The sequence below is a fragment of the Drosophila grimshawi genome, unplaced genomic scaffold, assembly GCF_018153295.1.
Source record: "Drosophila grimshawi isolate 15287-2541.00 unplaced genomic scaffold, ASM1815329v1 contig_1377, whole genome shotgun sequence".
Classification (NCBI taxonomy): domain Eukaryota; kingdom Metazoa; phylum Arthropoda; class Insecta; order Diptera; family Drosophilidae; genus Drosophila; species Drosophila grimshawi.
In genome coordinates, this window is record NW_025062900.1 from 11,844,578 (window position 1) to 11,905,525 (window position 60,948).

A 60,948-nucleotide genomic window follows, 5' to 3' on the forward strand; every position below is an offset into this window, starting at 1 on the left:
CTTCCTTCTGCATGTTACCGGCTATTTGCATAACTTCATTATACCCTGTTTTAACCATTTTGAACGTTCTAATCCGCTAGCTGTCAGCAACCATAAGATATACTACTTAGTGATGTTTAAATGCTAACTGTTTGTTTTTAACGGAAGACTATAAGGTGCTAAATGAACACATCTATAGCTGATGAATGCATAAACATGTCTGAGCTCACTTACACGGTAAATTAGAACACATACGTCAAACAGCCAAGGCATATCTATGTATAATTAATTGTCGATTCACACGTCGCACACACACACACGCACACACACACACATACAAGTGTATATTTTTTGTTTTCCAATTTCATATTTAAATTGGAAATGTCATATTGCCCCTCATCACTTTAACTTTCATCTAGATTCTAGCTGGTAATGGGAGCAATTCAAAGTGACGTGATTGCTGCTAATTTATGAATAATTTGTATCGAGCAACATCCACACGACAGTTGAATTTCGAATACGTGTGGATAATGCCAATATAGAATAGAATAGAACTTACAATCGATCTGCCGACAGTTTAGCTCTGCATAAATTATTCGATCACATATTTGTATTGTAATCACGCATGTTGAAAAATTCAACTAATTGAATCGCTTTCAACGCTTTGGGCTTAATATTTTGTAATTGCATTCAGTTGACTTACTTTTGGATTTATTCTATCGATGGGATTCTTGAATGAGGCCCATATTTGGTTTATCTGACCTGCTCAACTTTCTGTGTTTCTTGTCCTAATCCAATTTTGTTGCCTAGAAGTGAACAAAGTGAAATGTTTTGTATGTATTTGTATAACTGACCCCAGGCTATGCGTACGCACTCAATTACTTTTGAACTTCTGATTCTTAAAAAACTTAAAATTGCCCTTAATACACAGCAAATATTATTGTAAGTTGTAAAACGTTAAATTCTCGAAATGGGGTCATAGATGCCTCAAAAGTAAGTACAGGTACAATAAACTGCGAACAAAATTGCGAAATTAAAAGTAATGGCCAAAAGGTGATTGTAACGTTAATGCCTACAATAATATACATATATTTAATTAAAAATATATAGAATAACAAAGCGCTTTTTAACCTTGATATTGTAATAAAATAATAAAATAATTAACTTTGATATTGTAATAAAACAAATGTCTTTGATTATTGTCAGCTAATTCAATTTCTATAAATATTCGAAATGAAATTTATACTTGTAAGCGCTTAGGGCAATTAAATTTGAAAACACTTAAGTCAAGAGACGATTAATTGCTAATTGTACTAAAACTAATTTTCCGGCAACTTGATTATTTTATGTAATGTCACAAATTGTTATTGGCTCAAAGTGCATTATAGTCATAATAATTATTCAGTGATGATATGATTTTTTTTTGTTGTATTTATTAATTGCAGCGAATATATGTAATATTTTTGTATGGGTAGAATATGAATTTTATTGTAATTTTACAAGCGAAGTTGTGGAAAAGAGACATGAAAGTGATGCGATTGGCTGGCGCAACTTTGTCGTGATTTCCGTAAATGTATGAGACAACCCTCATTTAAGTTGTTTAGCAGTTTTAATTACTAGTCGCAATTCAAATCAAAGCGGGTGTCTAAATACAGCCATGCAATACCGCAAAAGCCAGAGAAGCTACTGCCAGTTAAACAACAATATGAAATTTGTAGCTATAACTGAAGAAACAACTGCAAATAATTAAATATATATATATATATATATATATATATATATATATATATATATATATATATATATATATATATATGAGGCATACGGAAATTGTGCGGAATGCAACAGTTGTTGTAATATAAATAACATGTTTCGATCTGATAATGTAATTTAATAATATACAATTTGTACGGCAACCGAATAGAAAACGCATTTCAAATTGTTCATAATTCCTTTACACACACATCCACATGGGTAAAAGTCTAAATTCGCTACACATTGAAATGAGTTCAAGTAAAGTGCGGCTAGGTTTTAATCAGTGTGTTATTTATTATTAGAAATGTAGATCATTAACAGACCACGTGTATCATCGTCTTTCTTCTGATTTTGATAATTGGTAATTGTGTATTTAAATATATTAAAATATAAAATATATATATAATATAATACAAAATATATTAAAACGAATTGTTCGCTTGCGCTGGTAATTATTCAATTAGATCAAGTTGTGGGTTTTTATATATTAAATATGTCGGGAAAAAAATGTGAATTTATTTTATGAATTTATTGAATATAATAATAGGTAGTTACCACATAACCGGTTAATTACTATATTTAACAAAATCCCTTTTAATAATAATTCATATATTTATTGTACTTTAATTGATTTGCATTTGTAATTTCATTGAGCTGAATTTATTGAATCGATTAGATTAATCTAATTATTTTACACAATTATTCAAGTAAATTTAAATGTCCGTTATTTTTTCTTGGTTTGCGTCCGTGCTAGATAAAAAGTTTGAGAAAACTTGTGGAAACTACTATTAGTAAGTTTTTACACCATTTGTACGTAGCATGGAGCTTCTGACACGGAGCACGAACTAAGGTAGCCCGCTTAATATTTTCCACTAAATATATTCAGAGACATTTAATTAGTCTCAAAAGATAAGAATATTTGATCGAAAATGGAAAAATAACTAAATTTTTTTCATTCATTTCCCAATTATTGGAAACACTTAAAACTAAAGTAAAACTGTTTTTTTTTTGTAGTTGTTCTATGTTTTTAGTTCAGCTTTTTCTTTCTTTTTATTTTCTTTTATTTTAAACTCATTATATAGTATTTTATTTTTATTTTATGACCTTGAAATATGTTGATGCATTTAAAGAGTAAAATCATGTAACTTAACCACGAGGATTTCAACATTCCCCATAACACTACAAATACAAAATATATGTATATCCACTTATAGACTTACAAACCCAATTATGTGCACATCTACTTTATTGTATATTCTCAAGGACTATCAATGCCAAATGAAAATGGTTTACATTTCTGCTGGTATTGGCATGAGCAAGGGATGACCAACTGATTAGGCCAAATCAAAATATCGGCAAACAGGCTGAATTATTAAATAGGAATTGTCGGTTCTGCTTTCATCATAATGACAATCTGTGGCAACATTTCGCTATTTGTCGCCCTTTTTTTTTTGTATTTAAGGGGAAGTGGCAAGAAATGAGTGCGGCAGAGTGAGGATGCCAGTTGTCTGCTTAGTTTCCTTTTGCTTGCCTGCTCACACTAAAAGTCTGTGTGATTTTTTCAATCAAAATTTGAAAGCCAGCATAAGCTGCACAGGATTTGCGGAATGTGTCCTGCCAATGTGATCCGGACGACCCCGCGAGACAAACTTCTCAGTCCGTACTTCCGTCCATCCATTCGTCCTTGCCTAATGCCATGTGCGTGAATTTGCTTTGTCTTATTTTCATTTTGGTTATTTTTTTGGCTTGCTTTTATTTGTTGTCAGTTATCTATTTGTGTTTGCCATACTCTCATTTTGGCCAAACCAACGCCATAAGGCGACAATCGTTGTCATCATCATCATCATCATCATCATTATCATCAGCTGGGGAGCTGGGGAGGGGTGATGGTATAAGAAGGACGCTCGTTTGCTCTCGCAATGTCTGGTAATCCAAGGATGATGATATTCCCCAAAAACTAAATCAAAGCGAAATCGAATCGAATTTATTGTCATCTTCATTTTGCGCCTCAGTTTGTGGCACACAGATTTTATGTTGTTCTCGTTGTTGCTGTTGTTGTTGTTCTCGGGGGCCACGCGGCTTGCTTGGATTGTTGTTGCTGGGTTTCAATTTCGGTGTGAACTTTCGCTTTTGGGTGCGTTCCCGGGCAGGACGCCAGTACACATTTATCTGTCCATGGCAGCAGCAGCAGCAGCAACAGCAACAGCAGAGGGGAAGCTTTGCGTCGGTCTCTGTGTGTGCGTTGTGCCCCTGAAGCTACAGGTTATGATGATGGTTGCTGCTGCCATTTCTGCTGTTGCTGCTGTTGCTGCTGCTATTGGTTGTCTGACGTTTTGTGCGTCTGTCTGTGTGTGTTTTGGCATTTTGTCTGCGTTTTTGTGATTTTGTGTCGCCCTCTCAATTTTTGCTGATTGTGATTGTTGTATTTTTTTTTCTTTTGTTTTTAAGCAGCTGCAATCAAAAATACATCATTGATGCGATGCGATCCGAAATGCTTTGAGGGCAGCTCATTTGTGTTGCAAAGCTCTCAATGATACCAGCTGAAAGTTGGATTTTAGCTTACCATTTATTATGTCGCTATTTATATTTTTTTTAAAGAGCGTATTAAAAAAAAAGACTGACTAAATAAGAGCAGATATTAGGAAAGAGATTATTAAGCATACAAAAAAATTCAACTCAAAATCAATTAAATTTGTAAAAAGATTTGTTTTTGGTGCGTCAGCAAACAATTTCGTTGTTCCTACATTGATTGCTGAGTGCCACTAAAGGGAGTCTGATTGGCTGCTAATAATTAAGTTGTGTTTATTTAATGCACTTTAAAAAAAGAGGCGGGAATTACTTCTTATTTATTGTTTAGTTTCTTAAATTTAAAATTAATTTGGGGACAGGAATTTATACGCAGTTGCTGCGTCAAAAAAGACAAAGAAACGGATACTAAAAAGATTGAAACTATTTGAAATTTTCTCTTTATTCAATCTTAGAGTAAAACTAAAAAGTTTTGTAAAGGAAGTGTTTTATTCTTAATCGCTTGCCATTTAGGTTAATACTGCATTTGCTCGTTGCAATGAAAACGATTCACTAAATGCAAGAATATGTTGCTGAAACTCTAACCAGCTACTTGGGGCTTAAGCTTTCATTGCGTTCATTCGATTTCAGTGTGGTTTACACTGTACATATATATATTTGGAATCGGCTAAGGAGGTTTTGCTGCAAACTGATGCTGACATGGCGGCTAACCAAGCCATTGAGGGGAGCGGAGGGGGAGAACTTCACTTTCACCAGCAATTAGTTAGTAGAAAGTTGGCTGACTGGTTGGTTGGTTGGTTGGTTGGTTGGTTGGCATGTTGCATGCAACGTGTCTGCCAAGTGTATTGCCCATTGAAATAGAAATTAAATTTGTGACTAATTGTTTTTAAGTTAAGTACGAGCCAAACGCTAACACTGTCAACCGAAGGCGTTCGTGCAACGCGCCACCGCCAGCAAAATGCAACACACGAATGTGTGTGTGTGTGTGTGCGTGTGTTTGAGTGCATGTGCGTGGCACGTTGTAGCCACGGTCCCCATGCCAGAATGGGTTTTGGTTTTGTGCATCGCCGTCGTCAGTCTGCCGCACTGACGTTGCTGCAACTGTTGCAACTGACAGCAACGACTGGCGGTGTTTGTGGCTGCTTCCTTTTCAAACGCAGCAATAACCAACCACCTCCCCATGCTGTGAGTGTGTGTGTGTGTCTGTTGCATTGATTTTATGGCCACATATACACTGTATTATTATTATTTTTTTTTGGATGCTTAACTGCAACAATAATTTTGAAGCATGCCTGTCTGCGGTTGGCCACTGATGCCACAGATTTCATTGTGCAACCGCTTTGATACAAGTATATTGATAGTAAATCATTTGAACCATAAACGTTCATATAAATATAAAACAAGCAATAAGTATTAAAAGATTATCGCAGTTGCTCAACTGCATCTCTTACAGATTAGTTAGAGTTCTCAGCAGTTTTGATGGTTTTACAAATAAATCGAAAATGCCAAGGTTATATTTACTGCTAAATACCTATTTAAATTACTGACTTAAGCAAGGTTAAGGTTACCATTTAAGCATAAGATGCTGCTGTGATCATGTCCTGCCTGATAATCCAATATATTATTTTTATTTGTGGTTGTAATAATATTGCTAATATTTATGAATTTACTAACCTTGAGTCATGCTTTAGAATAGTTAATTATAATCACGATTTATATTCAAACATGCCAACAAAATTGTCAATATGACTCAGTGCGCCCAAAGTAGCCATTCTTTCTATTAATTTTTTTATGTATTAATCAGTCTTTTTTTCTTTTTGTGCCCTGCTAAAAAAAAATTGCTATATAATAATTATTTATATATATATAAATATTTTTTTTAAAGCACTTGCAATGTCATTCTGAAAGTGTAATATCAAATTGTCAATTGCATAACTGAAATGAAAAAAAGAAATATATATGCATATATATATATATATATGTATTTATATTTAAATATGTGCGCGATATGCGATAATGGGCTTTACTGTTATCTGGCTTTCATTTGCCACATGTTTGACTCGAATTGTAACAAAAATACAAGTAAACCAACAAAAAAACCGAGACCAGAAAGACACAAAATAACACAACAAAGAAGAGCAAATTTGTTTTTGATAGAAAGTCATGTCAAAAACAATGGCCCCAACTATTGTCATACTTTTCATTTTGTTTTGTACATCTTTTTTTTTATATTGTTTATATGTATTTTATTTTGTTTTGTTTTGCAGAGAATTGCAGAAGCCACTTTGCTCCAAAATGTGAACATCCTCGTTCATGTGGGCCAAAGAGCTGTACAATGGGTGCTTGGCGGAAGGGGAGAGGGGGGAGTGGGAGTGGGAGTGGGAGGTGTAGGGTGTAGGGTGTGGGGTGTGGGTGTGGGGGAATAGCACTTGAAAAGTGCGCTTTGAGTTGAGTTGACCCTCATCAAAAGCTAACTAAAAACTTTTCTTTTTATTTGACTGTCTGTGTGACTCTGTTTTCTGCTGGCTAAAGTGGAAAATAAATGATTCCGCAGGATGACCATTTGCGTGTTATATACATACATGTATGTGTATATGTATGTGTGTGTATGTATGTGTATATGTATGTGTGTATGTATGTGTGTATGTATGTGTGTATGTATGTGTGTGTGTGTCTATCTGTATACGGTCAAAAAGTTGAGTTTTTATGTGCAAGCTGAAGAGCAAGACGAACAACAACAAGAAGAAGAACAAGCACAACAAATAAAACAAAAACAACATCTGTGGCCAAAACAAAAGTCAAAGCTAAAACAAGATAAAAAAACCCAATAGAAATTTAAACAGTTTGTCGCATTAAACACTCATTGAACGGTCAGAAATTTGTTAACACCCTGTCAAATTTACAACTAGCAAAACAGGGTGTTTCCAATTTCCGCTATGATTTCGAGCAAAATTAAACGTTTTTTTTGCACCGTGTTTGAAATGGCTCCAATGTAGAATATATATTCAGTTTAATAATTTAACTCTGATTGAAAATGTGTACGTTAAATACTTTGCTGGGAAATTGGTTTATAAGGATGAACTTCATCAGTTTTTAGTAATGGTAGAAATCGCTACCAAGTTATTTGACCCCGTTGAAATCGAGGCTGAAAATAACAAATTTAAGAAACAAAAAATTTAAATATCAATTTAAAAAATGCACAGTCAATTGAAATATATTTTGAAATAATATTTGGTTTGTGATGATTCTTACATTGGGAAAGGCTAGGAAAGACTAAGAAAGTATTAATTCTTCCACTTTAATTTAAAAAACAAGGTTTTTAACTGGCTCCAGTCAATTAATTGTACTTACGTTGGCTATACCCTATTTATGATTTTACTATCTACGGGGTATTTGCAATTCCAACTCACTCCACATTCCACTTGTTTGCACTGACCTCAAGGGTTCGCTCGGCCAACAAACACGCACCAATCTGCTAGCCAACAACTGACTCATCCTTGCCCCAGCTTACAAATACATCCTTTACCCCATTTCACTCTCTCCCCCCACTCTCTCTATCTCTCTCTATCTCTCGCTTTCCATGCTTAAGCCATTCAAATTCATATTTAATTAGGGAACCTCAGCGCTCATTCCGAGTTTGCATACATAAATTTGACTTTGACTGGCTTCTCAACTGCTGCTGTTGCTGTGTCAACTTAATTACAGGGGCGATGCTTATCACGATCAGGAACAACAGCGAGAGCAGTGTCATCATCATCATCATCATCGTCATCAGTTGTGCCTGGGCGAGGCTGTCGGAGAAGTGCCACTTCATCAGTCAGCATCGATGCTGCCCGGCGGCTCTTGTCCGCGCTACCTTCTGTTGCCACCTGTCCACGTCCATTGCCATCTCCAACTTTATCTCTACCCAAATTGCCAGGTGAGCTCTTTATCTCTCTCTCTCTCTTTCTCTCTCTTTCTGTCTCTCTCTGTCTGTCGGTGTTATGTTGCCGGCTCTTTTGAGCGGGTCGGTGCGGCGAAGTTTTGGCTTTGTTTGCACGCGATTGACGTTGCCAGAGGCGAGTGTTTCACAGATTTCGTTGCCATCCGTGTGGTTTCTGATGGCTTTGCTCCGGGAGCCAAAACTCTACACGGCTTAGCGCTAAAATGTCTGCCTAACCCAACTGCCTGGCAGCCTGCGTGTGTTTGTCTATTGGGCTGATGGAATTTTAATTAAATACTCGGTTGTCTATGTTAATTTATATGCGCATATGCTTAGTGGTCCCTTCCGAGAGAGACAGACACAGAGCGCCAGAGAGAGAGAGGGAGAGACCGATTCGCAATGCCATTAATATGACAATGGCGGGAGCGGGGTTGGGCTTCTGTCGGTCGGATGGAGTTAAAGTGCCGGCGCATGTTTATGATTAAGAGCTTTATATATAGATATATATATATATATATATATATATATATATATATATAGCATACATATGTAGTGGAAACGTGTCGTGTCCTTGTTCTCAGCTCGGTTTCATTGTTGAAAATTTAATTATCATTTTTAATGCTTAGTGGGCACTATTTTCTAGTAGCCCAAAAACTCACAGGATACAAACCCGGCCTTTCACTGACATTGCGGTTTTTTACAGCAGAAGAGGGAGGACTTTGGGGGGCAAGGGTTTCTCTGTGGTTGAATTCTTTGTATTTTTGGGCAATGCCACTTGATATTATCACGTTCCCGGACTGTGTCTGCATGCCTGCCTTTATGTCTGGGCCCGTTTTGTGTCTACCGTGTTCCTATGGCTTTTGTCACCTGGTTGTCGAGATGAAATGCCAAGAGAGCTTTGTATATGTGGCATATATACTACACGTAATTTGTTGTGCGTCTACGAATGACTGAACTGACTGGCTGCTGAATGACCCCGGCAAACAGATTGACATTTTCACATCAAATTTTGGGCGTGGGCCGAGGCAATTCACTTAACTATTTTCCCTTCTTCAACGAGTGGTGTACCTGAGTTTGTGGCTCGCCATTAAGGCATTAATAAATTATCTGAAAGGTTCGCTTAACAGATAAGAAGCTGTCGAAGTTTTAAAGTAGCTGGGCTCATCTTCCTAATGAGCCTATAATCGAAATATAAATATTGGGCTTTCTTATATGACAAATAGTACTTTGTCAGAGCTTTTTATCATCTGTCAGACTACTATTTGTATGGAGGCATAAATATATATATATATATATTCTTGATCACCATTAACCATTAACATTCTGAAACAACCATAACGAACTGAAACAATTGCTTTCAAAATAATTACATAAATTTAATCTTCGCTTTCAGGTGATAACATTCATATTTAGTGGATTGTATAAGAATAGCCTATCTATCTATATGTCCCTAAGTCCTTTAAATTTTGCTCATTTCCTGCTGCTTGGCAAATCTCAAGTATTTTTAATGATTAGTAAACCGTTGAGTTGATGCTACGTGCTCGCATCGATGTTGATATTCATTTTGGCCAGATTGGCGAGACTTGTGGCATGCCCCGGCTGCAGTTGCAGCGCCTTGCGATAACATTGCAACGCCTGCTGGCGTTGCCCGCGCATCTGCAGAATGGCGCCCAGATTGGCGTGAGCGTGTGCCGCTTTCGGATGCAGTACAGCCGCCTGACGGTACCACAGCTCCGCCTCGGCCAGGTGATTCAGCTGACGCAGTGCATCGGCGACGGCCGCCTTCAGGGCATAATTGTGTGGCGCCAGAGATGCAGCGCGCAGGCGGTAGCCCAACGCTTCGTGCGATCGCTGCTGTTGCTCCAGAAACTCAGCTGTGAAAGGAGTAGCTTTTGGAGATCAGCTGTGCCATAAAGTTGCCCAACTTACCGTAATAATGGTGAGCGCTGGGCTCCAAGGGGGACAGTTCCAGGGCGCGTTTGAACCACACTTCCGCTTCCGCATGGCGACTGCACTGGGATTGGAGATGGGTTAACACAAAAGGACAGTGGATACCACAAGGAAGCCACAAGCACTTACATTTCTGGCCAGCACTTGGCCGTAGGATAGATGGGTAGCACTCTGTTGCGGTTGCAGTTGCACAGCCAGTTGCTGTTGCTCGTCTGCCTGCTGCCATTGCTCCAGTTCGACATGCAATGCCGCCAGTCGCTGATGCAACACGACAGCGTTCCCCAAGTGCAACGTGGCCAGCGCCTCGTACAGCACCTCCACGGCCTGTTGATGTCTGCCCTCTGAGCGATGCAATGCACTCAACTGTAGATACGCACTTTGACGCGCCTCCTCGTGAGCCTTCCGATCACGCACGCCATGCCCCTGCAGCCGAGCGCCCCGCAGTAGCACAGCCGCCGCCTCCGTCTCGTACCTTGTCCTATTCCATGCCAGTAGCGATGTGCCCAGATTGAGATATGCCAGCGCCAGCTGTGGTCTCAGTTCTATGGCACGACGGTAGCAGGCCAGAGCTTCCCTGTAGTTCTGCTGCAGTTGATGCACGATGCCCCTGAAAGTATGCAACATAACAACAAAACAATAACTAAAAATCTTAAATTTTGTTTGCCCAAAACTGGCTGGAAGCCAACAGAAAATCGCCAATTAGCTTCAGCTTTAAATGACTGGCAAGGACAAATCTGAAGGTCCAAGTTCATAAAAGGATTTGCACAAAATGCTGCAATTAATTAGTTAAAACGGAAATATTTATAATTTGCCTTTGGTTTCTATTTATTTACTCTTGCTACTAATTTTTTCTAAGCCACACAGTCAATAGCGTAAATAGGTTTTTTAATAATTAATTGAATAAAATGGTACTTTCGACCAACTCAGACATGCAAGCCTCGATATTTAACTAACTAAATTAGTCAGTATGTCAATGGAAGCAAACTCACGTTTACCTGTTAGCTTGATTGTTTGAATTAAACTTTCCAATTGGTAAATAAATAATTAAATACGCAAAAATGTGGAAAACTCAATGAGTTAGTTAACTATAATAAGTTTTATCATTTCGTCTCTCCGTTTGTATAACAAGTCTGAGTTCAGGGTATCTTCTAGTCGAGCGATTCCATAAGGAAATCATAAAGCAGAACTTTTTAAAAATGCAAAAGTGAGAAATATAAATAGAGAAAAGGCAAGCAGCAGATACTTTTGGCCGAGATTGAAGCCCCACCGTGGTCTAATAGTGTGCCAGAGAGCCGGAGTAGATTAACTTTCGCTGTGTTTTTTGCGGTTTCTCTCGGGTTTCGTTGCTCTAATTGCAGCGCTCGCTCAAATACTTCAAAATGTTGACCTTCAAGTATTTTCACTGGACGTCCACTTGGCTATTTGTTCCTGTACTTTTTTCCATTTTTTTATTTTTGTGTTTTATGCGGACTTGCCACGTCGTTGGCTTCATTTAATTAACAGAATACACTCGAGGGAGAGACGAGAGTGATGGGTGGTTGGGGTGTGGAAATGGGGAGGGGAATAAGAGGCTGCTGAAGAGTGGCACAGAGTGGTAGATACTTGAAATTTGCACAAGTCTATCGCTTGCGCATTGGGTAAACAAATTCATATCAATGGAAATGGATATTCATGACAGTCGTGTCTGGATTTTTAATATAAACAAAAAGTTCGTATATGCATGAATAAGTGCTTTTAAATAAAGGATGCCTTTTATGTGTAGTTCGAACGTAACAGAACAGTGCCAAATAAACCCAAGCACAGATTGCACAACAGCATCACCAAAAACAATAACAACAACGAAAACAACAATAAGTTATTCAACAACAAGCAACAAACGACGCGTTCTAAAATTTGTGTTGAGTTTCGACAAGGAGTCCATAGAATCGCCAAGAGGGCAATTTTATAAATTTCACATTCTATATACAGAGCTTAGTCCATCTGTGGTACTAAATATTTAAATATTTTCGCTTATTTAAAGTCTACATTCTGTTTGTCTAATACACCATTCAAGCTTCTGCCATAGTCACAAAATTCATGTCTGCTTCTTGAACATGGTATATACCTATATAATATATCATATATAATACCACATTCAAGAAACATGTATATGCTATTTTAGTTAGTTATATGTGTATATTTTGAATACTATATATTTATATGCATGTATAGATAGTACTTATATATAATATATATAGTAAAAAGTAAAAGAATAAGCGCTGTAAAATTCTACATATCGCTCACAAAAACTTTTCGATAAACACTCGCAGTTACAATTGCATTTTTTACATTTGTTTAAATTTTTGTTTATCGTAAAGCAACAACCCATTGAGACTCCATTCAAAGTTACAACCCCCCGCACCCACCACCAACCTCCCCTGCCAAGTTGCCCACAAATTTTAGTCGTTCTTTCTACCCATTCAGCAGCGGAATTGGGTGGTACGAGTGGAAAGTGGCAAGTGGGGCAGAAGCAATCCGAAACGAGCCAAGTGAATGCATGCGAATTGCAAGAGAACAACGGATGGATTTGCTCAACTGAATATTGAGTGCGACTATTCTATTTTATATGAGACTAGGAGCATTCCACAATATATAGATGAAAACCGAAAATGTTGTTTTATACCATTTTCAATGTTGTCTTTCCAGCCCCGCTTCCCACTGATCTGCCCATCTCTCACTCTCACTCCTAGTGGCGCAGGTAAGCAAACAACAGCTACAACTAGAGCCAAAAAAAAAGAATGAAAAAAAAAGAATTTGGAAAGATAGCAAAATAAAAGAGTGAAAAACAGAAATCGAATTATACAGCTCAGTGATTTTTGGGTTTCGGTGTTTGGTTGCCTGTTACTTTTGTAGTACTGCTCTCGCCTAACCACCCAACCACCCACCCTTCACCTATCTCCCTCTCTCTCTCTCTCTCTCTATCAGCATCTAACTTTGATGTGGCATGGAACAGGTAAAAATCACAGCACAGCATCCCGAGCACAACAAATCCATGACAGTTGACTGGCTATGGGGCTGAGGACCCGCAGACACAGACGTGCGCCTCATGGACACGTGGCAAGTGGCAAATGGCAATAACAACAGCATCGCAGCCGCAGCTTCCAGCTAGCAAATAATGCGAGAGTCGCAACCGTTGCGCAGTGGTTCTGGTTCTGGTGGGGGGTCGGTGGGGTTGTAAGGTTGTACGACTATTGATGGCTTTACGAGTAAATAATGTACAAACAGCTGCTTATCCACATTGCTGTTTGGGGGGTTTTGCTATTGACATTGATTTTCGATTAGACACCGGAAATGTGACATTATAAGGCGCTTGCTTTTTATTACCAGGCAGCTTTAAAGTGCTCAGCTCGACGGTCGTCATATGAAGTGTTTATGGTAATGCGACCCAACTTGACTTTGAGATTAGCAGCAGCAGGCAGCAAGCAACAGCAGGCAGCAGGCAGCAGTCAGCAGTCAGTGACTATGCCACGCCCCACTCATACCAGCCACATAATGCAGGTGGGAGTGTAAAAATTCAATCATGCAACTTTTCGATAAGCTGCACGGAGCAACGGCCAACATCGAGTAAAAGAGGCAGACAAGCAAAAATGCCAAGTGAGAGAAAAGCGTCTTAAACTTTCACCGTCGCCTTCAATGAATTCAGTGAGCGGGCCTTACTTGGACTTCAGTGCTTTGACAGCTGAAAGTTGAAGTTTAAGTTGAAGTTGAGGTGGGGGCAGCAGCAATAACAGTAGCAGCAGCAGCAGCAGTAGCAGCAATGCCATCGGATCGGGTATCGTTTTGAGCCAAGCTAATAACATGAAGCCTTAGCAGTTATGAAGTTCGCACTTTGCATTTGTTTTTTATGCCATTAACTTTTATTTTTTTATTTGCAGATGTCAACTGATTTTAGCGCCTTTCTGCGTCCACTTATTTTCAACTTAGAGCGGCATTATTATTAAACCTACTTCGGCAGCAGCAGTTTTGCTTAACAATTCAGCACAAATGATAATAAAATAAATTCTTTTCAAAAATATAAATAAATATTATAATTATTGCAAGGCTTTGGACTTTTTTCTTAAGTTTCCCATCACAGCTTTTCGGGCAATGTAATTGCGTATCGTCGATTCAAAGTTGAGAGTTTAGTATCCAGTTTCCACTTTTCCACACACTCAACATTTACTTATGTATTTTGTATGCTCTGCAGCTAAACGAGGACAATTTAGCAACAGTTGTGGGAAGTGGGGAATTATGTAGTCGACTCGCATGATTACAGTTTTCTTCATGCAAAATCGTAGCAAGGTACGATGGCCCAGCCTGCCAGCTGTTGCCACTCTACTGCTGCGGTTGCGAGAGAGTAACTGGGCACCCATCCGGGAGTCGTGTGCAATTATTTGTATTGGGCGCACAGCTGTCGCCAGCTCAGTTTGCATTTTTGTCGCTTGCTTGTGGCCGCTGGTGGGAAAAGTTATGTGGGGCAAGACGGAGTTGAAGCAAAGCAGAGCGAAGAGGATTTTCCAACAATTTGCCAAAGAAGCAAAGCGAACGGATTTCGGGGCAATCTTTGCGCTGTTTCTTATACTCTTCTCTTCTTCTCTTTGTTTCTTTTATGTATTTTTGGAGCGCAAAGCCTATTACATCAAACACAATACTCAACAATAAGACAGCGACAACAACGACAATGGGACAAGGGCTGCAAATTACGTGGCTGCATATTCAAAAGGACACTCGCACTCATATGCCACTATGCGAGTGACGGGAAGGGACTAGGGGGAACGAAGGGTTGGTAATGCGTTGCCATGTTGTCGCATGTTGCACTGATCCCATTGGGAACTGAAAGTCAGCGCTCTTTCTCTCTCTCTCTCTCTCTCTCTCGCTCTTGCGCTCTCCGTGTCAGCTTTGCAGGCGGTTGCTGCAGCTGCTGCTCACTGTTGCCACATGTGTTCGAATTGCTAAGCCGAGGGACACGAGATGGCAAGGGTAAGAGTGCAAGTGTCATTGGCCTCAAAAGCGCTAAAGCCACACCAGCATTTCAACCGCTGAGCTTTCAGCGGATGCCGACATAATGCTTCAGCAGTTTTTACTACACGCTTTTTACTCTCAACGCATTGTTGCACTGACAGTTGCAGCTGCAACACAATGCAAAAATGCCAACTGCAGCCAACTAGTTAGATTCACAATATTGCTATAAGTCGCATTCTTGTGCAGTCTCCGGCATCAATTTCTCTGGCGTGCGATGGGAAACTGCTAAACTGTTTGACTTTTTGAAAGTTCGAATACAGTTTTCTTCCTACATCTTAAAGACAGAAAACTGCCTTAGAGAACTGAACTAGCCTGAACTACAATTGTGTCTTAATCTCTATAAACCTTGTCACAAAAGAGTGCGTTCATAAATCTAGATTTTCTCTTATTTCCCTGTCGATAATAAGCGTCCCAAGCGACTTAAGCTATACACAAATGTAGCATACTTTCCTGCGAAAAGTGTTAATAAATTTAATGATATCAAAATTTGTTATTAAGCAAAGCAAAAGTGAGTAAAGCTGTAAATATTTAACTAAGTTTATGCAATACAGTCAGAACTGCCTGATTGCCGCCAACTCTATTGCCAGTGATATAAGTGAACAAAAGATTCGATCGATCATTGCTGGCTGTAATGAAAATAGTCCATCCAATAACTCTAGTCGCGAGCAATATTTAGACAAACCTGAAAACAACTCTTAGCTGCTCTTCCACTCTCATATCTTATTTGGCTGCAACTCTAAAATCTTTTACAACTTAATGAAAAGTTGTAAAACTTTAAAAGTTGTTGGGCTTCTAACTCGAACTGAGATTAGATAGCTGCATTGTATTCATAGAGCCCGCGGTGGCACTGCGGCGGGAATGTATTCATTCTGACCTAATTAATGACACACATTCGTTTCTGCAGGGGATTTCAGCGCAATACTCGTTCAAAGCCAGCACTTGTATCGCTTAGAGGTAAGCCAAGGTATGGCAGGAGAGGCGCAGTAATACGGCGAGGAGAGCTTGCTCCAAAAATGGGGAAAAAAATAGCTAGAATAGCCAGCAGGCAACTGTTTGCTGTTGATGGCTGTGTCGAGTGCATGTAAATTGCCATCCAAAAGATGCTGAACATGTGCCTGTAGTCCGTACCGCATCCATACACTGACAGAAACAATTGGTTACATATACAATAATATTTTTAAATTGCGTATCAGTTTAATTTGTGCTTTCGTGTAAGCAGATTTAAAAGTAAGAGGCTATTGCAATTTCAGCAATATTTTTCTCAAAAACAATAGCCATTTATTTTTTCTGAGTGTGGCGTTAGCCCCTCCCACCCCACTTTTTCTCATGCATCCAGTTGATTTGTATTCACGCAGCGGGTCCAGTGGTAACATTTTTTCTGTCCAACTTCTCAGATGTTGTCCGAACGCTATTGCCATGCGGCTGGAAGGAAGCAGCTGCTATTTGGCACAGCACCGCAATCTAACCAGCCTCCAACCTAGACACCCTTTTGAGTTCTTCCTCCCTCTTCCCCCTTACTCCACAAGGTCGTACCGGGCATTCACTTTGAGCTTTTGAATTTTGAAAAGGCTGAAAGCGAAAAACTAACATCCATTTTGAGAAAAAAAACAGCAAAAAAAAACGTTGAACTGCCAAATTGCAATGCAGACGCGAATTTCGACTTGGAATTTGCATAGGGATGATGAGTTGGACGTGCTAAGCTTCGTTTACTTACAGATTAAAGTGCGCATCTGCCATATTTGGGCGATATGTGATGGCCAGCTGAAGTGCCACCTTTGCCTCCGCGTAGCGTCCCTGGCTGCTCAGAACGCTGCCCAGATTGCCAAGCGCTGCAAGGAAAGGAAAGGAATATGGTTAATTAGAACAAACCTAAAGCTTTTATCGGATTATAGTCATTTAAAATAATTTCTAGCTTTCATTTATATAAATTATTATAGTCAATCAATCATTATCAATTAACATTCAAATCTGTTTGTACAGTTGCCGAGCTTTTATACTAATCCTAAAGCAAATTGAGGACTTAAGGCTTTAACTCAACTTTAAAGCTTTTAGTGGAATATAACCAATTAAACGAATCTTCTAACTTTAATGAATTAATGAATGAAATTACACGATTTATATTATTTAAGGCTGAGACAAGCGTTTAAAGCTGTTTGCAAATTAGTAATTAAAGCTTTTTATAGCTTTAAGATAAGATTTAAGAACTTTAATAACAGTCAACACTTTAGTGCGCTGTACAAGATTTTGAGATCCTGAGAGGACAAAATCATTTGAAATTTATTAGGCAATAATTTGATGTCAAATCGGAAACTTACCTTTGGGTGGATTGATAGCCACAGCGCTGCGGAAAAGCTGTTCCTCATCGTGCCAATCGCGATTACGTTGCACAGTGCGCAGGCTAAACGAAGCCAGCAGCAATCCAAGGCAGCAGACCAGCAAAAGTCTATGATTTGAGCCATTTAGATGCTGCCAGAGTTTGCCAAAGCCAAGGCCAAAAAGGAGGCAGTAGCCAACACTGGGCAGGTACAGTAAACGCTCGGCGAGCACAAAGCCCACATAGAAGAATAAATTGCTGGCAGGCAAAAAGGGCAGCACCAAAAAGGCAACGGAAATGATGAGGGCAGACTCCGAAATGGATTTCGAGGAGGAACAGCATTTCTGGCTCATAGCTGCAGATCTCTGCTGCTGTTGCTGCTGTAGCTGGGATGAGCGCTGCTGCTTCAGCTGATGATGGCAGGTGCAGAGGAGGCCATGCCACTTGTAGCAACTGTTGCCGCCCAATCGCTGCAGCAACGGCAACGAAATGCTCGCCACAGCTGTATAATCCATTGACGAACTGGCTCTAGAACGCAATCGTATCCCTTTGCAGGTGACGGCCAGCAGTGTGCCATAGAAAAGAGCGCTCAGCAAATTGCGTGCATCCCAGATTGTTTGGATGCGTGGAATCGACTCCATGCCCCAGTCAAAGCTCAGATGCTGTGGCCAGAGCAACAGTTGAAAGTTCACCACAGGCAGGTACAGGTACGTGAGTGTCCGGGTCCACCAGCAGGACTCGTGTGCCGTTGGATTATCGGCGCTTGAGAAGGCAACGCTGGGCTGGGGTACAAGACCGAGACGACAATAGATGGCGCCGAGCAGAGCAATGCTCAAAATGCTGAGAGAGCGCAGACGATGCTGCAATTTGAGAAACAGGTCAATTAATTGAGAGTTGTAATTAATTTGGTAATTATTTGATAAGTAGAAAAATAATCATTAAGAATTATTTATAACTAAAGATACATATTTAAAAAAATTATTCAACTGTCCACAAATAAGATGGGCAAAACTTAAATAAAATGCTGGACTGATGTAAACTATATTTAAAGCTATTTAATCATTCACTTAAATTACTAAACAATTCCTAAGTTAAAGTCATAAATGATAAATAATCAAAAGAAGACAGCTTATTGTTGGAAATAGTTGTCCAGAGATGCACTTCGTTGCAGTCTGTCGTTGGCAAAGTGCCTTGCTCACACTTCTGATTGTTATTAAATGTCATCATTCGGCACTTACCTTGTCAGCTGCGGCCGGTTTCACACCCCGTCCGCCCAGCACGTCGCATAGTCCGCATAGCAGCAGCATTGTAATGGCCGTCTCCTTGCACAGCAATGCGGCCAAGGCCAGCAGGAGTGCGAGTGACAAAGATTGCCACTCCCTGTGCATCATATGATGGCGATAGACCAAAAAGGCGAGCAGGCAGAAAATGGTGGCGCTCAAATCCGCGCGTCCCACAATGCCCGCCACGGACTCCGTGTGAATGGGATGGGCGGCAAAGAGGGCGGCGGTGCACCAAACGCCGGCACGTGTGGGCAACAGGGTGCGTGCTACGAGACCAACTAAAGCGGTGACCAAACAGTGCAGCAGTATATTGATCAAATGGAATGAAAATGGAACGCCGCCGCCCAGCACGAAATTGAGACGAAAGCTCAGCACGCACAACGGACGCCAGGAGCCGTGGGAGCCGCTGTCCGTCAGCGCTGTGCCCCAATAATCATGTTGCAGCAGCTGTGCCAGCGGACCAGCTCCAGTTACATCCGCATTGCCCAAGATGGCGCGCCTGCAAAGAGACAGATAGAGAGAGAGAGTGAGAGTGAGAGAGAGAGAGAGTGAGTAAGAGTGAGAGAGGTTGAATGAAATGAGCTCGCATTACTTGGCACGACAACAGCAACCTGTGGCACACCTGTCCTATTAATTAAAATGATTAATTGCATGCTCATGAAGCCCTGAAGCGGCCGGCTGCTCAACTTAACTCTCTACTTAACTGGATTTTACGTACGAAAAAAAATCATGACAATTTTAGAATGTTAAAAATATAAAGCCTAATTTAATTAAATTAATTTAAAATTAAAATGTTGAGTTCCACAAATTTGTTTTGCAAAATTGTATTATTTTTTACTGTTACGGCAAAAAGAGTGGAACAAAAACCTGGAAGATGATATAAGGGAAGTGACTCATTACTCATTAATAAAAATCCGTGTGGAAAATACAATGAAAAATTCAATTAAAATTATAAGATTTAACAAGAATTAAAGAAACATATTTATATGTATATGTTTTATTTTTCATTTTTATGAAGCTCTCATATCAAGCTCACATTTTGTTCGCTGAGTGTACTCAAACCCACTCAACTCAACCCGGTTGGGATGATCGGCTTTCCTGCCACACATAGCACAACTTGAGCTGCTCAAATTCAAAAGGCTGTGTTGTGCGCCTGAGCTTATTTATATTGTCCTTTTGTTCGTTTTTTTTCTTTTTGAGCTCGGCATAAATATTGTTAAAGTGCCGAGCGACAGTGCTCCAGTTGCTTCGTCCTCCTTGCCTCACTTTCCTGCCTTGATTAATTGCCGATTTGTTGGCGCACTTGGTCTCCTTTTTGTTGTTGTTGATGTCGTTGTTGTTGTTGTGCTTGTTGTTGTTGTGTTTGTTGTTGTTGGTGTTGTTGGTACACACATCTGCACACTCTATTGTCACTGGAGCGAAGTCAACGGCTCTTTGGTAATTGCCTCACCGATGTACCTTTGCTTGTTGTTCTAATCGATTTGCAGTCTCGAGTCCACTAACCAGAGTCATACCCCGCACACCCCCCTAATCCAAACACAGTTGACTCAAGTTCCAGGCCATTGCTGCTGTTGTTCTCGGTGTTGTTGTGTTGTGTTGTGTTGTTTTTGTTGCATAGCAGTTTGAAATTTATAGTAGGTTTGCAATAATACCTTGGCTATTTTATGCATAATTAGTTTTCAACGTTATCGAGTCAATGCCATTAATTACCTTTCCACCACTTGCCACACAGTCAACGCTTAACAGGACTTAAGCGATAACAAAAGAAAGGAACTGGACATAGCTCGACAGATATTTTAAGGTCGATAGTTCCAAAAATAAAAAAAATATGTCGAAAAAGCAGACATCTTTAAATTTGTAAGAAAGTTAACCCTTTTGTTAGGTTTTTGTTGGGATATAAAATGGTGTGTATTGCCAATAAAACTGCCTTAAAATTGATTGTTAAACTCGAATTTTATAGTTATTTTGTCAATTTTGTTGCCCAAACTGGATAAAACATTAATATTTATTTCATATTGTCTACAAGAGTTTAATGTTCAAATCTCATTTTGCTTGCGTGTCAATTAAATAGAAAGAAATAATTGAAAATCCCCAAAAACATTGAAAATTCATTTGTGAATAAGAAATATACATATATAAATCTAACAGTTAAACGCTTAAAGCTTTAAAATTGTATGATAGTCATAACTAAAATACAAACTCACTCAAACACGAGCAAGTAATTTGTGTTTACTTTGGTCTGAACTGGCCCGCGGGCTGTAGTTTTGGGTTTCTGCTGTATAAGCTCAAAAGTTAACACAGCCCATGTTTTTTTTTTATCTATTTCTTTTCTTTTTTTTAAATCAAGCTGCCGGCTACAAAAGGGTCGGAACTGTTTTCAATAGATATGCAGTAAGGTAAAAAGGCAAAATAAAAAGCGTAAAATAATAAAAGCATACCAGAAGCAAAAAGACAAAATAAATTTGTAATTTGTAAAGCAATTTGAATAAAAATATTATTTTTCAATATATATTGTATTTAGCAGATAGCCGTACATATTGTGCTATCTATGTATCTAAGTGTATTTTTTGGCAGACAATTTTTCTTATTTATTTATTTTTTTTGACATGTGTGGCATGAAAATTGGCATAAAAGTGGATTCTTTAAAGAGGGGTATGGTGTCTGCCATATATATTGAGTTTTCCCAAGTTATTCGAGGTATTACTTGTGGCACTCATCTACACTTCAATTTCAATTGGCATTTTGCATCCACACAAATGTTGTCGAGTGCAAACAAATTCTTATCGCACAAAGCTCAAGAAAAATAACGTAACATGGAGTTCGATGGGGCGAGGGGGTGTGTGTGAGGGTTTTGCGGTAACTGTGTCTGCCACAGCAGGTGCATTTGTGTGGGTTTCCCATTTTTGAATTCTTCTCTTACTTTCGCCTCATTTGCAAGGATTTCAAGCAGCGGAGCCAGACGATGGCAAATATTGAAAAGCGGTTACTAGCTGCATATACCTTCAAGAGCAACCATTGTATAAGCTGCCTCCCACTCCCCACTCCCCACTTCCCATCCCCCATCCTCTTCTCTTATTGCCCTCTATGCTGCTTTCGGCTTAATTTTTGGCCTGGGCAAAAGGGGAAGTTGTGGCTCGGCGACATTATCGTCTCATCAGCAGAATTTCCTCCGTGCCTTTTTTGTGCTTTATCATCGTAACTAGTGAATGAATAGCAATATTCTCTGGGGCAGGTAAGGCGGGGGCGCAACAACGAAAACATCAACACCACCAGCAGGCAACATTTTGTCAGCACCCACCAGCAGCAGCAGCAGCAGCGGCGGCACCAACAAAAATGCCAAGCAAGATTCAAGCAGCTTACAAGTGTGGCATGTATATAGTAGTAGCTGCCGTTATCATTCGCTTTTCACTCGCAGTCAAGAGCTGGAGCTTGAGCAGGGGTCTGGAGCTGCTATGCTACGGCCATGGCTATAGATGGTGCCGGTGCTGGAGCAGGAGCTGGAGCTGCCGCTGGTGCCGCAGCCAGAGGCACAAGGAACAAGCTGAGTCGTTGGCATCAATTCGAGTAGTAGAAACGTTGCACTGTGCAACCAAAATGATGAAAGTATCTAGACTTTCATTTATCAACTATTTATTTATCAACTTTTTATAAATCAACTAAAACATACATAAATTGTTGAAGATATATTGTGGCTTGATAATAATGTGTAGCATCTAAATTCTCAATGATTTTTTTTTAAAATATATTTTAAAATAAGCTTTGGCTTTTACAAAATCTTGAATTTTGTTTTGAAAATAATTTTGGTGAAATCGTTTTAATTATTTTAATCTGCCAATTGAGTAAACATTTTAGGTATTCTAATTTGTATATTATTGGTATTATTATACGATCTAATACCACTGTACTTTGGCAATAGAGATTTCCCTGCAGCACACACGCATACAGGCTCACACACACACACACACACACACACACACACACACACACACACACACACACACACACACTCATAAGCATGCACACGCACTCAGAGCAGTGTGGTTGGCTTTTGTTAAAGACAATATATCATGGCATCAGCAGCGAGGACATCCAATGCGAAAGTGCCGCACTCAGTTCTCTTCTGCCTTCTGCCTGCTGCATGCCTGCACCCTCGGAGCCAACTTGTCCTGCCCCTCACCTGACACTCTGGCGTTATGGTTACCCACAAACACTTGTACTACGTTCTGTGAAGCTGCTTCTGCTTATGTAAAGTGAAAATTTTCGATTTTCTATAAAAAATACCGTTGCTGGCGTAAGAGCTGCCATCTCTTCTCCCCCTCCATCACCTCCTATCGCAGCTGTGAAAGTGGAAGTGCGCTTGGAGCCTTACTGCCGTTTGGCTATCAAAAAATTACGTATACGTAACGTTGAATTTTTCCTTTTTGTGCTGGTCGTTTTTTGTTGTCGCTGTCCTTTTAATATGGCACATAAATTATTGTAAGACTGCAGATTGGCTCTTTGGCAACATTTTGTAGCTGTTGCTATATTTTTTTTATGAAATGTCAAATTTATCAAAATTGTTAGGTGTGAAACTTTTGACCGTGGGCAAATCTATTTCAAATCTACCCTGAAAGCTGCTTTAATCGCACAGCACTTTTGCGGTAAAATAAACAAGGCTAAAAGAGTAACTTGGGCAAGCCGAAGATTGCATACCCTTACAAGCCAGATGAAAATCCCGGCATTTAAATTTCACAATAAGTGTTAAATATGGAGAGATATATGCTATTGTAGTTAATTCGGGTAATGATGCTGATACTTTATGGCATCGGAGATGCCTCTCTTTGTGCATTACAAGCTGCACGACAAACCTAAAATACTCTCCACAAGGGTATTAAAGCAATGTATTCTCATTGAGCAACATCAAAATAATTAATCTAGCTTTGGGCCTGTTAACAAGAAATATAAATCAGGTGGAGTATAATAAATATAAAAAGTAATAAAAAAAAGTACACAAAATAAGTAAGTGTAATAAATAATTCGTTAAAAAACGTTTTCCTTTTTGAAAGCTCAGCTATTGCTAAAGAGCCAAGTTATTATTTGGAAAAGCACTTATTAAAAAACAACCGATTGCAAATGAGTTAATCTGTCGAGCTTTTAATAATTATAATTAGGCTCCTTAAATATAAAAATGTTATCTGCTTTTTGTTGTATGTGCATAAAACAATCAATTTAATGCATTTATTATCACCGCACGATATATGAGCCTTAACTTCGAACATAACTCGTTTTATTTTTGATTTGTTTCCCCAAATATTTCATGTACAAAAGTTTTATTCTCTTTTTTTTTTAAACTCTTATCTCCGCAACTATAGTAGAACAAAATACATATTATACCCATACCTGTACCTCGGTCGAATGTCTGGCAAAAATGATAAAAAAAAAACGAATAACAAGCGACAAGAACGAAACATGAAACAATTCACAGCACACACGTGAAAAATGTTTATATATCGCTCTCCCTGCCCCTCCGGTACCACTCTCCTCCACCCCACAAAATCAAGCATTGGCCATTGCTCTTTTTCCAGTTGATAGGAAACAAATTGAAGGGAATGCTGCCATTTAATAAATCATGTTTTGTTTGGCTTGGCTTGACAATAATAACTTGTGCTCATGTGGCAACTGTGGCCATGTTGTGTGTGTGTGTGTGTGACCACAACAACAACAACAACAATCTACTGTTGCTGTGGCCTGCATAGGTAGGCAATGGCCGAGTGGTGTTGGCAGCTGCGTGAAAATGACCACAGAAGCATCCGCTCTTCGGCCAAAAAACATAAACTCGCCAAGAACTTTTTGTCCCCGAAAAGGGACGCCTGGTTGAGCTACAAGCAGGAGCAGGAGCAGCAGCAGCAGCAGCAGCAGCAGCAGCGGGTTGGTGGGGGTCTGTGCAAGTGGTGTCTGAGGTGGAACAGAGTTATATAAGTTGCGTTTATTATTTGACTCAGTGTGTGTTTGTGTGTGTGTGTGTGTGTGTGAGTGTATGGCTGTGTAACTTTTGTGCTTGTTTTCTGGCAAAAGCAGAACAATACAAGTAAGACTGCTGTAGTCGAGTAAGTTTGACTACGAGATATCCTTCATATATATTATTGCTATTTGATGGCTGTTGATCAAGAAAATATATACATTATGGAGTCAGAAAAGCTTCCTCCATTTTGAATAGGTTTAGCGCATAAAAATAACAATGAGTTAGAGTAGTTGGCACATAATATTGGCCGGAACGATAACAAGTTTACTTTTCTTAAATACTTGAAGTTTAGTTGTTCAACATTAAAAGAATAGTGTGATTTGAATGCAATTTTGTAGACAGAGCTGTACAAAAAAGATGATTAGCAGTATATGCCCCATTTTGTGTACATGTGTCATATAGGGTATTGCAACGGGCGGAGCTGCACAAAATAACGAGCTACAACTGAAGCTTTCGGCTGAGCACTTTGTGCATAACTTCCCATTTATGCGCACTACTTTCTCTCCCACACCCTGCCCCCTCTCTGGAAAGCAATCCCCCTGCTCCACTGTTGCTGTTGCTGCTGCTGCTGCTGCTGTCCTGTACACAACTGTTCAATTGTTTGCTCGTTTCTGTAGTTGTGGCGTCACTTGGCGTCCAGAAACGCAGCAGTTGACTTCGTCTATAGCAATGGCAATGGGAATTGGTATGGGAATGGGAATCGTTGTAAGGAATATCTTGAAGGGGGGTGGGGCTGGGCAAATGGACTATAGCTACTGCTGTTGCTGTTTGCTGCTGCTTCTGTTGTTGGTCCAAGTGCTTCGTCCTCGGGGGAAATTCCTGTCCATTGTACATGACTTTTGATATTTATGGTTAATTTCGTTTTGCGTTTGCGTTAGCAGCATTTCAATGCTAGGTGAGCTGAACGATGCCTAAAGAACAACTTCAGACCAATTTTGTACAGTTGCCCGGCAAAACGACAACATAAATCAACATTTTTGTTTTTAATTTGCTTGCCAGTGGCCATCGTCTGATTTTGACAATAGACCCCAACTCTCCCCACCGAAAACATTTACTATATATTTATATATGTATATATATATACAGAGCGATAAGCTGGCAGTTCGTTGCCAGTTTTACAATTAGGCAACCCGAGAATTTATTATAGTGATTTTTATCAAACGAATGGCGGCACTTGGCGGCCCAATTAATCATAACAACTTTTTATGCTGCAACAACACCAACCAGCCAGCCAACCAACAACCTTTGTCGACCCCCAGCCACCCAATTCACCCACCCACAGTGAACCCATCGCACCGTCGACAAAATGTCGCTCCAAGCTGAAAACTCGAGGACCCATTTACCTTCGTCAACTTGCTGACATATGGAATTTTTAATTCGTTTAAATTTCTCTCACCTGTCATCGTAGACAAATCCAGCGTTTAATGTGTTTAGGTATAGAACAAAAGCGAGCCCCGTGCAACCGGCAAGTCCTGCGTAGTCCTTGGCATCCATTCTGCAACAAAAGCAGACAAAGTCAGACAAATGAAACTTGAAAATGTCCACAAATATTAAAGTTGAGTGTCATAATATATATGCTCAGATTAATTCTCAAAGGCCCCACACAAAAAAAAAAAATAAATAAATAAAGAACACACATAATCACCACTTTTACAAAAGGCAATGCTCTTATGTCCATCTCAAACTGGCATTTATATTCCTTGGCTTTATTTTTATTTTATTTTGTTTATTTTCTTTGTTGCTATGATAAAATGTAAAATGTGAAAAGCTTAGCAAACAGAAAGTTCGTGAAACAGTTTCAAAATGAAAGTTTTCATAAATTTTTAATAATGTATGTATAAACTATTAAACCTATAAATTACTTTATTTTTATTGGTGTATTATCTTACATTTGATTGAATTGAAAAATTTGAAAAAGAAACAGAATTGTAAGCTTCTTAAATCAATTTAGAGCCGCTTATAACTATGACAATAGTCTATGATTTTTGTTCTAAAATATTTCGAATTTAAGTTATTTTTTTACAAATCTTTTTTTTTATAGTTATTATTTTATTCCTGTTATAAGATGTATAAATAGTTAAAACAATAAATTGGTTAATTTGTGTTGGAGTATTAAACTGTTTTAATTGATCCAAATTATAAGCCTCGCACATCAATTTATAGTCGATTATAATCGTATTTTGGATCTATCGTTTTTTGGTAAACATTACCATTAAAATTCATTTCATTGAATCCAATTCCTGTTATAGAATTCATTGATCGTATTAAGTGAATTTAAATGCCTCCATTCATGTATCTAGTTAATAATGGTTTATTGCGAAATATTTTTGGTACTGCGCAATTCGAAATCGTTGAATGCCAACTAACTATAATGGACATTCATAATGATAATGGAATTGCTGTGAATGCGGATATTGCTGTCCAGCTGAACCTGGACATGGACCACGTTCTCGTCCTGACACTGATTGTGTTTGTTTCGGATTCAGATTCTGGTGAACTGTTGTCATCGTCATCATCATTGCACATAATGCGCTGTTTCATTGGCAGTCTTCGTTTTATATTAGCCGCAGACTTGTTCTGCGTGTGTTGTTAACCCTTTTCCCTCTCACATGCTCCGTGTTTGTGTGGGTTGACGGAAATGAAACGTTACGAGTACATTTTGGATGTGGTCGGGCCAGGCGAATGCTGAACGCTTCTCCTGTCTGTGTGTCCGTGTGTAAATGCACAAATGCAGAATGCAGAAATGCCACTTGAAATGCAATCCGCTGCCTGGTTCCGCATCAGACGCTTGCTTTTGCCTGCTGGACACAAATGTTGTTCTTGTTGTTGCTGTTGTTGTTGTTGCTGCTGCTGTAGTTGTCATCATCACCATCAAGCGCTATTACAAGTAATGAGTGTGGTAGTTGGGTGGGTTGGGGTGTGGGTCAGTGGTTTGTTGGTTTGGTTCTCGTCTCGGTCATTGCATGAAAATTGTTATCTCGCACAATGCAGGCGATTTCCGGCAGGCATTTTCCCATGTACACGCCCCAAAAGACACGAATGTCCCGACCCCAAAACGTGGCTGCCCCCGCTGTTGTCTCTTCCCCCCCATTACGGCATGTGAACGCTGGCAACACAGAAATTAAGTCGCACAATAGTCGCAAATGCTGCTGCCTGGTGCCTGGTGCCTGGTGCTTGTTTCCATTTCTGTTTGTCTTTCCGCTGCAGCTGCAGGTAAAAACTTTTGTTTTCCCTTTTTTGCTGTTCTTTGTTTTTTGTTCGGTGGTTATTTTCATTTCACTTTGCGTTGTTAATTAAGTGAATTGTTTTGATCAAAATGATAGCATGCAAATTGAGATCGGCGAGCGCCACTCAGCACTTGGCTAGAATCATTTACACGAGCTTAACATCAGCCATATATATATAATAGCCCAATTGCAATATTCCCAATGTGTTCCGCAACCATAATAACCGATTCCAGTTTACTTGAGCGCCCTAAGCGTCCAGGCAAATTAGCTCACATTCAATACCCATTCTATTGGGTTCCACATTGCTCTTCTCAATCTCTGCCTTATCCATATAGCATAAGCACTTCAGGCACTCTACAAACTCACACACTCACACACACACATGCCAACACACAAGCCCAAGCTATTTAAATAGATTGTATTTGGTTTCGCTTTCACATCCTCTCACATCGCATCTCACTCGTTTCAGTCTCCTTGCTGACTGATATGCTGCTGCTAATGAGTTCTAATAACGATAATATGGCACTAACGTATACTGACTATAAATATATATTATGCACGTACATTTATATGCATGCTTTAGTTTTGGGTGCTGAAATTGTTGTACTCCTGATTTGCCATCTATTTTTATAGGCATCGGATATGCGCCACTTGAATTTTGATAAACTTCTGAGTAAGTTGCTTGCCAAAATAGTTAAAGCCACGTTCGGTTATTAAATACGAGACGATTTTGCAGTTGAAATAATAGTAAGATTCTATCTAAATATATATACAATTCTATAATTTAAGGGGAGGATAACACAGAGAGAGAGAGAGAGCTTCATTTTTCAAGATAAATTTGTTGTGACTCATGCACATCTTCATTTCGTTAAAAATTATTAATAAGTAATATTAATTATTAAATTGGTTTAATTGAGAATCTCTTAGAATCGCTGCCTAATTGTTTTTAAGAGTTTTCTTCTATTTGAATACTGCATTAAAATTGTTTTTCTTATATTTATACATGTAATATGTATCTATCATTTTTGTATTTACTTTGCAGAATTACATTTGCTCCGCAGCTGAGCAGGGTAAGTAAATAAATATGCCTTATTCATAAAAGTCGAAAATATGAACCGAAAATAAGTTTGCAAGTACTTAAGAAATGTCATGAATTCTCAAGAATTACCCATATATTTCGTTCTGCTATGCAAATGATTTAAATTGTTTTTTGGTCTTTCGTTAAGTTGAGTTGAAATATGCGCATTTCAAATATTTATGTACATATAAACGTTAAATTCTTAGATTTCCATTTAATTTACAGTTTAACAGATTGCTGTTTTGGCAACGCCATTGATTTTTCAGCGATTTTCAGAAAAAACAGTCTAGTCGCCTAAATTAGCTGATATTATGTCAACGATAACAACAGTATTACCCACCTACAGTCAGTCGTTCAATTAATTGTGTGTTCTCCAAAGTAGACAGAGACGCAATAAAAAATTGGCGCTGAAAAGGGCTACTGGGGCAACATGCAGAGGCAAAGGCCTTGAGACTGACTGACTGACTGGCTGACTGAGCGCTGTCAGCAGGCGCCGTGAATTACTCTGCTAATTTTGTCAAGCCAGACATGAAAGGACATGAACGGACAGGCAGACAGGCAGACAGGAAGGGAGGGTCTCATGTGTCGTGTGCTGTGTGTTGTGTGTGCTCTGTATGCTTATGTATGCATAGTACAAATTTGTTGTTGTTGGCCTGTGTACGGTTCAAAAGTCAAAGTGCAATTAGCGCAGTACACACACACACATAGAGAGATATATATTTTTTTGTTGGTATCACTGCAAATATTTGCTTTCAATTTCGTATGCAAATGTTGCTGGGTGCTCCGCGCCATTAATCACAATCCATCCACCCAGTTGTGTCTTATCGCGCACGGCAGCAGCTAAATAGCTGAGCATCCCGAGCATCCCGAGCATCCCTTGGAGGCGTAGAGCCGGATGACAGAAAAAATAATTACGTTGTCATGTTAACGGCGGCACTGAAATTAGCTGAAAGTATCAAAATGCTACCATCTTTTGATGTGGCGGTTTTAGTTAAGTTTATGCGAGTCTCACTCTCTCTCTCTCTCTCTCTCTCTCTCTCTGTCTGTCTATCTCTCTGTCTCTCTGTCTCAGTTTCAGCGAGTGAGTATATCAGGTTGGGGGCAACTTTAGATTGGGTCGTTTTGTGACTGGATGACTTTTTGTTTTATGAAATCAGCTAAAGAGCATTTTGACCTTATTTTTGGCGTCCGAAGCGAGCGGAAATTGTCGCATACAGTTGCCTTCGCAGTGCAGCACACCTTAAACCGGAAACGGAAACATTATTCCCAAAATGTCAAAAAACATAACAAAAACCCATTAGACACAATTTTGTTTTCTGGGTCAGGCGTCAGCACAAAAACCAGAAGTAGCAGCAGCAGCAAGCAAGCTGCTGGCCAGTTCCAACTCCCAAAAGTGGAAGCACACACAAAAACACACCGAAACGAACCGAACCGAACCAAAAGTGAACTGTAAAGCAGCGAGAGGGCAACGTAAACCTAAAACAAAACAACGTGGGTGGCTTCTCTCCTTCTCTCTCTCTCTCTCTATATATATATATATATATATATGAACAGTGACACACGAAAAATACACAGCACAGTAGACTCCAAAAACTCAACTGAACTGTGCTGAACCTGAGGCGAACTTCAACCTCAAGCGGGGGCAGAGAGAGATAGAGAGAGAGAAAAAAAAACGAACTGCACTTGTTACAACTCTGCTGACCAGTCACGGCTCGCAGAGTAGTCGGGGGAGTTGCGAAACGATTGCGGAAATCAAGTTGTGTCAACAGCTTAAAAGCCAAAATGTAATAAGCCAGGGAAATGTAATGTAATAAAATATCAAATATAAAACGGAGCTGGCGGGAGAGCATTTGTTGCCATCAATGTAGTCTGCTTTGAAATTGGAAACAGAGGGCACGTTGGGCGGTCACTCAGCGGCAGGAGCCAGCCAACAATGTGCAAAGGTGGCAAGGGCATTCCCCAATCACTTAATACCCTCTAAATGCTATACACGCTACGCTTAAATCAAATTAAACTGAAAATTATTTATCAATTATGAATATGTCCTAGGATTTAATTTTATGCCGCATCGATGTGTCCAACTATCGAAATTAACGGCTTATCGATATTTTTATCACCTGGACCCATTAAGAATGGGTAAGAAGCGTATAATAAAGTTGTGCTAACGTATGGAACAAGCAGAAGAAAGTATTTCCGATGTCATAAAATGTATGTGTCTTTGATTAGTATCAAAAGTCGAATCGATTTATCCATGTTCGTCTGGCGGTCTGGAGTTGGAAATTGGAATTTAACTTCTTTTAAATCATAAGCAGATTAAGTTGATCTGATTTTATCGATAACTTTCCCTGATTGCCTGATATCGACTTCGAAAATAGTACTTTAAAATTTACCAAATAAGTGCAAGCATTTTCAGACACATTTACATGCATACAATTAGTGTAAGACTTATGATTGATAATGAGTTGGTGTGCAGGGTATATCGTAGTTGTGCTCGCGCTCTTGATAATGCTGCTCATGCTTTGTACAGTATGAGCTTATGGTGCAAATATATCTATACTAGACTAAGAAGGAGATTAGCTTACAAGTTGAAAAACAACAAAAATAAGTCAAGCATATTGTCGAAAGGGCGAAGGGGTGCGGGCGGTGCCATAAGAAGCGTTGCTATAATTTTGTGTAGTCGCGAAATATGCGATATTTTATTATTGTTGCGCCAAACAGTATGCAACACTTTATTTCAGCGCTATGTGCTTCCGCCACTTCCGGTGCCTCCAGCGCTCAAAAAGGATTCAGATTCAACGTGGTGGTTTTTTCTATGGCATTTGCTGGGTTTGGCTGTTGCTAGTGCTGCTGGAACCTGTCCAAGTGCTGACTGCTCCGGGCTGTGCCAAAAAGTATGCAACATAGTTTTTACATGCGATTTGAATGAGCACAAACGGATATCATGTCGCTCCCAGGGTGTGTGTGTGTGTCAGAATATGAGTGTGTTGTTCTTGTTCTTCTCTAAAGTAAGTAACATATAAGTGCAATGGGAATCATTTTAAAACACTCGAATGCTATTCAGCTTTGCATTTTCCCTTTTTTTTTTTTTGAAAGATTATTATTAGAACAGACGTTTTTCTTGGCGCCAGCGTCTGGCATTTTGTCAGCTTGTGGCATGAGGCAACAAAATTATTATGAAGTGGCTGCGGCGGCTAATTAAGAGTTAAGGCATACGACTATCTCTAAGGCCTTATTCGTGTTGAGTTTAAACATATATTTGTGTCTAGTTGCCATATAAACATAATCTTTTTGATTTTGGGAATGCTCTTCTATTTATTTTGCACAGCTTAGTAAAGCACGTAATAATTTATTCTATTTAAGTAAATAAGCAGCTTATGTTAAAACAAACAAAAATATTCAATTTCAACACACTTTTTTTGTCTGCACTTTAACTAAATTGGAAATTTGTTCAACTAAATTAAATTTTACAAGGATCAAACTATTTATTCAAAAATAGCTCAACTAATTTAACTACCAATTTAATTTTTAGAAATTTTATTTCAGACTTGTCGACCATTTAATGCCCTTGCACACGAGTTTGAAAATGTGATTTTCAACTATATCGTGCTGAGGAATATATATATCGCTGATCAGTTATTAGATTTTATATTGTGATTTTCCAATATTCTCAATGAAAACCTTTCAGAATCTAATCTTTTTTAGTTCATCTATGTTAAACAGCCCAAGGCCAAATAAGGATTTAAGTAATTCCTTAATTTAATGCAACATTTTTTCTATTGCCCTAATCAAACATAAATATATACTTAATAATTTATTAATTGAATAATTTAATAAATGAATGATTTATTAATTAATTGGGCAATTATATTGATCGCAATTTAAAATGCTGCCCAAAATGTAATTATTAAATTCCGAGTTAAGTGAGACATATTTTGATATTTAATAAAAATTGATAATTTGCAGATTTTGTATGCAATTTATGCAAATTTTGTACTGTTTATTATCGCTTATTACTTTATAATTTCATGTTAATAGAATCAAATCATTATTATAGCGCATACGCAGCATAGTCCGGAAAGCTTAAAGCTTTTGAAAATCCATCAACGATACATTGAACCAGCCAACAAGCAAATAAACAAATCTATTAAAAAATAAATAAAATATTCGTTAGCTTTTCTCGCCAGGCTTTGTTTTACCACGTCAAAAGCGAGTTCAGAGCCAACCCTTTGAAAGTTCAATAATAATAAAAAAAAACAAACAATAAAATAGTGTTAATATCGGCAAGCCGAAGATTATATACCCTACTAGAGTCAAGAGAGAGAGAGAGAGAGAGAGAGAGTAATTTGAATGTTTATGACTGATTGTTCCTATATCTGTTATATGATATAGTGGTCTGATGAGTTCGGCTCTGATTTCATGTATGATCGAAGAAGAATAAATACCAAGTTTCAATGAAATAGGTTTAGAATTAGTGATGCAGGTTAAGAGACGTATCCAAAGAGCTTCACAAATTTCACAACAGAAGCAAAATACCCCCTGCAAGGGTATATGAAAAATATATATGCATCAACTCTGAATAAAGTTGGGTATAACTGTAAAACGCTTAGAATAGGTTGGGGGTTGGGGTGTATAGGTTTTGAGAGGCAACTCGCAGACGAGACTTTTTAATGGCCAGGCTCGAAACTACTGTGAATATCCGTTTCAGACTTTGGCATTGTTTTGTGTCGTTTGCACAGGGTTTTTGACCGATGATTTTAGACGGCTTTTAACCATGACGATTGCTTGCCCAAAAATTTACGTATTGCGGGGTGTTGAAAGGTTGGGTGGCAGTGGAGGTGGGGGATAGGTGCGAGTTTGGCATCTACTTTCGTGCTGGCTTTAATTTAATGTCTTGCACTGTGTTGCACGCAATGTAAATGCTAATTTAGAACTTTACATGCCACAGCTGGGCGTGACAGAGTGTGTGTATGTGTGTGTGTGTGTGTGTGTTGTTGGCGTTTTGGGGATTGTGTTTGCTGCTTAATTGCGTAAACCAAGCGTTTGATTAGTATTTGCACAGCAATTGACATTAACAGTTCAATCAATAAAAAATTCAAACGGAAGCCACTCACGCCACAAGCCAAGTGTGAGGCTTTGGTAAATATTTAATATCTGAAGGGGGTGTCAAGGGTTGCCAGTGTTGCCATTGTTGTTGCTGTTCTTGTTCTTCCTTTTCCGTTATTACAATATTATTATTGGCACAATCAGTAAAGCGGTCATTGGCCCCAAAAAGTTAAAGAAGTCAGAAGCCTCAATTAGGCTGTCAATCAACGCGTCGAGTCGCGTCATTCTCTGCCACAATAATAGAGCTATTGATTTTCACGCCAGAACATTCCAACCCCCTCGTCCCTACTTCGCTTGTTGCCTCCCACCCCTAATGAGTTTTTCGGGCATGGCTCTTGATCGCCTAATTAGCCGAGTATATTTAGCATTGGCATTCGATTTGCTGGCGCGACTCAACAGATATTTAACTCGACAGCAAAAAATAAATCTAACGAAATAAACAAATAAAGAAATATTTGTACACCAGTTAAACGAAAGTCTGCTCAATTTTGTATATAACAAGGGAGAAAGATAGATTGTGAGTATTTATACATTATGCGATCGGAGACATTATCTTTTGTATTTATTTTTCATTCGGCATAAGCTGATGAAAGACAAATGCTGCTGAATTTGAAGTATAAATTCTTCCATCAGGCTTAAACTAATTAACTTTGAAGATAAGATCATTTTGCTTATCTTCTATCTAACTATTGCTGAAGATCTGAAGACTGACTAAATCGTTGATTTCGACGCAAAAGTTTATTACTTATTTTGTTTTGCACTAAAACATAAAAAAAATAAATATATATCGTGTAAGTATTCAGTGAGCGTGTTAATTGATAATATTTTGCCAACAAACTTAAATAGAAATCTATTCAGCAGTTATTTAACAAAGATAAATGTTGTTATATGACAAAAATATTAAATTTTTATCAAATATAGTTTTGCATCAGACTCAAATGTAACTCAAAATTGTTGAAATGTAAGATTTTCAGTACATATCAGACGCACATTCATTTAATTGTCACTCTTACAAACTCACACACATCTCCCGCATTGTGCTGGTGGCAGCAACGTTGTGGCAAGTTGGTAACTTGGTAACCAATAATGCCACTGGCGTTGTACTTGTAGTCACATGCAGCATCCTTGACGGGTGAAGGGCTGGTGCTGTGTGCTACCAGCATCCCCTTTTATCGATTAGCGTATGCAACTGTTTCTACCTATTGAATGAGTGTGTGTATACACACTTGCAATAACACCAGAAACAACAACAACAACTGCTTGCCCCTTAACCTGTAAAAGCTAATGGGTTGTTGTATGTGCAGGAGTTGGGCGCTGTTCTTTTTGGTGGCACAAAGCAAATGATGCCGCAAATGAATGCCGGAAACATTGTCGCATTCATTCATTTTACACACAAAAGCCATTAAACGGCTTTGATTCCATTGTTTTGTTTGCCGTCATCAGCGACATCAACATTAGCGTCAAAAGGCAACGGGGCAACAAACATTATTAAAGCACAATGGGGCGTGGCAGCCGAGGGACTTGAGGTGTAACAGCTTTATTTAAGGCGGTTAAAATTTGACACGTTTTAAATTCACTTTTGGTCGATATTTTAAACCAAAATAGATAGAGAGTTAAATTTAAATAAAAACAAGATCAAAAGACATCTAGTACAAGTTTTCGTATACCAAACACATATAAATATTTGAAAAAAATGTCTATAAATTAATAATCTGTGTCTAGATCGAAAATATATGTAGTCCCCAGTTTTAATAACTTTTCCCACTTGATGCGTACTATTTTTTGATTACATTAACTAAATAAATAAATAATTAACTAAATTACATATTACGCAGACACAGAGCTAAATTTACAGTTTCCTAAATTGATTTGATATATATCTCAGTTTGGTTAAAAGCCAGCTTAATATTGAGTTAAAGGAATACTGCAGATGTTTGTGGATTTGGCATTTTTAAATTGCATTTGCATTGATCCATGCTGCTTGGTTAGCTCTTCATCTGCTGTGCACTTTCACTCGGCATTTCACTGTTCTTTCTGTGTTTTTGTTGTTCTTATTGTGTCTCAATATTTTTATTATTGAAAGACTTTTGCCTGAGATGTGGGTTTTTGTTGGCAAAGTGCTTGGGGCAATCCCTCCCCCAACTCCTCATGAATGCCACCCACCTTCGATCGTCTCGCCGTCCAGCGATGGCAGCAAAAAAACCGAGTCTTGCGGAAAAATCAACATTGCACAAAAGTTTTCATCGCCCGCTGCCAGCATTCATCAGCCAAACCACCCAGCCACCACCCAACACCCACCCACCTTCATCATACTTTTGAGCCACCTTTTTTTTTTTTTTTGTTTTGGCTTAGCGTTGATGATGTATGCACTTTGAAAAGAGTTGAGCAAAGTGGTTTTTCGGGTTTGATGAGCTAACATCAGCCACCTGCACCATCTCCCTACCTTCCTCCCTCCCTTCCCCATTACAAAGATGAGTGCTCTTTCTGTGTGTGTGTGTGTGTGTGTGTGTGTGGGAGTGTTTATTTATATGTGTGTGTGGGTGTATTTGCATTTCATTGGCTGCATAATAAAGTTATTAATGGACTTCAATGGCGTTTCAATTATGCAATTTTTGCGATTTGAATTTAAATGATATTTTGATTGTTTGGTTTTGACGGCAGCAGCGGCATGGGTTAGTTTTTCAAAAGTTTTTGGCTGACTTTGGGCGTTTATTTTGTCGATTATAGCGGCTATAACTTATGACCAATTTGCATATAAATGAGAGTTAAATTTACATTTAATTCAAGGAGTAACTTTTGCATTAATTTGTGAATTAGCTGAAAATCCTAAGGGAGTTTAATAAGTTTTGAATTGCAGCTGAGAGCTAGTTTCCAATTAGAAAGTAGTAGTTATCGAATTACTCTTGAATTTCGATAACAACATTATAAGTGATTCATGTTTTTTATTAGTAGGAATAATCCGAAGGTGATTTTGATCATTTTTAAAATTAAATATATTTAAATTTGATTATATAATATTCAAGTCTAAAAAAAGGGCACTTCAATTAGATTTTGCTTCTATTTCGATTTAATTTTAACCATCGATATCAATATCAAGTTGATCGAAGTCTCTTCAGCGAGAGAATCGATTGAGATGAGGAACAAAACACATGTTCCATCAAATAGTTGGTCACACTGATACAAGAAATCAAATTGTCAATTGAGAAATTGGTGAATGATAAACTGATGGCGGCTGAGCATTGCTATAAAAATTGCAAAACTACACAACAGTTGCGCAAAATGCACAAACGAGATGCAATCAAAGCAAAGCAGTCAACATTTAAGGATCTGAAGATTATAACCGTTATAACGGATTCCGATGTGATGAGCATTTATAAGGATGTCTCCAAACTTTGTGCTATCGAGAAGTATTTGCACATGCTATATCGGTAAGTTAGAGCAGACTTAGCAGATATATGTAACATATACACACATATATATATATATATATTTATTATGCAGACCCTTTGTGTGCCACTTGAGAATTGGTTGCTCGCTGGATCTGAAGCAATTAAGTAAACATCTCTGGAATACGCGCTACGAGCCCCAAATATCCTCAGCACTCATTGTGCGCCTCTCGAAGCCCGCGTGCAGCCTAAAGGTATACAATAGTGGTTATGTCTCGTGTCAGGGATATAATTATGGTGGTGCCGCTGCCGGGGTCCAACATTTTATGGCTATCATCGAGAATTTGGGCTATTTACCGTTGCTGCAACAGCCCATCCATAATGTGGTAAATGCCACATTTTCTATGCCATTTGCAATTGATCTGAATGGGATCTATGTGGCACATCGTATCAATTGTTTTTATAATCCGGAATCGCTTCCATATCTCGTGTATGAGTTCTATGAACATTGCAGCAAAGTGGCCATATTTCCTATGGGTTATGTTTACGTTTTGTTGTCCACGCAGCCGAGTCACACCCGGAAGGTAATTTCACTCATCTTGCCCGTACTCTATCGCCATAGAGTCGCCTACGGGGACACTAAGTTGCATCGGTCAAATGGGGAAATGCAGCTGAGCATTGGTGACATCAATTTCCAATTGCTGTGGGAAAATAATTTTCAGTTGTCATACCAATGTACACCATAATATTTTAAATGAGCAGCAGGCAACTATGCCAAACTTTAGTTTTCCAACTTTTGTGTAGTGCAGTGTAGGTTTGTGTGAGCAAATCCGATAGACAAACATACACACACAAACATATATCAACTTTTCGCTTGGGATATTTAAATGACAAGTGCCGCTATGCAAACACACACTCGCACATTACTTAAATATGTACATAGCTAATTCCATTTAAAAATAAAGCGACAAAATTATATAACCAAATAAATAAAAAAAATGTATACCTATGTGTATATGTATATATATAGATGTATTTATTTTTTTCTGGCTACTGGTGTTTTTTTTTGGTGCAAGTCATTAGCTCCATTCGCAGCCACACACAAAATGTCAACCAATTTATGGGGTCGACTGCGCAAAAACAATAAAAATCACTCACAAATTTACAATGTAAATTCAAAGTGCAGCTCATCGAATTCATTGTTTGCATTTGCCAGACATCAAAATGACAGTGTGAGGGGCGGGGACGGGTGCGGGGATTGAGTGAAGTTGAGTGGGGTTTTTGGATACCGTAAATGTGTGAAATGCAATTTGAAACTGTCGCTCGCACACTCGCTCTCTCTTTCCCTTTCTCTCTCTCTCTCTCGCTCTCTCGCTCTCTCTTTCTGTGTATTGCTGTCCATTTCAGTCCAATTGCATTTGAATTGTTTCTGTCCGCGAGCCAAACAATTCAGTGTCATATTTGTGTGCGCATCGCATTTTTGTTTGTTTTGCAAACGCAGCAAACACACACACACATACACACACACACACACACATACACACACACACACACACACACACACACACACACACACACCTACACACAGATACATAGAGAATTGGTTTGGTTACGATTAAGCGGATAATTTTCAGCATTTTTGTTTGCAGTCCATGCTGAACAGCTACAACTACTACTAAAACAACAGCAAAAAACAAGAGTTTTGCTGCTTTTGTTTGTATTAAAACATGTTTGAACTATTCACGGCTTTGAGCGTGTTTGAGTGCGGCTTTTGGACTGTTGGGATTACTAATTAGAGCAGTTTGGCTGAGTGTTTGTGTGCGTGGTAAATTGTAAAACGCTCTCCGCAAACTTTTTAATTCATTTTAAAAGCGACAGTTGCATCGATCTTGATCCAGCAATATTTCAGTAATTCGTCTAATTCGACGATCGGCTGCAATTGGTTTGATCTAGAACGATCAACATACAAATAGGTTTCCAAGCAATAAACTAAAATAAGTTTCTCATATTTGTACTCACACTCAAGAAAACACCAAATAAACTTTTGCATCGCTAAAGCCACAAAGAAACATACCCAAAAATCCTCCCAATAAGGCAGCAGCTCAGCTAAATTAATTTGTCATTTGCGCAAGTAAATTCTTGTTTTTAATTACAAAATTAAAATTTAACGTTTTATATTAAGCCAAAAAATGTATGCTGAAAGTAAATTAGCCAATGTCTGCACAAACTCAGATTCAAAGAAAATTCGAAAGGCAAAAATGCAAAGCTTGAAAATGCAAAACATAATTAATATTATTTTGTATGCTGCCGTGGTTAGACTGACCATTGTTGTTGTTGTTATTATTGGTGAGGGAGAGGAGGGGACGGTGTGTGTGTGTGTGTGTGTGGGAGGAGGGAGTAAATGAGTATGTCTGCATTTTCATAATTTGTGCATAACAAAAAAAAAAAAAGAGCCACGACAAAAGCGCAAAAGGAGCAAAACGAAGCGTAGCAAATGCCAAAGCGCTGGAATTTATGCAGCAAATATTAACTTACCACACTCACACACAGACATGGAAACACACCAACACATGCAAAAATTGTGCGCAAAAATTTCTCATGCAATTCATGTAAAACGCAGCTGCCCTGAGCTGGGTGGAGGGGGAAGGTCGCAGCAGCCGTTGCCCAATTTGTGCATGAGCCAGCAAAGAACTGACAACAAAACTCATTAGCAGAAGCGGCGACCGTGACCGTTGGAATTGTGGGCGTGGTCATAGCTAAGGGGCGTGGTGTGTGTGTGTGTCTGTGTGTGCGAATGCCAGAGGGCGTTGCTGCTGGTCAACCGAAGCCAAAACGCAGCAAGCACTTCCGTTTGGCAAAAGTTTTCGCTATTTTATTCATATTTTGCCACCGCTGCCGCTGCTGCTGCTGCTGCTGCTGCTGCTGCAGCTGCTGCTGTTGCACTTTATCTTTCTGCGGCGGTCTTAGTTGGCGAAATTGTGTGCAACCACGAAAATCTAATAAGCGCGCAAATTTGTTGACATTGCGCAAACGTTTTTTACGACCAGCCCAAGAACCCAAGAGCCTAAGCAACTAAAAGCTTGCCACAGCAACATCACCATCTCTGCCCCACACAGAGGCCCAACAAGAAGGCGAAAGTTGATATAAAGTGAAGATGAACCTGTGTTGAAGACATTCAATTTGTACGCCTTCTATTAGTTTCTAGTTTTTATTTTTGGAGTGGCTAACTTATTACGATTTACTTGTAATTCCTCTATTTCTTTTTCAATAGTAAAATATGGTTTCTTTATTAACTCTTGAGCTTCTATTATAATTTTATTTTATTCTATCTTTTATTTAACATATTGCTTAAAGTCAAACTCAAAGTTGAACTTTCCTCTTAAGCTGCAATATCTGTTTTCAGAGCATGTCAAATTGAGACGCGTGCGTTGCATCAACTGCTATCACAAAGCGAGCATGGCGGACATGCAAGAAATGGGGCAAAGGGGGTCTTGGAGAAACATGACGCTTTTGACTTTGCTTAGTTTAGTGCAATGTGGTATAAACGTTTTTGGCTTTTGCGCTTCAAAGTCCGTCAGGTGCTGCAGACAGAGGCGGCAACCAAGATGACGTACGGTGAAAGAGAAAGAGAAATGGAAGCAATGTTGCCACACTGTCGTGCCATCAACTGATATGTCAGTGGGCAGTCGACAGCCTCGTCGAGACGAGACGAGACAATTTCATTAACCGCAACGCCATTTAACGGTGCCCGGGGGTGGACAGTGGAAGACAACAGGCAACAGGCAGCTTGCACCTGGAAGCAGCAGTTGCAACAGTTGCACGCATGATCAGAGTTGCCTTTGATTTGCTTCCAATGAATGCTGTTATAGGCATGTAGCTGTGTGAGTGTGTGTGTCTCTCTCTTTCTTTGTGCTTTTATTTTTTTAATTATTTCGGTGGTCTTAAATTGCATTTTATGTGAATCAGTGCGAAATGGGTCAGGACGACAGGATGTCTCTCTGTGTGAAAGGCGACCACAAATGCGTCGACTTCATCAGCGTCTGGTAATTATCATCTGGGCGAGTGGAAGAGCGAGAGGGCAGATGGTGTGAAGAATGCACTGAAACCGGCTGAAAGCTGATGCCAAATAGCATGGAATTCATTTAAGGAAAAGTGCAATAACATGTTATTTCACTTCATGTTTTACCACGTGCAATTTGCTTCCGTTATTTTAATTATCAACCAGCTTAACAGCAAGCGGCTTTAAACCATTCCAGCCATATTACACAATTACAAGTCGAAATGACACAGAGCATGTTTCAGTTTTCTTTTCCTTGTTTTTTTTTTGTGTTTTCAGTTATCCATTGTATTTACTTTTCATAATATTGTTGAGGCAAATATAAATGTACATGGGAAGTTATTGAAATCACACAATCCGCATTCGCACAGAGCAACAATATAAAACTCATGATAATTGGAATGGATACCGGGAAAGTATAAATGAAGTATATAATACAAGACTTTTTATGTAGTGATGGATGGATATGAAAAATAATATCAACTCAATGAAAGATATTTGTACTACAAATGAAAGAAGCTGAAGAAAAGAATTGCTATATTATGAATAAGCATTCAAATAACAAAATGTAGCTCAAGTTGAAAATTGGATTGAACCGAAGATTTCGTTAGTATGAACATAATTTGAATATTTATTGATACGATCCAAGTTGATAACATTGAGTCCTCTTCTCTTAAATCAACACTTGCACAAATTCAAAATGAATTTCCCTATATTTGCCTAAGATCTTGCATCTACTTCTGGCTAGTACTCTAAGTTGAAGTCAAAGTCTAAGTATTTATTTCAGATATTTTATGGTAGTTATTTTTAACGCATTACTCAAACTGCTGCTCTAAGCGAAAAATATTTCCAATTAAATATGTATTAGCTAATTAGCATTTTCTAGTGTCAGAAATAGTTCCAAAGTTTGCCAGTCGTAACAAAAGTTACAGTTCCACTTGAAAATCAATTAGTTGATGTGCTACCAGAAACTGTGAAAGTAAAAAAGAAAATGTACTTGTCAAAAAGTCACTGCTGGTACTACAGGCACCAACTTTCCCTCTGAGGCTATTGCCATGCATTTTGTTTAACACTAGGCCAGCGGCAAAGAAGTGCTCCAAAAGTTGTTTCGACTGCGCCGAATGTTCACATCAATTTTAACCAAAGAGAAAAAAGTGGGTTAAGAATGGCACACACATAAACACACAAAGAGAAGGTGTGTGTGTGTGTGCGTGTGTGTATTCCAAGCAACACGATTTCAATTTGCCCAGTTGATAAACGGTAAAAAAATTAATTCAGCTACTAGCTCACAAAATGCCGTCAGTTTTAATCTGTGCATGTGGTTGAGATATTTTCACTTTTTAGCTGGGATACCAGTTTCGGCTGGAACAAACATGACACACACATGCACACACAACATACACCCACACACACACAGGCACATGTGTAATATTTATGTTAAAATAAAGTTGGGTTTCTTTTGACTGTGCCAGGCACAAAGTTGCACCGGTCTCGTCTTCGTCGGTATCTTCACCCCTCCACCCCCTCACTGCCCTGCCCCATAACCTTTTGAGACCGTCGTGTGACTTAACTGTACTAAATTGTTTCTCACGTGACTTTTGCACATAAAAAATGGCTTTATTGCTGCACACGTATTCATTAATGGCAGCAATGAACTCACATGTGAATACGAGCGGGTTGAGAGCATGTGTGTTTGTATGTTTGTGTGTGTGTGTCGGTCTTAAAGAATGCCAGAAAGCCATCCCGACCACCCACTGCATTGTTTTGCTACTATTGTTGTTGTTGTTGTTGCTGTTAGTGCAAGTCTTGTTGCCTGGCTGCACTCAGAAAATGGTTTGCAAGTCGTCTGCACAGGAAGTGCATATTAATTGTGAAAATTTGTACGGGTATTTCTTCGAAAATAGTTGCCTGCTTACTTACAAACTGCCTGTTGTTCCTCCCCCTTCCGCCCCCTCCATCTGCTGTTGCATTTTATTGTTGTTGCTCTTGTTGTGGCAAGCACGAGCTGGCTTAGCTGGCTGAAATCCCTTGGCTTGACTTTGGTGCTTTTCCAAAAGAGAGTTTAATTTTGGTTTCAGCTCTGATATTACAAATTTCCAGCAGCATTAAGTAATCAAAAATATGACTAGTTCATCGAGTCAGTTTTTTTATCAGCAGACTTAGTTTTCGGGTGTATTTTAGTGCATTTGGCGCCCAACGTGGGATATGGAATAAAATGTGATTTTTTTATGCTATAACCCAACAATTCTTAAGAGGATTTTGACAGCTAAGAACTAAGCTTTTGCTGCTTTAGAACTGTTCCAATTGAGACTCAATCCTCAAAATATGCACACTTAATTACGAGTAAGTTTCTTTCAAAAGTGTTGTCTGAAAATTTCCCGATTTGGATAGAGAATGTAAATTCGAAAATTTGTACGAACTTACGATGCTTTGGCTAAATTGGAGTTTCTCTCAACTGGACTTCGGCAAACTCATTCTAGGGGATTAAAATTGCAATAGTTCAACGGTTTTGTGGCTCACATTTCAAATATGTTTGTCTGTGTTTTTCTTAAATTGCCAAGCCACAAACTCAACGGGATTATAGCACATTGGTTGCTCGAATATATATTGAGGTTCAACAGCAGACATCCAGTGTTGGGAATTGATTTTAAATAAAAATTGAGAGCTCAGTGCGAAATCTGTAAGCGTTTTGTTGTTTGGCCATAAAATTAAAAACCAACAGTACACATAGTATAGAACAATTGCTGGAAAAGGGGTTAATGGAGTGATGAGGGGGAGCTGAAAGGGTGCGGCTTATGTGTGGATTGTGGGTGTTTGGATGTGTGCCTTCAATTATTGCCCTGCAGTGAGTTTTGTATTAACAATGTGTGCGTTTTCTAGTAGCTAGCTGATGTTTCAGTTGTTTGTGCAACGTTGCAACTTTGAGTAATTTTCACTATTGAACGCTTTTGTGTTGTATTTATTTTCATTTTCGTTTTGATTTTCATTTTCATTCTCAATTTAACTAAGAACAAACACAGAACTATAACACATTTTTTAGTTAATTAATGTGGAAGTGTTGAAAGGGCGAAGGGGGTAACAAAGTTATTTTCTATGTTGATTTTCAGCTCGCTTGCAAGCAGGCAACAATAGCAACAACATCAACCAGTTACAAAAACAATGTGCTCAATTGGCTCAAAATGAGTTTTTATGGGATTTGCATACTCTGAATAGGGAAATAAGTGCAAACAATACCTAAAGCTAAAGTCTTTTGCATTCATTTTTTTTTGTTTTTTGTTTTTCTCCCACACTTAACATTTTTAAGTGCTCGCATATTGTGTGGCGTTTTGTTGCCTTACAATTTCCATTTGCATAATTTTCATTTTTATGATACGCGCCTCATTTTCTGTTTTTCTTAATTGTTTCTTGTTGAAAATGCAAAACCTCATGCCCAAAGAGTTCATAAAAACAAACAAGCAATAATGCGGCAAGGATGCCAGTAGCTGAGTTGCATAAGTATGCATAATCAGTAATGTAGCTTTTCTGCAGAATGTTGCTTTTTACTTTACATTTAACATTTGCGTATGGAAACGGATAGTTGTCAAAACTTTTAGGATACGCATGCTAAAAAGAATTAATGATAAATCTAAAAAAATGATCATATGGTAATGAAATGATTTGATTTCAAATAAATGTACTAAGTTGAAGTGCCTCCTTCTGATGTTAAAGTTCTTCCATCAAAACATATTCCTGCAAGTAAACCCGAATCTGTTTCTCTATGATATTACAGAATAGATATGTAAACAAGATTCAGGTTTTAAAGTATTGTTCTTCACGCTAGACCCATTTAGGCACAGGGAAATTAACTAAACTGAACAGAACAGAACTGAACTGAGCGTATTTAATGCGCACAATTATTTTGCATACATTACGGCGCGTGTGAGTGTCCGGCGCAGATTTGTGTGGTCGCAGTTGGAGTTGGGTGCTAGAGTTGTTAGCTGGAATTGGCTAGCTTTTATGGCTGCTTCTGGCTAACTTCTTTTACATAATAAAAGCGTAAACACGTTTTCACTATTGGACAAGCGACGCTCCCATTACATTGGCGCCTCGTAAGTGCCTCTATCAACGGGTGGTAGGGATTTGTAGAAGGTCCTGCACAGACCACAGTAGCTATCCAGTCCAGGCTATAAGTCTACTTATGCGTGGCTGTTGCGCATGAAATTGCCTTTTTGGGTAGTTTTTATGAATTGTTTCAATGCTCATTTACCGGTTGGCCTAATGGGTGCATTGCCTTCGGACTCTCGGCCATACATTTACGCTAAGTAGTCTACACGAATGTTATTAAAAGGTCTATAAAGTGAACATAGTCTTGTGCTTGTTTTATTCGCAGATAGTACAGGCGAGAAACTACGCTTGAGATAACGTTTACATAAAATTTAATTGACGTGGGCTGGGGATGAGTTTGTTAAAGGTATTCAAATGCAAGGCAGAGACTACTTTTTTTTTGTGATTTAATATGCCAGAAGCCTTTACTTTATTCGGTAAGTTTTGATTGAATCTTTAATCACTTAAAATTAATATCAGATGGAACTCAAAAAGACTTGAAATTAAAGCTCTTTACAATATTCTAGCTCATGGATTTTGATCATATTTTCAATCAGAAAACGTAGGTTATGATAGAAGCCTTTACTTAATAGTCTCATCTAGCAAATTATTAAAGCAGCAATTAAACTAATCGAAAATTATAATTTATAGTAACTTATTTAACTAACTGTTTTTGATTGAATCTTCTGTAATGAATCAAATAAAATTTATATGACATGGAACTCAACATATCTTGAAATTAAAGTCCCTAACAATAGTCGAACTTATGGCATTTTATCAGATCATTGCAAGGTCGCCATTAACCTATTTTTACTCATTTGGAACATTCAAACGCTTTTTCGTCATTGATTTCATGAGTTGTAAAGCTTAGTTTGTTAATTTGGAGAACACAGATCTTAGTAAATATGCCATTTCCAGAAAGTAGCTGGCAGCTAACTCATTGCGTGCTGCATTTTCATCAGCTCGTTGCACACAATTCTTTCAGCATTTCAATATATACGCATTTTTCTGCATTGCGACTTCAATATGAATGTGTGTGTATGTGCGTGTGTGTGTGTGTGTGTGCGTGTGTGTACCATCACAGTCAATGCAGATTACTAAGCTGGAAGCTAACATATTTTTGCACAGTGCGCGCCGGAAGAAAGCGAACAGGAAACGCAAGTGAGGAAATATAAAACAAGTAAGAGTGCTTAAGTTTAGGCTAGGCTCGACTAGAAGATACGCTGTAAAACAAAACTTTTGCTGCTTCACAATTTTATTTAGATTTTAAGGAAAAACATCCAAACTTTAATTTACTTTTTGCATTTTTCAAGAAATGCTATAATTAATAAGTAATAATATTGTTGATAGTTGAATATATGAATAGTTTGTAGTCAGTCAAAGGAATATTTTTGTATGCTTTACCAGATGATAAATGAAATAAATTAAGACTAATAAACTTCAATATATTCCTATTGTTTTTAAGACGTTGTAAACTTGCTGAACTAACTGGCATGCCTCGATACAGGCGGTATAGGGTGGAAAAAAGCTGTTGCAAGTGCGCTAAAGTTGTATGCTTCATTGGATGCCGATGCTAACGCTAACGCCAACGCCAGCGTCCACATCCACACCCACTCGTGCTGCACGCTGCGATGGATTTCTGACATAGCCACGTTTTCTTGGCTGCGCGACGGCTCCAAGAACAATCAAATTTGCAACCAGCTGAATTTTTGTTGTTGCGCCTCGGGAATAATTCGTATTTTGGTGCTGCTCTTGCACATGTATTGGGTGGGCTTATGTGGGGGCTGCAGCACTTTCATAATCGAAACGGCAAGCTAACCAGACCCGATAGTCGAACTGAGCGACGGTCTGCCTCAAAAACCTCTTGTGGGGTGGTTTTTTTGTTGTACTTTTTCCCAACATTAAAGCCATAATGGAGCACACTTGAAATTTAAAAGGCTCCTGGAGCCCATCGATTGTCTGGCGGGCTCAGTCAGCCACACATATGCTTAACGCTTACGGCTGGGAATATGTCTTTGGCTTCGTTTCCAACTGCTTCCCCATCTCTGCCTCCATTTCCATCTCTGACTCTGGCTGTGGGCTTAGTTTTGGCTTAAACGTTCCCTTCGCTTTTGCGGGCGCGGGTGCGGGTGGTTTTTTTTCGTTTCCGTTGCTTCTTTCACTTTTTTATTTGCATATTTTAATGCAAATTGTGCAGAATTAATTTAGTGCTGTTTAGTCTGCTGTCTCTTTAGCCCCTTCCACAAACGCTTGTATCCAATTTCCAGGCCACCAACTCTCCCCCGCTCGCCGCAAAACCAAAATGTTCCACCACAATTTTGTCTGTTCGTGTTGAGTGGGCGGGTTCGTTTCATATGTAAATGTTTCGAGTTTCAACTTTTATTTCCTTCGAGTTCGTCGCTTTTCTTTATTGTTTATGCTTAAATTGTGCTTCAAGGCGCATTGAAGTGTGGCCTAGTTTTATGCCAAGGGCTGTCTGACTGTCTGTCTGCCGGTTTGTCGAGGTCGAGGGTGAAAAATATTTTATGAGCTATATTATGTAAACTGAATTTAGTTTTTGGCATTTGCTCTCTCTCCCTCTCCGTCTCCCTGTGTTACAATTTGTTGCTGAATTATTCGACAAGGCATTCAAGTGGCTAAGGAATTTGCTGGGTTATATTTTTGGAGTTAATTTTTTATTTGTATTTTTATACCCTACTCCAAGTGAAGTGCGTGATAGGAGCTAGGGAATGTGCTTTGCGAATTCAGATTTTGTTTAGTTAACATAGAGATATACGCATGACTTTTATACCATAACACTTTCATAGCTAAGTTGTAAAATACAAGGATCCTCTTGCATACAGGGTAACTCATAGTCAATCGCAAGTTCATCTGCAAGTTCATCTTACGCTGAGGAAATATTACACTTTATGGCCAAGTTATTTGCCCAATCAACATAAATAGAGTTCACTCAATTTGTGAGTTAAAAACTTGCACGCATTACAATGTTGCACACTCAATTATTTGCTAAAATTTTTAACAGCTCGAAGACTTTGTAAAAGTGCTTAACACTCTTGTATTTGGCATATTAACTAGAGTCAGCAAATTGTTTGCATTGTCATGAATTTGCCGGGCTGAGCTCAGAGAAATATTAGAGAAAATTGCATAAAAAATTTCACTCACGTACAAAGGAAATGAAATGGAATGAATTTCTGAGCCGTCCTTCAGTTTGTTCTCCTGGTTATCTTTTCTTTTTCATTTTCCAGCAGTAGCAGCAGCAGCAGCAGCAGCAGCAGCAGCAGTAGCAGCTGCAACTCGTGAGAGTCCGCGAAATTTATGCTGATCATTCATAATGTCAGACGCGAGTGAAGAGGACCCTAAAGCACCCGACACCCAACCACGAATACTACATAAACGTGTCGTCCTTAGGAATGGGGAGGTCAGGCCTAGGTTCAGTGAAAATAAATGGGCATAAAGTGGGTCAGATCATAGCATCGCTGATAGGTTCTTTTTACATTCACTTTAAGGCAGCAAATCGCTTGGGCCGTGCAATAAAAAAGTATCTTTTCTATTGCATGGTATTTAAGTTGAAATTGTCTTTCAATTTTATTTGAACAAATAAGCTGGAACATTGTATAAGATAAGACTTAACTATAATGACTATCAATTATTAAATATACTTCAAATGTGATTCAATCCAAACCATATATTTAAAAAGCCTTAAAGTAGTAAATGTAGGCTTGTAAATAGGCAATAATAAAGTGAATACAATGTTAATATGCCCTGGAAAAGTGTATATTTGTTTATATGCATGTTAAACGAGCATCGATATGGATGCAAGGGCGGAGGGAGGAGGTAAATGAATGAATCAATGAAAGAAAGAAATCAGCAAAGCAACACAAAAGTCGCGCACAATAAGAAACGAAAATCAATTTCCGCTTTCAAAATAATTCCAAAGCCATACAAAGCTGCAAGAACCAAGGGCCAAGATGAGACTCAACTGAGCTCAGAGCCGCTCAGCTGAACAGAGAAAGACAAAGCGAAATAGAGAGTAAAGAAGCTAGAAGATGGAGTATAGAACGGAGTGGGACAGTGTGGAAATTGAGGTAAAGCTGGAGAGGAGGTGTGCGGGGGGTAAGGAAAAGCTGCCATTATCCTGTGCGCCAACGGGAGATAAGATATTTGCACAAGAATGGCATTCAGTTGATAAAATCCGATTTGAAAATGAGCGAATGCCTGGCAATGAGCAAGGCACGCGGCAAGGACTTCCCTCTACGAAGAATCGGTGGCAAAAGCTGTAGCAAAACAAAGTGAACGGACGGCGAGACGGGGGCGCTATGTGGGTGGTGGTGTTGTATTAAAGAAGTCTGTCGAGGATAACAATTTTATAAATAAATATTTGTGCGCCCAGCCAAAGTTGCCCTCGCTCCTTTGCGTTTCGCTTTTGAACTCAACTATCTGGCGATAAATCATTTGAAGTTGTCGTTCCCAGCAATTGGCCCGGTGACAATCTTTTTGCCACCACTCCTCTTCCCCCTTGTAGGGAAAAAAAATGGCAGAAAGAAACAAAAACAAACTCAAGGACACAATCGGCTGACGCTGTTGCCACGCTTTACGCACTTTCGCCCGTAAATCTGAAGCGCAAAACGGAAGCGTGTCTCCGTCTGATAGTCGAATGACTTCCGCTCCTGTCGTTTAATGCTTTTTAATGAGTTGCCTCGCCAGCCTGTAAAATGTGCGGCGGCAACAACATGCGAACTTAATCGATTTCATTGATGACAGCTTTACGCATGTGTTCCCAAAATTCCAACACCCCCATCGACACAACCCGACGCAGTGTGCTGCCTACTTTTTGGGGCATCGCATCTTTAGTTGCTTTAAGTTGAAGTTGCCTTCACTTAAGTTTTATTTGTACTGTAATTCATGTCTGTGTGTTGTGCATAGTTACTTATACTCAAAACAACAAAAAATTAAGAGAAAGTCTGTAGAGAATCTGACAATATGTACACGCGATGTAATATATATATATTTTTTAAATATTAAATTGAATAAAAACTAAATACTTATTCATATTAAAAGTAGTAATTTTACTAGGAGCACTGAGGTTCTTCCATAAGGCAGCTATTTGCCCATTTGTTTGTGTGGAACAAAAACAGAGAAAAACATCGAAATTGATTTCTGGAACACCCACATATGTAGTTTTAATGTGGCTCAGCCGATTGATGACTTTTTGCCTTTACCTTTCCCATTCCTTGATTTCGTGCACTTTTTTTTATTTTGGCTGATGTTCTTTTCTGAGCTTGGAGCATTGTGTCCAAATCGCTTTTAGACGACAGTTTAGAATTCGATTGGAGCACCATTTGGGAGCCTGATTACTTATGCCGGTCAGGTAAATCTTGTAAAAATTGAACACTCGCACCCAACCACTCAGCTCGTTCGCTTTCCTTTAGTTTCATTTTTTTTTTGTTGATTGACTCGATTTGTTGTTGGTGGCGTTTTAAAGTGCTTGGTACAACTTTAATTTGTTTTTTTCTTTTTTTTTTTGGTCGTCCATTGCTTAGATTTGAATGTCTTTGGGCCATATGTTTTGGGCAGTTGTTTTTTGGTCAGTTTTGGGTCTGGTAAAGGCAAAGAGGGTGAGTCCTTGGGGAGCCCGCTGGCATTTTTGGCTTTCTTTCGTGCCGCGCATTGATAAATGAGCCGCTACAAAGGTCGTTGCCAGGGTCGCGGACACTGGCTGACTTCCATTTTTATTATTTGTTTATGCGTCGTCTGGCTGTCCGTCGCTTTGCTCTATTGAAAAGTGCCCGCCCCCCTCCTCCAGCCATACACACACACACACACACACACGCACGCACACCAAGTATCGCTCCCCTGTCTCGCGTTTTGACTCTGCCCCGAAGATAAACAAGTAGCCGCAAATGGCGGGGCGAAAGTCGATGGTGAGTTGCTAACAAATTGTGGGCAATATTTTTGTTTCATCAACAGTGTCCTTCTTGTCGTCGTTGTCGTTGTCGCTGTTGCCCGTTCCTTGGGGCCATTGGCAACTTTATTGCATTATTGAAAAACTTATCCAAATATTTTGAATGTGCAGAAAAGCTTTTTACTCTTATTCAATTCGCAGCATCTCTCTCTCTCTCTCTCTCACTACTGCACTAAATTTAATTTTATCAAAATATTCTTTATATGAATGTATATATAAGTTCTTTTATATATACGTAGGTATATAAATACAATTATGTCTGGTCTTAAGAATTTTGGCATACCTTAGCTTGTGGATGTTGAGGCTACAGTTGTTGCAGCTTTGCTTTGCCTGTTGTCCAGTTTTCAGTTTCATCAAGTTTGTTGGCATATTTATACATGATTTTATTAATGCATTTTCCATTAGTTTGCCAGAGTTGTGCGAAATGGATGAATTTTCATGGCTCGCACTCCAAGCTACTATAATAAATATTAATTTTTGTTATGTCGGTTGCACTTCACTCCGTAGCAAACAATTTTAATCAAGCAAATTCTTTTGAGGTTTAATTAAATTGCATTTATATTTTTTGATGGTTATTTTTCATATGCATTTTGTATATTTTCCATAAATGTGAGAGCTGAAAAGAGAAATGAAATATTTTGAATATTATATTACATTGTGCGGTATTTCATTATTAAGGCACAAAGAAGTAACTGATATTATTTGTAATATTACTGTAACAGCGAAATGCAGCTTGAGGGTTTTCAATTATAAGAGTATATTTGTTTTATGCAATGTCCGTCATGCTGTCCAATACTTAAGACTTAAGAGACTGGAAACTTGGGATAAATATTTGTTTGTGCCCCAGTTCCAATTAAAATTGGGTGAAAATAGGAAACTGATAAAATCGATAATTCCTAATCGAAAATATCACATGTCTGCTACAATTCTGAAGTTGCATTCACCAAATTTGGTTGGCGATCTGTTGGAGATGTTCTTCAAAGACCTGCATCGTTACCAAACTTTGAAGGTATATTATTATGAAACTTTTCAAAGATTGGTAAACATAATTTCTTGGCAATGCCCACCCTATTTTTGGCCACATCTCAGCAACATCACAAAACATCAGTATCAGAATATTTCGCAGTCGGATATGACCGATGGCAAAGTTCTTTCTTGTTTTTAAACGTAATATGAGCTCCAATTTGGTATTTAATTATCGCTTCTTTGTAAGAGAATATTATGCTTCGAATTTATAACAGGTTCACAGAAGCACTTTAATGGTTGCGTAATAATCTTCAACTGAGCTGATTTCAATCAACGTTGCAATCGTGCTTAAGCATCAACCAACGAACGCCAATTTGCGTATACATTATACCACAATTGTAATCCTTTGATTCAAATGTGTTAATCAAAGTGCAATTTTACACATTTGGCTGACACTTGTAGTTGATACGATGCCAGGCACGCAAATCCAATTCAGTTCCAGCAAATGGCAGCAGTTATTTGGGTTTTGCGCATCACATGCGGCGTATGCGCAATTTATGCGCAACATAAATGTATTATTAATATATATCGCATATGGGCACAATAACAACATTATTATTTTTATGCAGTATGCAAATCAAATGGAAACGTGGCTAATTTTCAATGTCTCTAAAACGAAATCAATGGCAGCTGTCAACGCGCAACACCCACTGATAAAATAATAAATAATGGAAAAATGCGCATAGAAATTGCTGGGTTGATTTTTCTGTATTACGAGAAAGCAGTCGCAGTGGCTGTGGCAGGGGGGAGATAAATGTGCGTGACACGCGCTCAACTCTTGGGCTTTTGTTCACACAAATTTGTTTGAGACTGGGTGTGTGTGTGGGTGGGTGTGTCATACGTAAATATAAGTCGATTTTAAAATGTGTGCGTTGGGGTCTCGTGTATTATTGAAAACGACATTTATGTGCCACCACAGGCCACATGCGCATTTTCACATAATAAACACAAAACAAAGGCTGAGCAACACAGCACACATACGCCACACACAGATACATATATTCAGATACAGATACGCACAGATACATATACATATATTCAGATACAGATACAACCACAAATGCGCTACCATTTGGCCTAGGATGTGTCAGGCGCACGCATTTTGGCGGTTGACATTCTGACAAAAGCAGCAACAAGACTACAGCTCACAACAGACAGCCAATTGATGCAGATACACGCACACACACACACACACACACCCACAGATACACATTATGTTTAAATATGTACGTATTGCTTTGCCGACTAAATGAAGCAAAAGCCTTTCACTAATTAGGCGCAATTTCAATTAGGTGCATAGAAAATTAAACAAATATTAAGCGGAAAATTAAATATTATATATATATATATATATATATATATACTTTTTGTACACATACATACAGTATAGTCTATATGAGTGACAATGCAATTAAATATATTCAAACAATAATCGACAAACAATTTATTCATTGAATCAAACAAGTAGTAGTGACAGGCTCGACTACAAGATACTAGAAAAATGAGCATTTTTTCTTAGATACTCTATATTGTATGTACAAGTAAATCAACATATATATCCCAATTTAATGGGTCTTAAATACTTTATATTCTCTATTTTATATTCTGAATACGCTGATGATCAATAAAAATCTCCTAAATTATATTTACTCCAAATATTTCTAGTTACAGGGTATCCTGCAGTGCATTGCTCTGTGTAATTCGAGTTTCAACTACCCACAAAATAATTACCTCGCAATAATTCATCCAAATGAGAGAGTGGCAAGCAGCAGCAAGCAACACGCTAGTGGAATGGGAAACAAATTAGAATTTTGGTCTAATTGGAAATTTGATGAAGAATAACAACAATATTTTTCACTTTTTTGTTGTTTGTTATTCATTGTTGTTGTTGTTTTTATTGTTTCGCGTTGGTCTTTTGTAGTGAGAGCAATGCGTAAATTGAGCTTTTCTCCACGTATTAAGTTTCATCAATACGTACCAATTATTTTCATTTTTGGCATCATTATTTCGCAAAATGAAATATGCCTCGAAGTGTACTAAATACAAACAGAATTCAATGCAGCTTTCCTGTCAAACAAAATTTCACAATATGAACTGAATTTTTGTGTGCAGAAACTGAAGCAGCAATTAGAAGAAATCAAACTTCATAAAACAAGACATGCAATACAAATAAAAAAAGGGAAAGAAGGAGAAACTAAAGTCAATTAATATATTTTCTTAAAATTGATTTCCACTTGGGAAATGTTTTAAATTTTCCACTTTCATAACTTTAACATATTGTAGCTTGCTTCAAATTAAATTAAATAGTATTTGTGAATTATTATTATAATCTATGGCAGTTAGCAAAATTTGCCTTAAAATTCGACACACTGTTAAACTGGCAATGGATTTTTATAGTTGATTCGAGCAATAAGCAATTAAATTAAAATGACTCTCACTCTGACTCTTTCTCTGTCTCTTTGTTTATCTGTATCTGTGTCTGTATCTGCATCTGTGTTTGTTTGTCTGCCTCATCGTTCTCTAGCGCCATTTTGAGCTCAAAAAGTTAAATCGCATTTCCGCCCGCGCTTGTTCGGCGGTCCGCCTGATGTGTGGCGCATTATTAACGCACATAAAACTCGCATATAAAGTGATTTAAATTTATTAAATATAAAAACCACGATGCAGCAAAGATGCGCGCATAACAATTGTAATAAAATTTAACGTGCATCGATAAAAATATAAAATCCAATAAATGCAACAACAAAGCAACAACTGCGATCTCTGCCACACACACACACACACACACATACACTCACACATACACAGACTGGCTGAAAAGAGAACTTCATTACTTATTTGAATGGAAAAAAACAAAAACACCAAAATGATGGCGAAAAAAAAAAACACACTCACAATGGAACCCATGAATGGCAGCTGCGTCGGCGGCTTTATTCATGCCACACAAATAAAGCGAATGAGTCGAGCCGAGTTGAGTTGAATCGCGAGTTGAGTTGAGTTGAGGCATCAACAATGGCGCGCCGTTAAATGTTTTATATTTAAGAGCTCGCCAAACAACAACGTTGAGCTTCAATGGGGAAACGCTGCTCAAATTACCATTTTCTATAAAGACAGCCATTGCCACACATCTCACTCTCGGAATCCCCTCTTTATAATTATAATTTTCAATTTAAGAAACTTTTTCATATTGCAAAAATGCCACATAATAACATTTCCTCTCGCTTTATCGCAATCAGATGCAGAAATTGACTTTCCATCTCCCATCGTTTTGCATAGTTGCGTTGATAAATTGCATTTTAATTGCTGAACAATTAAAAAAGAGTTCGTGTGTGCAATTGCGTGTGCAGAAGTATGCTTGTTGTGATTTTTTATACTACCATAAGAAATCCGAATTGATAAGTATATAGTATAATATTTTTTCAATAGTGTGAGATTATTGACAAGCTGGAGCTTAATCTGCACTCATCTTAAGCTTAGTTCTGAGTTATACTAAAGATAAGATTTGATTTATTATTTATTATTAAGCATTTCAATTAAGATGTGCTCCTAGCTTAATTTTAAATTGTGTAGCTTATAAATATGTTAAAAGTATAGCTTACCTATGATATTGGCGACTTGCAACATTTATGTAAATTTTAATCTATTCATAGCTTATTGTTTTCACTTTGTCTCTATCATCTTATAGCTATTTTCTTATCTTAGTTATTTCAATACTCATCACACTCTGATCTATCATATTTCTAGCATAAATTTTCCCAAGCTGATCAAATTTTTATTTAAGAGCGTAAATTTCATATTTATATCAAATTTTATGAACACTACAATTAAATGCATTTATCATATTTTCAAATGCCTTTAGAACGATGAAATAGCGTTGTAGCAAATTGCATTACTCTCTCTTAGGGTCTGTTGTCACCGCACTTGAGGAGTGGGCCTCAACGAGGACATCAAATAAAGTTGTGCAGTTTTTGTGCACTTGGATGCAAACACATCGACACAGCACACATAACAGCACAATTTTCACTTGCACACACTCTGAGAGAGTGTGGCAGGCAAGAGACCACTCCAAGGACTTCCGCGCCAGACAACCAGAGTTGAGCAAACTTGAACTTTTGTGGTTCGGCCAGCTGCTCTGTCTCTGTGTGTGTGTGTGTGTGTGTGTGTGTGTGTGTGTGTGTGAGCGACTGTTGCACAGTCTCCCACAGCTGTATGCGTCCCAGCATATTTACATTACACATCAAAGCGCTGCGCCCACAACATTTTTGGCAAGTGCGCGGCATTGCTCGGGCTCTAATTACATGTGTGGGCGTCTGGTGTAAAACTCAAAGCTTGCCGAAAACTAGAAAACTCGACTTGAGCCTGCCTTGCTCTGTACGGTCTTAGCATTTTGGTAAAAACTTAGTTTTCCAACAAATGAAACTGTGCCCAAGTATTCTGCATCTATTCTACCCATTTTCTCTCCTCTGCTGCTGGAAGTCAGCTGGTATATATATTTTATTTATAATTCTCACAGATATTTCTGAGTAGTGTTGAGTTGAGCATGCTGCTACTGCTGCTGCTCTTGCTGCTGATAATTTCAGTTGGCTAGGCAAATTTTCAGTTAACTGTTTAGTGAACAACAAGTGCAACAACAACAATTTGCTAGCAATGAATGCATCCGGAATAGTTTTGCCTGTCTCATAGTTGCAACGTTTTGTTGCGACTGTTTCGGCTTTCTTGTGCTCAACTTTAAATAGCGAATGAAGGCAAATCATTTATCAATGTCAGAGAATTTGCTGCATGCACGAGAAGTTCTATCCTCATGTTGCACTGGCTGTACGTGGGTGTCTGCTGCGCTCAACAGCCTAAACTCTGATGCTTGTGCGTGTTTGTGTGTGGATGTACCGAAAAACTTGTGACATTGTTTCTCAAGTGATTCCCGAAATTATGCACACGCATAAATGCGCTCGTTCGCTTCAAGCCTGAAAACTTTGCCAACACTTTTATCAATATATAACTCAAAGAAAAAAGAAAACAACTGCAACTAGAAAAAGAGAGAGCATATCGATTGTAGTTTGTGGATCTGTTCACAGCTAGTTGTTTCTTATAATTTTTAACTCTCATTTGCTTTTGTTTGCTATACGAGCAAAACTTTAGCACTTAACTGCAGCTCTGTGTGGCAGTGGCTGGTAGCGCTTTTTAAGTGGCGTCTCAAAGCGGCATTCTTCGTTCTTTTTAAGCGGTCGAGCGTCGGTTCTAATTCTCTGGCCGGCACTTGTTTGTTGCACTCGAAACTCGTAAATAATGAATGAGGCAAAAGCGCAACCGCACCATTCATAATGGAAAAAGTTGTGCGCCATCGTCCACTCCAAAAACTATTCCACTTGCCACAAGCCCACCCTATCGCTCTCTCGCTCTGTGGCAGTTGCAACAGCAGCTTGGGCAGCCGCTGGCATTATTGTCATGTGTACAGTAAAAATAACAAATAACAAACATTGCTGCTGGAGCCACTACATGTCATAAAGGCGCATTGACGGCTGTGGCCTTGATGCGGTTGCATGCCCCATAACAGCAACCCACCCACTGACCAGTGGCCAGTCGAGAGCCAAGGTTAAAGCTGCCCATATTAATGTTGTATCCGCTGTTGTTTATCTTTCAAGTTGCACGCTGGATTTAAAGCTTTTCATTTCAATAGCCATTTGTTGAGAGTTATTTTGAAAAGGAAATTGAAATTTTGTGTTTGGTTTATCATTGCGATAAATAATAACAGAGCTTAGCAGCTCGAAATTCAACCAGAGTTTGTGAAATATGTTTATGCAATTCTTATTCATATTTTTTAGCATAAAATATTTATTGTAAGCAATAGAGCGTTGAGGGTAAATAAAATAAAAATGATTGAAAATAATAATAAAACCAAAAATTGTTGATAACGTTTTACTATAATTTATATTTATTTTTATTTTTTGTTGTTTTTGTTTTCAATTTCGTATGCAAGGCAAAGCAAATAAAAGAGTAATTCGAAAATGAAATATATTTAATAACAAATGTTAAGGATAGCAAAGGAAATCTATCGTGAATTTAAAAAAGGTTTTCTACGTGAATATAGAATTTTAATTTATTAATTTTTAATTAAATTCAGTGAAATTTATTTATAATTCAAGTAATTCTTAACTTAAACTTACCGCATTCAGTTTAAAGGGTCCGAAAATAAGCGCGTACTTTTTGGAATTAACGTGAAGAGAATAACTTAATTAAAATTGAACCCAAAAAGAGAATAAAATACAACAAAGCAAAAAATAACATAGAGAGAGGGAGAGTATAGAAAGCAAAACAAAACAAAACCGGATAATGGTTTCCTAAAGTCTCTGATTCGAGCGGAAATTGAAATTTACACACATGCCGCCGTCCAACAGATGTCGCCACATTTCCCTGTATGCGTACGTGCGTTTGTGTGTGTGTGTTCCGACAATATTGTGCAGTAATTATTGTTGTATTTTGACTTTAGTTTGAATCTGTTGCGAATTTAAATGCATTTAATTGATGTGCCTGCATGTGCACACCATATTTACATTGGAGGCTTTCAGCACGACATTAAAGCAGTCAGTGGGTGGTGGTGGTGGTGGGTGAGTGGTGGCACACACACATACACACACACACACGTGCACTAAACTCGTATTTGTCGAAAATCTCAGTTTGCCGGCCTGCATGAGACACGAAACCGACCTCGTCCACCATGCGATTCAAATGTAGCAAACAGACTGAGTAAGCCTCAGCAGCAACAAGAGCAGCGCAGGCGGCAGTGGTGGCAGCAGCGACGCATTGCCGACGAGAGCATCAATTGACAATTGTAGTTCAAGCGACAGCTGGCAGCGAGTAGCCGACGCTCATCGGCCAATGAGCCGAGAGCGTGCTCTCTCTCTCACTCTCTCTCTCACCCACACTCGCTGGTAGCGTAACATTGCAACATTTGCGCACGCGCCTGCTCTCACCCACTGTTATTGTGGTGAATATGCAAAGGGCTCTGTTAAAGGAGCAACAGTTTGGCATTGTTTTGACTCTTAACCGATTTTGTTTTGCTCCTGCTGTGAAAGTGGGGAATGGTTCAATCAACTTCAATTTAAATTTACAATTTTGTATATATAAACTATATAGGTTAAAGAGGTATTTAGGAATTGTATGCTATGTAAGTTAAGTGCAAATTAATTGCTAGCTTGGAGAGCATTTTTTTTAGCATCGATGTTAACTCTTATCCGCTGTTATGTTAGTGCTCACACTTACTGTTAAATCGTACCCCTTCTTGCTATAATTCTGTTAATTGACTGTGCTCGTGCACTGTTATTACATCTAAAACGAAGCTCTGATGTTACTTAAAATATTTTAGGTTCATTTAAAATATGAAAGTGCTTGAGGCAAAATATATTTGAATAATAAATAAATAAAAATATAAGAATCCGTATAAAATATTTAAGTGAATTAAAATAGGCCATATATCTGGACTGAGGCGGGGAGTATTTGAATAGTAAACAAAAAGATTCTAAGTCTATTTAAAATAGATAAGTGAGAAAATTAAAATAGGCCACGTATCCAGATTTATATATAGATAAATATATATACATTAGAGATTTACGTTCCAGTTGTAATAAGTATTTGAACTGGAATATATAACTGTAGATTGCAATACAAATTCATATTTTACGATAAAAACTTTAAATAGTCAACGTAGAATATTTAACTTAACAACTTTTGATCTTATAGAGAACTTATCCTTAAATTTATTTAGCTTAGTGTTATTCTATGCAAATTTCTGCTTTATTTTCTCTGTCAATGCCCCGTTAAAATTACTTCTCATTTTTACTCTCAGCACATCTGCAAATAAGGCAGTAATTTGCAATATGAAAGGGCAGCTAAATTGGCTTCAATTGGATTAATTGAGTTTTGTTTGGTACTTGTTAAAAAAAACAACCTCATTATTCTACAGTTTAACTTAATGTTGTGTGGGAAATCCACACAATATTTTGAACTACTTTCAAGTCATAATAAGTTGGAATTTAGAGTAGAAGTTGACACCTGCAGTGTGGGTCACAAAATATTGTTCACCTGCTCATGTCGAGAATCGTGATTACTATTATCACATTTGTGATGCTCTCAGCTGAGTGACTTTCGAGTAATCATAATGCAACAGATTGCTGAGTACGCAAGCTTCATTCTTATCCGGCTAACACACTTTCAGCTCTTATGGAGTTCAACAAATTATTGTGAATGGGATTTCATTCCTTC

The 60,948-nt window shown here is 38.4% G+C and overlaps 2 protein-coding genes across 6 annotated transcripts; one reads left to right on the plus strand and one right to left on the minus strand.

Annotated features, from left to right (window-relative positions):
• Nucleotides 1-9,541: 9,541 nt before the first annotated feature.
• On the minus strand, nt 9,542-59,410 carry LOC6561556 (protein O-mannosyl-transferase TMTC1). Of its 5 annotated transcripts, none has more exons than XM_032736603.2 (9): nt 59,241-59,410; nt 51,950-52,124; nt 26,167-26,265; nt 18,725-19,268; nt 17,488-18,346; nt 16,887-17,001; nt 10,262-10,739; nt 10,112-10,196; nt 9,542-10,056 (listed from the first exon to the last, which is right to left on the minus strand). In XM_032736603.2, the coding sequence occupies exons 2-9, from the start codon at nt 52,066-52,068 to the stop codon at nt 9,716-9,718; spliced, it is 2,640 nt and encodes an 879-aa protein (XP_032592494.2). In that variant the 5' UTR covers nt 52,069-52,124; nt 59,241-59,410; the 3' UTR covers nt 9,542-9,715. The 5 variants fall into 5 exon arrangements, with proteins under 5 accessions (XP_032592494.2, XP_043070571.1, XP_032592493.2 ...); XM_043214636.1 differs by having other exon boundaries at nt 51,950-52,121; nt 59,068-59,410; XM_032736602.2 differs by having other exon boundaries at nt 59,068-59,410.
• LOC6561555 (TBP-related factor) lies at nt 37,353-38,563 on the plus strand. The gene is made up of 2 exons (XM_032736605.2): nt 37,353-37,606; nt 37,680-38,563. Exons 1-2 carry the CDS (start codon nt 37,404-37,406, stop codon nt 38,308-38,310), a joined length of 834 nt encoding a protein of 277 aa, XP_032592496.2. The 5' UTR covers nt 37,353-37,403; the 3' UTR covers nt 38,311-38,563.
• Nucleotides 59,411-60,948: the final 1,538 nt, after the last annotated feature.

Excerpts from the sequence above, each read along its gene's own strand:
- LOC6561555 (XM_032736605.2), top strand. The coding sequence starts at position 37,404 with ATGGCGGCTGAGCATTGCTATAAAAATTGCAAAACTACACAACAGTTG. Across the intron at positions 37,607-37,679 it reads TATTTGCACATGCTATATCG|ACCCTTTGTGTGCCACTTGA; the intron begins GTAAGTTAGAGC and ends TTTATTATGCAG.
- LOC6561556 (XM_032736603.2), bottom strand. The coding sequence starts at position 52,068 with ATGGAAAATGCATTAATAAAATCATGTATAAATATGCCAACAAACTTG. Across the intron at positions 19,269-26,166 it reads GGATTTGTCTACGATGACAG|GCGCGCCATCTTGGGCAATG; the intron begins GTGAGAGAAATT and ends GTCTCTTTGCAG. Across the intron at positions 18,347-18,724 it reads AACCGGCCGCAGCTGACAAG|CATCGTCTGCGCTCTCTCAG; the intron begins GTAAGTGCCGAA and ends CTCAAATTGCAG.